The sequence below is a fragment of the Cimex lectularius genome, unplaced genomic scaffold (genome assembly GCF_000648675.2).
Source record: "Cimex lectularius strain Harlan isolate CLEC.00 unplaced genomic scaffold, Clec_2.1 scaffold158, whole genome shotgun sequence".
NCBI classification, from domain to species: Eukaryota; Metazoa; Arthropoda; class Insecta; order Hemiptera; family Cimicidae; genus Cimex; species Cimex lectularius.
The window spans coordinates 352,197-424,285 of NW_019392744.1; the positions used below are offsets into that span (position 1 = coordinate 352,197).

Here is a 72,089-nt window from a genome sequence, read left to right on the forward strand (position 1 = left end):
AATAAGTTTATGGTATAGACAACTATACTGGCTGATAGGATGTAGCTAGTAAGACCAGTTTTAATAAATAAAAGGAAAAAGTTATAAAACGCAGCTTGTTGCTTCTTTTGATGTAAACATTTGTAATAGGCCATTTGTTTGTTGTTTTCTAAATGCGCAATAATATTAAGAATGAAAAACTGTGAAATATCGATTACAGAAGTATCAAGAAATAGAACAGAGTAGGAAAGTTAAATTAATAACATTCCAAAATTTCCAGGAAAAATACTTTACTAGCAGATAATTACCAAGATACATTTAAAAATGTAACAAAAAAGTTATTTACAATTAAAAAAATTAATGAAAACAATAAAATTTAACATAGACCCAAAATATTAGGTTGGGCTATCTTTTTTTGTTGGACCTTATAAAAATTTTATTAGTGAGGATTGTGTTGTCACTCTTTTCCTAGAAAAAAAGGATATTTAGTAGCATTTACATATTTATTTGTTGTAACATAAATGTCAATAATCAGTTTTTTATATTACAGTTGTCTAAAATCAGTAACCGAATGAATCTTAAAAGACATCAGCTTTCAACAACAAAAGAAAGTACCCTGTATGCTAATGCTTAAATTTTAAAGGCAAACTTGATTTATTAAGTAAATTTAATGCTTACTTAAAAATCAAGTTTTAATTTTAAAATAAATAATTCGATATAATGAACATTCAATTTGAATTGTGATTTTACATTTAAATTATGAATATGTCTTAAAAACTTGGCCATTTGTTGTTTTTACTATTCTAATTTTTAACCTAATACCATTTAAACTTGCTAATTGGCACATAATGCTTAACCACATTTTATCTTTGTAAAAAGTTTTCTCATTATTTAAATTGTAACAGTCCTTAAAAATCTAGTTTCTTGATTTAATCATACCAATTCATTTGTTCAACATCACATTTCTATATTTGTTTGTAACTCACATATATTTTTATAATGAAAATATACTTTCAAAACAAAAAAAAGGCACCCCTCCCTAATCCAAAAGAGTGGTTTTTGTGTTAAACCGCGATAGTAAACCGTGACCGACGGTCTCTTTTGTTTCTCATCCCTTTTGGTTTTCCCTTTATCCTGTGAATGGATTCCATATCACATTCAGCTTCGCTGATTTCAATACCATCTGTAAAACCTGAAGGGGGTTCAAGTCTTCCTGGAAATCCAAAACTTGCTTCTTTTCTAAAAGAAAATTAAATAGATATTTTGTTTAAATATTATGATTAACTCATTTCAATCATAATTAAGACCCACATTGCTTACATGATTATCCCACATTGTATGATTTGAATGCATTATTCTTTAATGAAATTATCTTGAATCAAAGTTTCAATTACATTTATTTACACATTATAGGTATATTATATGTATATTAATTTTTATTTTCTATTTGAACATATAATGTGGTATTATTTACACTCTTGTAAAATATAGAAATTAGTTTTTTAAACTTGTTTTTTTAAACTAACGAACATAATTCAGCATACTATATTTTATCTTAATACGATGTCATTTTTTTACCCAAAGGGGTTCTGACTTTTCATGTCTAATTTATGTACATATATATTATTTATTTATTTATATCACAATGATAATGTTTTACCAATTTACACATACAATTTATTTATACCTGTTGCTACTGTGTTTGTGCCTAATTGGAATCCTCCTTTCATGTACGGGAGACTGTTCCGGAGAAGTACTAGACTCTCCAGCAGGTAGGCTACCTCCATACACTGAAAACAAAAATTTCATAAAACCTTGTTATACAATGACAATTATTGCTTTCAAAATATTTACTAAATTATATTTTTTCACTTTCAATATTTTCTACAAAGATATTGGGTTTGTGACAATAATGCTTTTTTAAATTTATTTGCACATGCATACACATACTCATATATATTCGCATGTGTACAGAGCTGTGCCTATCACTTTTTTTTAGCTCACTGGCAATTCTAGCTTTTGTGATTTACAATAAATTATTGGCAGACCTCAAGAAATCACCAATGCTGCATGTTGGGAGTCCAGGATCAGATGCCAATAATATTTGTCCAACTGCTGAAGTTGGCTTCCAGGGGCTATCGGCAGCTAGGTCATTTTAGCCCCCAACCCAATCAGTTACTAAATCTAAACCCATTAACACTCTCATTCACTCTTAAATACATTTTTTCCTATTTACATGCCATTCACTAAGGTGGTGGTGTACTCAATATTTTGCCATTGGCCCTCTTGTACTACACATTCATGTTAATAAATACATTCAAACAGGCTAGGTAACCAAAACTGTCAGTACATATGATAAAACAACCCGGTTTCCTCCAAGAATTGGTACAGGGCAACCAGTGTTTGCTTTGTATCAGTTCTCAAATGAAATGGCAATGGAAAAATTGTTTTTCAGACCCAAATTTTTTATTAGAATTAATTAAAAAATATAGAACCCTACTGTGGCTATAAGGTGAAATCCAAGGGTTACTGTTATACATTAAGGCAAAAGGCATGGGATTAGATTTTATTAGATCTAAGAGCCGGCCTCTTTATGGCTTGGGCACCACGATCAGTATTGGTCTATTGTTCATAAATGGCATGGGGAGAATTAGTTTTGTTTTCAAAAAAACAACATACTAAGTTCCAAGAACTTTGGTAAAAGTATGGAGGAGTAGGACGACTTGGCTAACATGGCAAGATCATCCCAGTTGAGTTCTCAGTGTCATCCCTGCCCTCCCTAAGGCCCTAATTTTAGGAATAAATTTTTACCATAATTACTTATTACAAAAACTCATATTTTAATACCCACCAATATTTTAAGTATCTATAATGGATGTTTATGTAACTCACAAATCCTTAAATGTAAAGTAGACAATTAAATACAGTGATTACTTTGGAGTGGAATCCTTTCAGGTCTGACAACTGATGCCCCTTGTTCAGACCACTGATCAGTCGTCGAACCCGAGTAATCTGAACAGGCACTCATACACTTATTTAACTTTGAATTGCTCCTAATTTTTTGGTATTCTTCTTTGAGATTCCCCTGAAATTGGATTTATGAGTAGTTAGTTGAAATCGTTTTAATGCTCGTTTCTAAACATTTGCTCACGCTTTTTAATGGCATTGTTTCCATTGAAGCAAGTGCTTGATCATGATATATGAAGCTTCTCATATGTTGAGGCGTGCTGACTTGCTGAGTAGCAACATGAAACGTAGCATAGGGGGATATGTCATCTGGGTATTCTGAAATTATATTATTTAAATGTAATAACAGAAGATAAATAGTATTATTACAGAATAAATATTAACTAAATAAAATAATTAGAAAATATATTTATTTCAAGTTTGCAGAAGCATTTTGATGTGATGGGATAAAGATAGTTTGATGCCAAAAACCCAAATAAACACAACAAGAGTACAAAATATTCCCAAATTTTAGGTTTTTAATAAATTCTAACTAAATTTGTAGAAAGCAAGTGGACCTTTAAGGGAGGAAGAACAAAAGCCGTAGAACTGCTACCCAGCAACCTTTTATTTCTTCACCTACTTTCTACAGCTTCTTATCCCTACCTTCTTCCACCTCCTCTTCCATACCAACTTCTCCTTAGTCTACCTACTTTCCTCCTTCCTTCTGTTCTATTTCTATACCATTTGCTCACGGTCCTGTAAATATCCATTCTTCCAATATTCCATACATTTTTGATGCCCTGCTCAAGCACAATTCTCGTATGAGGTGGCTTTCCTACATGCACTCTATGTGGACTGAAGGAATGACACCTTTAGGTTGGGCACATCGAGCCTTTCTCTACATCCCGGACGGTATTGGTGCAAAAATAAGTGTCTGTGGGTCAACCTCGCATGGCCTATTCTTAATTGGGAACTCTATAAATGAGATCCTCAGAAGATTATATAACTAACTTAATTGAGGGACGATGAGGTACTCAATGTTCTACCATCGCCCCACTAACCCTACACATTCATGCTAATACATACATTCACTTGTACACAAAGAAACACAAGACAATATCTTTTTTCAAATTCTGAGTAACTATGCTTGTGCACAAACCATGGACTTTTATAAATTTATAAATCCGAAGTTTACGACTAAGTGAAAAGGATTTGGACCAAATACTCAAATGTGTGTACATTTCGAATCTTTTTCCAATTTATTTCAAGTTTTCAGATCACATTCTGTTATCAAATGATGATGCATATACTTAGTTTTCTCAAAATTTACTCAACCCCACAGACTGCCATTTTTTCTAGTCACTCATAGCTCTCTTCTAATGCCTTAACAGTCCTTGCCACTAAAACTACATAATCAGCATAAGCCATGTGTTGTATGGAGATGGAAAATTGTATTATTTTGGATAATTTCAATGTAGATGTAGATATTTATTTAGAAATCGTGAGATGCGGTCTGGTGTGATGTAGGTTTCAGAAAAACATTTTCTTTATCGTGCCAATGTTTCGATCTTTATTGAGATCATCTTCAGGGCTCAAAATGTTTGTCTTCTGTGAATTGTGCCATGGACGAATGCTAGATGTAGATGTAGATATATTTTCAGGGTATAGTATACTGCGCCCTTTAAGAGCTGTTGTATCCCCCGTGCTCTGCCTAAAGCACATCGGTGAGTCCTATTTCATCAAGAAACTTGATTGATAGGCCCGGTTTCAATGGTTGAAGCTCTTCTATGGTCACATTATACATCCCAAAACATTTCCTCCTGCGGGCTAGTGTAGCTCCCTTGGTTACATGGACATCCCTTGGTTGTGCTAACTTCAATAGTGTTTGTTCCTATATTTGTTTCAGCTATTCTAGTTCTTAGCATTTCTCCAATCCATCTGGATGTGGTTTGGTCTACGTGTTTTTTCCCTAGGGAGATCTTCATTGATGCATGAGATGCATTGTCGAAGGCTCCCTCAATATCGAGGAACGCACAGATTGCTATTTCCTTTGTTTCCAGTGATTCCTTTAGGTCACTGGTTAGCTGGTACAGTGCAGTTTCTGTTGATCTTCCTGCTCTGTATGCATGCTGACAGTGATGGAGAGGTTTGTCTACCAGTGCTGCCATTCTTATATGGTTATCTATCAGCTTTTCAAGGGATTTTTGTTGAAAAGATGTTAAGCTGATTGTTCTGTAGGATTTGGGTAGTGTAGGGTCTCTTTTCCCTATTTTCGGGATGAACACCACCTTTGCCCTACGTCATGTCTGTGGTATATAACCTAGTGCTAAACTACTTCTATATAGTCGCATCAATGTTGGAGTGATTATATCCATTCCTTTTTGTAGCAGGATCGGAAAAATCCCATCCGTTCCCAGTGCTTTGTATGGGCTGAAAGTGTTAATCACCCAGAGGATCTTCTCTGTGACTATTTCAGCTGCTTTCTTCCAATTTTCTTTCTTGCGATTATGTACTCTCACATTTTCCTAGGTCCTAGATACTGCCTGGAAAATGTGTACTTAGAAGGAGCATTGCTTTTCGTTTTGTATCTTCTGTTTAGTTACCTTCTACTAAGGTACTTTCAAAGGGCAGTGTTTATGTCCATTCTGACCTTTGCTAGTGCCCTGTGCAATCTAGCTGCTGTAGATACTGTGGAGATTTCTCTGCAGAATTTGCGAAAATTTTCTCTTTTCGTCCTGTGGATGGCATGGTTGTATGAAGTAAGTAACCTTTTGTATTCTCCCCAGTTACTTGCTATTCTAGCTTTGTTAAAATGCTTTCCTGGTTTCTTTCCTTAGTTTGCCCAGTTCTGCATTCCACCAAGGTGGTTCTTGTCTACTTTTTGGGACCTTCACAGGGCAGCTTGAACTATATTCCCTGTGAATTCCGTAACTGCAAGTTCCAATTCATCGCAGGTTTTTGGTACTCTCTTCACTGTTGCATGGTTTAGACTATGTCTTATTATCTCAGTGAACCTTGCCCAATCTGAGTTTCGGGGGTTCCTAATTGGAGTAGGGTCTGTCCTATCTGATTCGATGTCAAACCAATTTCAATGTAGAAAGAAAATATAATGTTTAAACATTAAAATACAAAAATATCAATTTATTTGGGTTTATTTCAAAATATCATATGTTAAATTACAAGCATTCTTTTGGAAATTAAAAATGAATTTTTACCAGGTATGTTTTCACACTGCAATTCATGAACTGGAGTAGACATTCCTTTATGTACAGCAGCATAGTATTGTTCTCTTTGAGCAAGATTTGATTTGTTATCCAAAGCAACCATGGTTTGAGTGGTTTGCTGATGCCTTGGCCTTGTCACACAGTTCCTCTCTGAAGAATGGTCGTTTTTATAAAATATGAATTTATATTTAATACAAAAACTTACTTCTTCTGAAGCATATTGTTACTGCTACTCCGATGGATATCAGAGTTAAAACTGATGCCACTATAGGTAGAATCACACCAGGTTCTAAATACACAGAATTATCTTCTGACAATATTTTGACAGATGTCGGACTCAGTGTTACTGTCAAATTTCAAATAATATATTTACATGAAAATGTAGTTTTTAACGGATTAAGTACCTCCTAAATTGTGCAGTGTTGTGAAAGAATATTCAGCTGTTGTTACTCCAGCACTATTTTCTGCTTTTACTCTAATTTTATAACGCTTTCCTGGCCATAATCCGACAATATCAAATATATCCTTGCCTTGGATATCTTTGCCGACTAGGGGGGAAAAAAAATATAAAAAATAAATAAAAGTAAAATATGATTTAAATTTCATTGCATAATACCTGTGAGCCAATCTGAATGAGTGACTTCTTTATATTCAATATTAAAGGATAAAATTGGACAGCCGTTATTATTCCATGTGTTTAGATTTAGTGTTACACTGCTGACATTTCCCCTAATGAAATCTCTAAAGCTTGGTTTTGCAGGTTTTCCCCCTTCTGTTCGCGATGTCAAAACACGACTCGTTTCTCCCGTACCCGCCGAGTTATATGCACACATTCTGAGATTGTATTGTGTACCACAAGACAAAGAGTTCAGTCTGTAGCTAAATTTATCTCTAGGCAGTCTTTCCTCATTCCATTGTAGCATTTGTGAAGATACTGGAGCATGCTCCAATAAATATCCCCTTATTGCACTTCCACCTGTATCCACTATGTTCCAGTTGATTTCAATCCATTCAGGACCGTTACCAGTCACAGTTACTGCTGGTGGCTCTGGTGGTACTAAAAAATAATTTGTTGGAATAAGATAATGTCAAATTATTGATACATTTATTATTTTATGGTGAAATATATATTTACCTATTACTTTTAATGAATATGTTATCTCATCAGTACCAGATGGATTCGTAACACTACAAGTATAGTTTTTCTGATGGATTTTTTGCACAGCTGTTATAATCAGTGTACCATCAGGACGCAATTGTATATTGTAAGGTAGTGATTTTGGAAGCCATATTCTTGAAGGTGTTGGTTGTCCTCGCATTAGACAAGGGAGTTCAATGTTTTCTCCAAGCCGGACTGAGTAGATACCTCCAAAAGATATGATACCTGCTGCCCCTGAAAAACATCATGCATGTTAGCATTACGACACAGACACCATTCCTAGAAATGGTGACTGACTACATGATCCTGGAAACATTCTTGAGAACATCCTATAAAATCTCAACAGACTAAGGAGAAGAAGAAATCAGGAGGAAATCAGATATATGATATACAGATGGCTCAAATCAAAGGATCCAAAACATGAGCAATCAAACTCAATAGGGAAGTACACATCGGTATTTCAAGCAAAATGGCATGCCATCGATGCTTGTGCATTAGAAAATCTTAAAAGAGACATGGAAAGAAAATCTTTATGAGATAGTCAAGTAGTCATTAAAGTATTAGCATGTAAAAAAGTCGCATAAAAAATAGTGAATGCATCCACCAGGATAAAAAGGAATTTCGGGTAATGAAAAGGCAGACAAACTGTCCAGATTTCGGCAAGACCATATATATTACACAGGGTGGGCGACCAGGACCCGAGGGGTTAAAAGCCTAGGTAGGCCCGTACCCCATCCCTAAAAGGTCCGGGACCTGGTCGGCTCACGAGTCCTGCATAAACCTCTTGGACCTGTTCACAAACCCCAAGATTTTGGACCATTTTATCTTGGGGAGTATTTTGGTTATGTCCTCTCCTTCGAAAGTTTCAAATCTTTCCCTAGCATACCTATCACATTCTGTGAGGTAGTGTCGAGCCGTTTCTTCCTTTGTTTCACAGAAGCGGCAAAAGGAGTCTGGTAGAATACCCATTATGAAGAGGTGTCTTCTCAAGGGGCAATGGCCCGTTAGGATACCTATCAGCCTCCTAATTCCCCTCCTAGAGTTAGAGAATAACCATTTCGCTTCTTTTGGTTTGATTTCCTTCAGAAACTCCATTGATTGCCTGTCCGGGGGACATATTCCATTCTTTAAGGAATTGTTTCATGCCCCAGCAACTAATACTCTCTTTTGCTGTGCTTATAGAGTGGGGTAATACCGGTTGTGGCCGGACAAACGCAGTATTTGATCCTTCTTTGGCCAGGCTGTCCGCCTCTTCATTGCCATAGTGCCCCTTATGAGCTGGTATCCATATGAGGGTTACCCTATTCTCGTCCCTAGTAGTAATCCTATTGATAAGTTCAACGGTTTCCTCTACCAGCCTAGATGTAGATAACGCTTTTTGTAATGACTTAAGACTGGCCTGACTGTCGGAAAAAATTCTAATATCTTTTCCCTTAGTATTATTATCCATGAGTGTTCTGCAGCAAACATTGATGGCCCAGACCTCCGCCTGAAAGACTGAGGTGTTATTACCAAGAGGGGAGGAGATGCTGATTCCTAATTTGGGTATATGTATTCCAGCACCGCTTCCCTTGTCCTTAATGAGTGAGCCATCGGTGAAGCAATCTATGCTACTATGGTCATCATCCGCATTATAGTTATAATCACATGGGGTAACTACCTGAAAGTGTTTTTCCCCAAAGGTGTTTTAACCTTTTTGTCACTAACACTTAGTAGTTGGTTATTAACTTTACTCAGTAAATGTAGAATTTCCGAATGTCCTGTATTGTTTCCTTTATGATTCCAGCTGCCTCAGCAAGACCATAGGCCCTGAATCTATTCTTGGGATGGCAAAAACAAACACAAACTTCTCCATCACAGAATTGATCCAAAAAACACAAACGGAGAAATCGATAAATTCTAGATGTACTAGACACAGTAAGCTTATGTTAAAACAACTGGCAAACTCTGCACAGTTAGAAAAGTCTAAACTCTGACTTCTCCTTTCCTTTGGCAGTTGCATTGTTGTTGCTTGTTTGTAATGGTTGCCAGTAGTTCTTGCTTTTACCCCAAGAGCAACAGAATGGGGATGGGTTGCCTAATGGTCGTGGCGGTGAGATGATCAAAGTTCTAAGGGCTCAGCATTGGGAACGGAACAAGACCTTACGAGAGGAAGAGGTAGAATCTATGGGAGAAAAAGAGGACCTTCAACACAGAGCAAGGATGAGGTGGTGTAACTCGACCAGATGGAATATACAGGCCTCTAGCAAAGCATAAGGAAAGGAGCACTAGACAAAAGGGAAAACAGGGCTTCCATACAGAGCAAGGATGCTTGCTATACAAGAACTCTAGCAAGAGAAACAACTGCTCAATGTACGCATAACTTGGGATACAAAGAAAACGCAGGAAAAGAATTTGCAGCAACAACTGTTAAAGACTTAATACTTCTTAACAAAAGGATCAAGTTGATTGCACTGACCTAATGAACTAGGAAAAGTACAGTAAGTCAGAAGGCTACAGTGCTTGGGGAACACAAAACTTCCTATTCTCTACATTCATCATCATCAACATTATGGCAATAAAAGAAAACTCAATTTTACGCTACCTCTATTTGAAGGGGTAGCGTATACAACATGAGTATGATGTCCTTCTCCAATTCTTGTACTAGCCGCAACCCACAGTTCGTACGTTCCTGATTTACTGAGTTGTGCTATTTGATAAAATGTTTGAGTTGGTGGAACTCTCTTTTTTTCTGGATCACGCCCTTTTCCACCTTCTAACGTTCGCCAATAAACTGTGTAACTCGTAATTTTTCCATTCGGTTTGTTGGGCCGGGTCCAACTCACAGTTAAAGAGGTTAAAGATGTTGACAGTACTTTGATATTTGTCGGCGCTTCTGGAACTGTGTTAAAAATGTGCAATAAAACAATTGTACATAGATTTTTGTAAAAGTCAATAAAATCACCCATACCATCTTCATCTGTAATACAAAATATAGGCTTGCTCTTTACACCATCTCCTACTTTTGTGAAAGCCCAAACCTCCATACTGTAATTTGAATATTTTTGTAGGCCGTTGATTTTAGCTGTGGTTTCTGTAGAAAGCTTCGTTTCAGCTTCTATATACCCTGTAAAAGCAAATGGGCATTAAGTCAAACTGAACATTATCTGTTTTAAGCAGATATTACCAGGTGGATATTCAGCCATATTTTCATAGTATATTCTATAGCCTTGGATTCTTCCATTTTGACTTCCAAGAGGCGGCGGTTTCCAAGAAACCAAGATACTCTGGGAATTTTGAGAACTGCATTGGATGTTTGTAGGTGGTGCTGATGGTACTGTTCAAAAAATTATTTTGCTTATACAGAAACGTGTGTCCTTTAAGTTTAAAACTGACTTATTAGTTGTAAATAATTTATATATTACATTATAATTATTGAAAAAATGTGTTGAGATAGAAAGGTCGATGACTTAGAGTTCAAAATCATGGTGGCTCAGGGGGTTAGAGCATCGGGGTATAGTTCCGAAGACTGTCCCATCCATGACCTTTTTCTCAAATTTCTTGTTTAAAAATTAATATACACCTATTACCAACATTAATGTATACCTTTATAGAGAGTTACTAAATCCTTTTACACACTTTAGATTTAAAAAAAAAAAAAAAGTTCAATTTCGCCCTTTCCAGAGACAACATGTCGTGTGAGTTAATTGACTTTTTAAATTTTTTCTTTGATGAAACAATGAATTTGAGTAAAAAATCTATTTTTCTTGCAAGCAAGTCAACCTGAAGCTGGCCAGTGAGTTATAAAAAACAGGAGAGCACAGTAGATCTATTCAGGTCGAGTTGCAGAAGGCCATGGCTGCCTCTTTTATCCCTGTCCCTATCTTTATGATTTTAAGTTTAGAGACACTAGAAGTCTTGATCGAATAGAAGGTAGTGGTCAACCTTGATGTACAATGGCTAAAGATCGTTTCATTGTTCTTACTAAGGAACTGTCATTTAATGGCTTCCTTGATAGGTAGTCAACTTCAAACAGTCCGTAATATAAGAGTGAGCTCAAAAACAGTCAGCAGTAGGCTTTGTGAGAATAGCCAAGTCTCTAGATACCCCACATCAGGTTCTCTACTGCTGGAGAAGCATTGAGTAGAAAGGCAAATATTCCCAAATCAGGATCTCACTCAGACACATAAACAATGAGGGGGTTTCTCTTCACAGATGGCTCACCGGCATGGCTTGTGACAATACGACGGCAGGGTGTTTGTGTGGAGAAGACAGGGAGAACACTTTGCTTCATGTGCCATGCATGAGTCGAAGATACTTAGTTATGGAGTTATGGTATGGGGTGGTACATGCCCGTACTGAACTGGTAAGCATACAGAATGGATCTTTGATTACACTAAGGTATATTGAGGAAGTTCATCAGGAGTCTGTGGTCCCACTCGCTTCATTTATTGGGAACAACTTCGAAACAATAAAGTTGTGGTTGATATAGAATTATGGCAAACCTTTGTTCCACTGTGACCTAAATAGATCTATTGTGGAACTCCTATAAATTATACCCATACCTTAGAAAGTGTGTTTTTTCCTATAAGACTAAGCACTTTCCTTGGTGCCTCTTCGCTGACCTCTTTTGGTGTGAGAAATGTCCTACCAAAGTTGCTGTACCGCAACCAGGCTAATGCTTCACATTCATGAATGTCTCCAATTCCTCTTAACAGAGACGGCATATTTATATCTCTGCTCTGCCTATATTCTTAAAAGGGCAGTGGCCTATAATTTTTCTCAAATCCTACCTGCTGAGAGAAAGGCGTTTGTCTTTCATTTTGAGAGATCTATAAATCTCTTAGCATGCCTCATGCCTGGTGCATTTGTCCAGGGTTTGAGTTTTTCTTCCTCAACCCATTTTTACAGTCTCAACCTAAGCACACACTCCAGTGCACCTACTTGTGATTCTCGTCCCATGGGTGAGAGGGTTGTCCCTTTTTTGGCTAGTTAATCAGCCCATTAATTTATTTTTACATCTTCATGTCACTTTAAAGTAATCTTGTGTTTTCTCAGAGACATTAAGCAATTTAGTGCCTTTATGGCTGCCTGGCTGTCTGAGAGCATGTATATCTGTGCACTTTTCATATTTTTCTTTATTAACTCCTGCTGAACTGAAAATCATTGGGATTAGTCCAACGGGCTTTGCTAGGGTGTGGTTTTATACCCTTCTTTTATCCCTACACATCCTCCCTGTTCCAACTTCGATCCATCTGTGTATTAGGTCCCCTTTTTAGAAACCTGGGCCACAGTACTTGATACTCCTCGACCGCATGTAGCTCTAGTTGCCGCCCATTAATTAGAGGATGTAGGGATAACCAGATGAATTGGCCAGCATGTTCTGACATCCTATAGAACACTTACGGGACAAGCTAAAGAGATGAGGTAGACATTGTTCACCTCCTCTGTCAAGCATTGAACAGCTTCATACCGCTCTTGTTGAAGAAATGGGATTCTATCAATCGCTTATTTACTCGATGCCTAGGAGACTTAAGGCCCTCTGTGAGCCAGAGGACGTATTATGCATTATTAAGAGCAAAACTAGGTAATAAATTGTTAGTTAAATTTCAATATATCACTAATTGATTTCTGGTCTTTTGGTGAATTTTCTTTCAAAACACTATAATTAATTAATTTTTTCTAAAACTCCTGAAATTCTGATGTTTTAATTTGTGGTTTACATTAAAATAAGTATGTTTTAATTAAATATAAAGATGAAAATACATATAATTTGAAATAAACAATTTACAATGTGTNACTATAACTGATAAATAATAACCATCAATTAAAATTATTATTGACCAAGTTTAGTTTTTGCATTTTTTTTTTTTTTTTGACCAATGGTTTAAAGGTATTTTAATTTGTAACATAATTGAATATTTTTATGCTAAATTCTTAGTTGCATTTCAGGGTTTTACAATTGAATAATTCTTTTAAAACTCATAATTTTTCATATATCTACATGTCATGCTGTTGAAAATAAATATACCATCTTCTAATGTATGGGCAATAGTTTCGGCGGTCATTGGTCCAGGTCCTTTGTGATTAAATGCTTGGACCACAATACCGTATTTTCCATAAGGCCGTAGACCATTTAGCAAAACCGAAACTCCATTTGGCAAGGCATTAACAGTGGTGAAGTTGAATGCCATTGCCGGACCACCACTGAAAAAGCAACCTTTATTTATTTGAACTAGACAAGTGCTGATCTGTTTTGAATAATATGCACATACCCATATTCCCTGATTCCGACATAATATCCCAGCAGTTCTCCGTTATGCGTATGAGTTGGAGGTGGAAGCCAAGATGCAGTAAGCTCGGTGGATGAAGTAGTTGTAACAGTTAAACCCTGCGGCTCTCCAGATGGAGCTTCCATATGTGTAGTGACCTGAAAGTTAAGAAATATTTTTTGCATATTGCATTTAAATGACACAACACATAAATTGATTTTTTTTATATTCTTCCTCATTTACATATTAAACTTCTGGTTATATTTTGTTAATTAAAAATATACATACCTGGGTAATATCGCTGGGTTCACCTGCCCCTAATAGATTTTCAGCATGGATACGTATTGAATATACACTGGCTGGTTGCAAGTTCGTAATTGTAACTTGATTCTCATTGCCGGCATTAAAAGTTTCCCATTCATCCATGATTAAGCCTAAAACGATACCTTTCTGTTACTATACCTTGGGAATTGGTGAGCTTGGAAACTTAAGTAATACTATGCCTGATTCACGTTTATATTGAACTGAGTACTGAAGCGTCGAAGATTGCTCGTCAACGGGCGGAAGCCATGAAATCTTCATACTGCGGCTTGTTATATCTAAAACCCTGACGTCCAAAGGTTTCCCAGGGGCATCTAATACAAGCAGGCATTAAAAGAAAAAATAAACTTCAATTCTAAACGTTGATTTATTCTCTAACCTTGAACTTGTAAAAGAATTGTGCGTTGTGTTGTACCATATGGATTTGTGGCAATACATGCGTATTGCCCACTATCTGACTTAACACTATTCTCAATAATCAGCTCAGAGAATAGACCACCTCGTACTTGTTTTTCACGTACTTCATACCTAAGAAAATACGACACAAATGCTTCATTATTTGTTAAACAAAGCTTTAAGGCCAAAATGGCCCCTATATGATTCTCATAGTGATCTCTTGGGAGATGTTATTAAAGGAGAATTAAAAGAAAAATTAAGAAAGAAAGTTAATTTAGGAGCCAAGATAGATCAATTTGTTTACTCCCCCTGAAAGAAGTTAGCACCAACTTGCAGTCCATCTCTCAGTGGACCACATCTTACATACACATATTAGGACTTCTTCTCATTAATGGTAAGACCCATGGTTAAGGCTGCTTTGTGCAAATCAAGGATAGCACCCTTTAATTGTGGGAGAGTGTGTGCTATGATTCTATGTCATATGCATGGGCCAGCAGCGTTTTGGGTGGTTTAGTGAGTATGGTTCCTGAGGTGCCAGAATTTCTTTTTCTAGGGTTTTGTTAAACAGGAGGCAATCCTTTATCTTTCTTGAAATCAGGGTATGCATACACATGATTTTTCGATCATTGTCACTTTTACCAACCTAATGAGCTGATGTACATTCATTTCTTGAAAAATAGTTATGCATAACATCTAGTGCTTCTTAAGAGAAAAATCGAGTCGATTGCACTGAAGTAAGAAATTAGGAAAGTACAATAAGCTGCAATGCTTGGGAATCATAAAACGCGCACTTTCTAGTATCATTATTCATCATCATCATCATCTTCGTCATACAATATAAGATCCCAAGTATATTTAAAATCATCATCATCATTCATCATCATCGTCGTCGTCGTCGTCGTCATACAATATAAGATCCCAAGTATATTTAAAATCATCATCATCATCTTCGTCATACAATATAAGATCCCAAGTATATTTAAAATCATCATCATCATCATGTTCATCATCATCTTCATCATCATCATCTTCGTCATACAATATAAGATCCCCAGTATATTTAAAATCAATCATCATCATCATCATCATCATCATCATCATCATCATCATCATCATCATCATCATCATCATCATCATCATCATCATCATCATCATCATCATCACCACCACCACCACCATCACCATCACCATCACCATCACCATCACAATCACAATCACAATCACAATCACAATCACCATCACCACCACCATCACAATCACCATCACCACCACCACCACCATCATCATCATCATCGTCATACAATCAATATAAGATCCCAAGTATATTTAAAATCATCACCATCTTCGTCATACAATATAAGATCCCAAGTATATTTAAACAAAAATGATGAAAAATGGTTATGCTTAAGACCTAGTACTTCTTAAGATAAGGATCAATAAGGAACTAAGAAAAGTACAAACAGCCAGAAAGGCTGCAGGGCTTAGAGACTATAAATCCCCCACTTCCTAATCACCATATTCATCATCATCATCATCATCGTCATCAAAATTGTGAGGACTAGCAGACCAAAATGACAGTGCAGACATTTACATAAGTTAAATTTAAGAAACATAATTTTTAATAAAAACCTTGCATTCAGCTGGCTTGATGAGTGTTTTGTCCATGTTATACTCAGGGGAGAATCCCCATGAGCTTCGCAAGTTAGTATTTGGGTCTGACCACGTCGCACACTCTCTTGAGTAGATAGAACATCAAATTCTGGAGGATCTGAAATAAATATTTCAGTGCATAAAAACATATTGTATTTATCTAAATTCATCATGCACAAATAACAGTTGGTCAATATACTTACTATTAACATTTAATGTTACAGTAGAACTTATGCCTGAACCGATTCCGTTAGCTGCTTCACATAAATATTGGCCTTCATGTTCTGATAATGTAGGTTTTATCACCAGGGTGCCATTGTCGTATAATGAAAATCCATGCCTTCCTATGTTCAGATCTTGGTATTCATTGGGATGCTGTCCTATTGTTTAAAAAAATATATTGTAAAGTGAGTTTTGAGCATGAGGGAATTTAAAATTATTATCAATCTAACCAATGATCTTTTTCCAAGTTGTTTGTGGAGTCGGAAATCCTTCAGCTATGCAATCAAACCTTGCGACTCCATCCCTTGTAACATTCAAATCTTTTGGTTCTGATATCCAACGTGGAGGAACTAAAAAATTGGTGCAACTTCAAACTATTATCAAAACTGGATTTATATTTGTATATTTAATTTCAAATTTATAAAAGAATAATATATTAATTAATCACTTTATGAATTACGAAGTGTCTTTGAAAATGTATATATTACCTACTATAAATATTTTATTTTTATTAGTTGAAAATTTTGATTTTAGTTTAAAAAAAATTAAGTTAAAAAAATTAATAATCTTTTTAATCAATTCATTTTTGTATGTACATGATAAATCCTGCTTTACTTTAATTTACCACTAAAAGATTATGAACACAATAAAAACAATAATAAAAATTATAATTAAGCACTGCTCATGCTAAAGAAATGCCTGTTTTCCAGACAAAATTAATATTAAAGTAATAAATACGCAAAACTCACAAAAAGTTGGAAAACAATATTTAAACTACAAATCTAGGCGCCTCTGCTCAACTGATATCATGTAAAAATGTATTTAACTTCAAATGTTTATTTTTCGTTCTATTAGATTTTTTTTACTTTATGCTTTAACTTTAAAAAAATCTTGTCAAATGAAAAAAAATCAAATACAAACTTACACCGATTCAGTGATTGTAAATTCATGTTAAACAAAATGTAATGTTAAGTTAACTGTCACAGGTGTTGTTCAAGTTATTAATAAACAAAATGTCTACTATGAAATTTAAAAATTAGATTTACCTTCTTATATATGTCAGGTTTTTAAATTTTATTATATTAATTTATTATAACTATAATTGATAATTATGTTTAATTTTAAAACATTATTTCATAATTGAACAAGTAACAACCAAATTCTCATACAAAAACTTTTTTGGCATATATATCCCTTGCTTCCGTGCATTAATCAATGTGCATCAAGGTGATGTGCAACATTCATAATATTGTGCATAAAGACAAGTGCAAATGGAACTGGTAACACTAACTTCCAACCTAGCCCATGACTTAAACGCTGATTTATAAATATAAAACAGCAAAAATTGTGGATAGAAAGATCATTATAATATAAGTGATTCTGTTATTAACGTGTGATTGGTACATAATTTCATTTCTTTATTTTACAATTGATGAGCTTATATATTCATAATAGATATATTTTGAAATGTATAGTCAAATACCGTAAGATTTAAGTTCAAACTTGTTTTAAAAGTACAGTGTTATCTCAGTAATCCAAACTAATAACTGCTGGGGGGGGGATTTGGATTACAGAGGTTGTTAAAAAATACATACATATATAAAAAAATTGTCACCACGACACTTTATTATTATTGCAAACACAAAATGTTAAACCTATTAGAATACATATTATGTACTATCACTTTTTCTTTAAAAAATCAGTTTTTCAAAAGTTTATTTAACATTTTCTTCATTGCTTTTTCCTCTTTGTCACTAATTTTTAAGCAGTAGGTAGATTAAAGTTAAAACAAGAAATATTAGACTGATCGAACATTTCATTTTTTAGAAGTGGAGGGAGGTGAGGGATTAACTGAACAAAAGAAATTCTCAAAAAATTTGTTTAGTCTAAGCTGGCGTGGTCTCACACTCACTCACTCACAGCTCTTTCCCACTCTCACTCATTTATCTCTCTCTCACTTACTATCTCTTTCTTGCTCACTTTATCTCTCTCCCTCTCTCTCTCACTCACTCTCTCCCTCTTCCCCTAAATAGTGTGTCATTTATCTCCTTTAAAATTCTGACTTCTTGAATTTTGTTCAGTCCAATTTGGATTATTGGAATGTTTGCAGTACCGAGTACCGAAGTTCGAATTGGTGAGAGAACACTGTAAGTAGAGGAAATTATCGATGAATCAATCAATTAATGTATCCAAAATTATTAGAAAATGAAGTAAATATTTGAACAATGAATTTTGATATAAAGTAAGTCTACTGAAATGTAAGGAAATGAAAATGTTATTTTTAATTGTCAAAACTTTTACCAGTATCACATTCTTGCACTTAGAATATTCATATATGTTTTAGAAAATTTTAACTTAAAAATATACTGTATATTTGTATTTCTTAAAAATATAAGTATTCATGGGTTTGATAATATAATAAATGCCCAACCTCTTGCATAGAAATATTCTAAAAAGAAGTCATATTTTCAATGATAACTATTTTATGATTAATTATTATAATAATACAATAATTTATGATGGTTTTAGACAAAAATGACAGTAAAACAATTATTATTATTATTAATTTTACACAAGGTAACCAGCAAAGTTCGTGTGGGTTTACAGGGTTTATAATTGTCACAATTAAAAATAGTTTCAAAATATTTTATTTGGGGAAATAGGCTCCATCCACTTTCTCCCTATTTGTTACCAGCCCAGTTATGCCCCGTTTACAAAATTTTGAGCCCTGGGACTTAAAAATAAATTCAGCTCATTTTCCAGCTGTTGGCAATTATCAAACTCCTGATTGTCCATTGCTAAGAAAACGTGAAAGTCAGATGGAGCCAGAACTGGAGTTTGGAGGGTGTGGTAGGAGTACTTAACCTACCATTATCACCTCTTCTGTCATTCTGACTGTATGAGGTATCCTTGTTTTTTTTCTGTTCATGAGAGGAGGTTGTTTCTGGACTGCGACAAGAGATACCCATTCCAGGCTTGAGTAGAATTCTGTGGTAATAGTCTGGTCATGTGGTACGGGTTCGTAATGCACGATGCCTGTTGTACTCTACCAAACACAAAGCATCACCTTTTGCTGATGAATATTTGGTTTTCATATCATTGAAGCAGGGTCATTTGGTGACAGTCAATGGTACGACCAGTGTTACTGTACAGAATCCATTTTGCAACACCTGTGACAATCTGGTCAAAAAAGTTTCTACTTTGTGTCTTGAAAGCAATGCAGAGGCTTGTTACCATAGGTCGGTATCAATAGCTCAATTCAATTCAGTTCAATAGCTCTTCAGTACTTCAACCTTCACATAGAAACCATTTGCAAAAGGGCATACAATCCCAGTTATTATTTTTGTATTCAAATATTGGTATCTAAATGATACTTTATGTTATTACTTTTATTATTGTCAATGTTTTTATTTTTTAAATGTTCTTTGTCTTTCTTGTAATTATTGTAATAAAATGGGCTATTGCTTGTAAATAAATAAATAGTTTTCCTCAATCATCATTCAAGACAGAAGGTCTACCAGACAGTGTTTCACCTTCAGAAGCAAACTTTTTGAACCACTTTTTGCAGTGGGCTCACTTATTGTTTCATCACCGAATGCAGTGTAATTTTATGCACAGAGCTTAATTTCATAAAAATAAGCACAAATTACGAATTTTGAAGCCATGAGAAAAAAAAATTGTAATTTATAGTGACTTTTTCTTTATCAACTGACGCATCATCCTCTTGGTATTGCATGATGTAAACACCACAATAAATAGATATTATAATTAACGGTATTAAAACAACAAATGAAAAACCACGTGAAATTTTCTGGTTACCCTGTATTAATTAAATTGCGACCAAATTTATGCTGGCAAAGTTGCTAAGTTTATTTATCTAATATTTAAAAATAGATCAAAGCATTAATTATACATTAAAATAAAATGTCATACTGTTTCTTCTTCTTTGAATATGTTTGTGTTTTGTTTAATATGTTATTATTATTATTATTACAAAAAATATATTTATTAATGATTGTGTTATTGTATGTTTGACGAGTTGAGAAGTACTTAGTACACTAACATTAGCTAATATTAGTAGTAGTACTAGTAGTACAGATTCACAATTATCTTGAATTAGTGGTTCACTTTTATTAGAATTTGAATAACTGCAAAGGCCGCTTTTAGCATTTTTAGCATGAAAGCAATATTGCTTATATTGAACCATAATGAACAGTATTATGGTAGAAATGCAACTTATAATTTTTTTTTCAATGTTAATTTGTTTTATACTACTTCTAAAGTAGATTTATTCATTTGCTAAACAAACATTAGTATAATAATGACTAGACATGCATCAATATGAAATTTTTAAATTTGTGCACAGAAAGTGTATAAAAGCCTGAAAGCAATGTGCTGTGCTTGTGCTAATAAGTAAAGGAGGCTGTACAAATATGAGGGCTTAATCTGTTTGCAAAGCATGAATACCAACACTTAATTCTTCAATGACTTCCTATATTAAAATTAGTCTATATTTTAAAAGATAATTTATTACAAGGAAAAATATATAATATTAATACTTATATTTTATATGCTGTATTATTTGGTATGTTCTTAATTTCAATTATAAGTTACAGACTTTGTGACAAAATTTGTATTATTATTATTTTTAAATATTGTTGAATGTTGTAAGAATAATTCAATGAAATACATAAAAACAAACATCACAATTTTTACTGCAAGATTTTCTGGAATATGAATGAAAACAAATTGTAATTTTGATCTTTAACCCGGTAGTGGGTGCGTAATGTGTACCGCAATTCCTTTTTGTTGAATTTTTGTTCAAACTGTGCCAAAGTGGTTATTATTTGTTCTCTATGTTTTCAAGAACTAGGAGCATTTTTTTTTATTTGTTAAATTTTTATCTCTATAATACACAGCCATTATAGAGAAAACTTGTGTTTTTAGAACTGTGAACTGCTCATGGCTCCCAATATAGGTGTAATAATTTTTATTATTTTGGGTTAGGTGATCATATTTTGATTTTTTTTGGTTATAGCTGAGATTTTAGTTTCATTTTATTTTTCTAATTTTTTACTTTTTAGGTTTGAAAATTTGTATAACAAATCAGAAAAAAATCTTGGAGTTCTTCTAGCAACTCTCGGGTGAATCTGATGAATTCATAGATTTTACAGATGATAAGTGACAATGAAATGGAAAAAATCATATTAGATGATCATGACAGTAAATCAGAGCCAGTGAAGATCATGTAGAAGAAGATGAAGACATGCTTGTAGAAAATGCCAGCACAAATTTTTTTCATCATAAGTGATGATACATTATGGATAAGCCTTATCCCATAAAACTTAAAGAAAAATTATTATAAAATCTTTACCAGGTCTCACCAGAGTTACTTGGGATTTGAGTGTTTTTTGCATTTTTGTCTTATATCCGGTGATGATTGATTTTAGTGTTCTAAAAAAAAAGTTCTGATGACAAGAATGATGTGAACTGATCGAGAATTGAAAAATTTATGTAATTTGTTAAAATAACTATTTAACTAGTTCTAATTACAAGTCTTTTATACTATAAATGTTTGTGTGTGATTATATTTTTCATCCTAATTGTTCCTGTGGTGGCATATTATTATTAAGGACTGAATTTAAATGTATTCTCATATTTTTTCTGAGCCTCGTACACCAGTTTTGAAACTTTTATTTCATGTTTCATGCTATTTAGAAGCAAATAAACAATATTTTAATTTACCTAGTTGGAAGATTTTACGTATAAATACATATTTTACCTTAATTTACATATTGTGGCCTTTATTTAATAAAACAAATAAAATTATTGAAAATATGTGGTGTTTAGTGATCATTAATTAATGATTATTTGGAGATCGTGAGATGTGGTCTGGTGTGATGTAGGTTTTAGATAAACATTTTCTTTATTGTGCCAACATTTCGATCATTATTGAGATCATCTTCAGGGGATTTATAAATATTTTTTTCAGATCCTACATGTATTTGTATAATTTAAACAATGTTTATAAATCCCAGGCCCTGAAAATGATCTCCATAAAGATTGAAACGTTGGCACGATAAAGAAAATGTTTTTCTAAAACCTCCGTCACACCAGACCGCATCTCACAATCTCCAAATAATCATTATTGAAAATTAAAAAAATGAGCAAAGAATGTAACAAGGATTTCTGAGAACTAAAGATTATTGTTATCATACTTAAAAAAGGATTTCCTAAATGCACTGAATAGAGTAAGGGTTTTTGAAGGATAACTATCCAAATTTTTAGCCATGCGGAACTGAGTATTTTGATATTCGCACCCACTGCAGGATTTAAGTTAAAAACTGTCTAATTACTCGAGTATTCTCACTCAGAAAAATTCCAATTTATTTCATGGAGAAATGAACAAAGTAAACATTTAAATATGTAACTGAACTTTACAGTATTTCTTGAGAAAGTTTTACATATTTTTTTTAAATGTCAGTGAATTAAATTTCTAATACATATATTTACTTTATGTATAATTTAGTCTAATAAGAAAATATATTAAATCCTTATGATATGCTAGGGTAGTAGAAGCGAGTTTTTAGTGTCAGACTCTCGGCTTGTAGACTGTGCTGTCTTGGGTTTGATTTGCCCTACAATGGGAATTTGTCTTTTTTAAGTATACAGACATGGTTAGTGTGGTAGACCCAATGGCGTAAGGGAAAAGTCACAAAGTTTGTAACTGTCATTTAAAAAAATATATATTTCTTTCTTTACAATATTTAAATTAAAAGTAAAAATTATTTCAAGAATTTTATTTATTTAAAGGGCTATTTATAATTTAGTCAATCACTTGTCAAAACTGTAGCAAATGTATAATTTTGGTAATTTCATAATATCTCAAAACCTTGTTTGTACACTTACAACAAATTTTGTTTTCTTTTTCTACCTCCTTAATAAAACATTAATTAATTATTTGTGCTTTTTTGATGTACAATGTAGTATTGATTGAAATTTTGATACGTTAAATTATAAATTATACGGATCAAATATAAATTCAGTACTGATTCATGATGGTTCAAATTATTTGATAATTTCATATATGTAAGTATGAATACCAAGTCAACATACTTCATATATGCAATTTATTTTGACTTAAGCTAATGAATTTTGCTGTTAGACATTTTTCATTTGGTGATAATTGTGTTAACATGTGCAATATTTAATGTTCATTACGATAGGCAGACAAAAAAGTAAAAGTAAAAAAAAACGATCAGAAAACCTGTCATTACACCAACTTTCATAATTCATTGATATTAAGACTGAGTAACAGCATGAACCCGTGAACCAAATTCATTGAAGGCTCTGAAAGAAATGAAAACCCAATTTTGATAATGCTATATTTTATATTGGTAGAGAAGTTCTCACATATCAAGAGCACTGTCAATAAGTGGTCCTTGGAGGATCGTATCATAGAAGAAGGGTCATTTTCACCTGATTAATTATTTTTATTAAGAATAGGCCATGCTGACCCAAGGACACTCAGATTTAGGCCAAAGCCTACTTATGCTTCTGGCATGCTGAGAAAGGGTACAATTCCTTGCTCTATAGAGAGCACGCAAGAATGCCACCAATATGAGAATTGTGCTTGAGCATGGCAGCGAGTACCTGGGTTCCAATTCTTGGAGGAAACGATGGTTTTATTGTATATAGTAATAATATTTTCATGTCTCCTAATGTGTGTTGAGAGTGAATGTATTTATTAGCGAGAATGTGTAGTGTTAGAGGGTTGATGTCAGAATAGTGAATTGAATACCCCATTGGCCTTCATTAGCTTAGTTATACATTCCTTGGAGGATCTGACTCGCAGAAGAAGGGTCCCTTAAAAATATTTATATTAAGGATAGGCCATGCGAGGTTGACACATGGACACTGACTTTTGGGCTAAAGCCTGCCTATATATCTGGCGTGTAAAGAGTGCTTGATATGTACCACTTCATTAAAGGGTGCCATGCATTGGGTCCATGTAGAGAGCATGTAGGAATGCCACTTGATATGAAAATTGTGCTTGAGCACAGTAGCAAGTATTTTGGTCCCTTGTCCTGTTTCTTGATGGAAACAGGGTTGTTTTATCGCATATAGTAATGATGGTTTTATGTCCCTAGTTTGTGTTGAGAGGGAATGTATTTATTGGAATGAATATGTAGTATGTTCTGTGAGAGGATGGATACTCAATATTCCGCCATGACATAGCTGTTGTTAGTCCTTGGAGTTCAATCCCTGAGGCTGGATAAGACCGAGGTCTGATCCTAGACTGCCAACACCCAGAGTGGCCGTGATTCACAAGGCCGCCAGGCCTATTGTATTGTAAATTACACAAAAGCTGGAATTGCTGGCAAACTGGGAGAGTGTTTGGTTCAACTCTGTACTGTGTAGATTTGAGCTTATATAAATAAGTAATCAGTAAATCAGCTATATTTATATTCATTGAGGTTTGTGGTGGCAACCTGATAAAAAGAAAACTGATGCCAGAAAACCAAAAACTTATCTACATTTTTAATATTTATCAATTACAAAGTGGACAAGGAATATGGTCATCAATCACTAAAAGGGGAAAAAAAGAAAAAAAGAAAAAAAAAACTGGATGGATTTTGTACAAGGATAGAAGTTGTCAGAAATTTAAGAATATATTATTTCTACGGTATAATTTTTTGTGAACATTACTAAAAATGTTATAAAAATAATTATGTATATGTATGTGTAACGTAGCATGACTATACGTATTTTGAAAATGAGTATTTGTTAATGATATGGTATTTAAAAGCAAACGGTTATTGAAAAATCTAATCTTGATAATTTATCTTTACTACTGGACCAAAAGAGCATTGATACATAAGGGGCAACACAATCTTTTGAAGTAAACTGTTAAATGATGAAAATATATAGAAAAGAAGAAATAAATATGACTGTTTGCTATAGTCTGAAGTCAGAAAAAAAGAAGATTCTGATGTAGTATAACAAAAACATTAACTGTTGACGAAAAGCCAGTATATTATAAACAGAAAGGGGTGAGCTAGAACCATCAAGAATTGTATCATAGCCAGTTTTTGTATTGTGGAACAAATATAGACCCTAGTAATAAAATGTTTATTTGTAAAGATACTTCACTGCTGTCAGTATCTTTAGTAATGGAGCAGTGATGAAGGGGAACCATGGCAGTGGCCTGACTGTTTATAGACCTTAAGCTTAATCATCAGACTTTAGAAGAGAGAAAGTGCTCTGAGTGAACTCAGAGCACTATTCTCAATTTGTTGGTTAGGCTTAGTGCCTAGAGATCAGGCTCAGGCCGGGTTATCCATTCTCTCTTCTTCACTACCACTGTCACTATTTTTAGTAGTGGCAGCAGTGAGGTGAAGGAGAGAAAATGGATTACCCTGCCTATGGCCTGACCATCCCTAGACCCTCAGCTAACCATACCTAGATATACTGCCAGCTGTGAAGTATTTTACATGTATATACATTTTTTGTGATTTGTTTCACATCTTATAACAGGTGAAGAATGAAGCATAAATTAACTCAATTTTCTCAAAATCAGAATAAAGTAAAATAATATAATATTACAAAGGCAAGTGGAAAAATAAATAAATACAATAGTAAGTATATAGTAAACAGACAAGGAAAAGTGAAAAGAGTGCAAGAAAGAGACAAGAAAAGGGAACAATTTTATATATTTTATGTATACATAAAAAAGTAATGGTCAATTTGTCAATTTGTTTAAAAAAGGTCACTATACTGGCAACAGGATGTAATCCAATTTTACAAAACAAAAGCAAATCTTTTAAAACAGATGTTGTTAGCAAGTATTTGTTGCTTATTTGGATAGATAACAAACTCAATTTATAAATTAAAAAAAAAAAAAAAATGAAAACCATGCTTGTATGCAATAATGGTAGAAACAAAGTTTTGCTTAATAGAACATCAAGCGACTGGGTATTGTGAAAAATTCAAAGGGAGGATTATTAAAACGATAATTCTACTCGACTTCCAAAATTAAATTGCTGTTTCCGCAAACATTCCATTATCTCATAAAATTGATGAAAAACGACAAATGTTAATATTGTTTGTTGATACGGTATAAGCAACCCGCATCGTTATTAGCGAACTTTGCAGTACACTTGAGCAAAGAGCTAAATGAATACATTTATTAATGTATATATGAAATTTGCTTAATACATTAATATTTGTAATAATTGTATTAACTCGACGAAATTTTAAAAAAAATTTGTGTGACTTATCTTGCCCTACAAGCACAATTGAAAAATTTCAAATGTTGATGCTGGGTGTTGGTCTGCAAGTAGGTGAACTCTTGCTGAACCAGCATTGGACCACTTATCGGGTCTGTCTTTTCTCACGTAATTTTTCAATTACTCAAATGGCATTGCGCCATCTTCAGTGAAGAACTGAAAATGCCTTTGAGTAGTTTAACAAATATGTGAGAGAAGATTATTAACAAAGTATTATTATTAAATGACAATTAATTAAGGTTTTTAGTTGAGATGAAAAAAGATAATGGCACGAGAGGGATTCGAACCCTCAACCTTCGGCTAGATACGCCGCTGCTCTACCACCTGAGCTATCGTGACCTCGATCCACTCGGACATCAACTCCCCATCTCAACCCCACCTTATGAGTTTTTTCCTTCCTTTTGCCATTTTTCAAATGTCGTGTAATCGGTTTGGATTCTCGACGACAATTGAAATGGCGACGGAGAGCTTTAGTGAAGTGTACTTCATTTTTAAATAATTAATTCACTAATTTCGTGGTTGAGTTGGGGAGTTGATGTCCAAGTGGATCGAGGTCACGATAGCTCAGGTGGTAGAGCAGCGGCGTATCTAGCCGAAGGTCATGGGTTCGAATCCCTCTCGTGCCATTAGCTTTTTTTTCATCTCAACTAAAAACCTTAATTAATTGTCATATATTAATTGGTCGAGCAGACCACGAAATTAGTGAATTAATTATTATTAAAGAACGATTATTAAAGAATTATAGTAGAAGTATTTATACAAATCTGTAATGATTTTTGCACTTGCAAGTCTCCTTTTGTACTTTTTGTTGTTAAACAATTGTTTGGAATGACCAGAATCATTTGTGATTCAACTAAATTCAATCATTCAAAATCAGATTGTGCAATTAAATTATAACATCGTATGAAAAAAATTAAGATTTTTATATTTCATACTGTTCTAACCCTCTGTTTAAATCGCAAAGATGCTTGCTAAAATGAATCTCTTTGAGTGTAATTTTCTTCGATTTAAAATGCAATTAAATTTAAATTAAAAGAATTATTATTATTTTTAGTTAGAAAGGAGGTATTAACATATTTTCTTTTCTTTCTTAGAATACAATTTGCCAAAATATTCAAATTTAAGACTTTTATTATTATTATTATTATTTTTAAACGAGGGTTTGCAACACCAATGGATCGACCCTCGGGGTGTTGGTGTTTTTGGAAAAAAAAGAAAAAAAGAAAAGCTATTTGTAAGTATGTCAGGTTCGAATGCATGGCCTCATTTGACCCGGGACCTTTACCTCACAGTGATGACCGCCTTGTCAACGCCTTAACTATTACCCTCCCTCCTCCCCAAGGCTTTTATTAGAATATAGATGCATTAAATTCAATCCACAATAATTAAACCAATTATTTAAGAATTTATATTAATTTGTTTATTGACATGGCCTGGTGAAATTTTATATCTGTGGGTTTTATAAATTAATTTTATGTATAGTGTGATATTTCTGACATTACATAATTTAAAAAGTTGTATTTGGCTGTTGGATAGTATTAAAATTGTATTATATATCAGAAAGTCTCATTATGAAAGTCTTTCTCCTTTTTATTTTCAGAAAGCATACACAAAAATTCTAGTTAATGAAATAATTAGTTTTCTCAGGCAGACGTCTACTGATGTTTACTTAATTTGATCATTACTTGGTATAAGATACCCAAATGTGGTTTATAACTTGTTAACGGCCATGGGTTCATTTCAATTTATATTAATCATTTTTGAAGATATTGAGTGTTGGAAATTGCTGCAATTGTGCATTGGTGCATTAGCTAGCAGTGCATAATCCGTTCATTGCACAACTGCTAAATTGCCAAGTACAGTACCGCTGACAATAAGTTTTGAAGATAATTTCGTCGATTTGGCCGGGTTGGTGGCAACGCACGTATAGTCTCCGGCGTGTTCCAGTCCTACTCTTCCTATAGCCAAAGTACTGGAGTAATCATCTTTTGATATGTGTATGCCCAGGCCAGAGGTTATCCTCATCTCATCTTTAAACCATTGTAAAGTTAGTGGAGGGTCTCCTGCTTGAACGACACATTGAACCTGTGTCCTGACCCCTTCTATTAGCTCTCCAAATGTAAATGGACCTAATTTAGGTGGCACTGAAACAACACATACTATCTACGGAAAAATTGAAATATTCACCGAAAGGACAAATGAACCAATTACATATTCATCAGGATGTGAATTTATGACAAATCCTTTACACTGCACCCATGGATCTGCACATTATTACTAATAAATTACAATAAAATGGATGTTCAGGTTATTTGCCCTTTGGTGTTTAGATTCATTACCATTTACTAAAAGCTGTGCAGTGTACTTCGCAGTAGCTACTTCATTTTTAGCAATGCATGTGTAATTTCCGGCGTGCTCTTTTGTCAAAGAGATGATCGCCAAGGAACTTGTGAATTGGCCAAATTGCCTGACGATAACATCGGATGAAAGTGGTCCGGAATCTTTTTCCCAACCAAGTTGTAAGGGAAGATCACCTTTTGTTACAAAACACTGAAAGCCGACTCTGTCACCAACATGCAGGTCACTTTGAAGGACGAAAGGCGATATCTTCGGTGGAACTGCAAAGCTATTTATTAGCCTAATACCAAAGGATTGCAGGAAAACAAGATTTTAAACAACATTATTGATGTGAAAGGCATTACAATTAACTAAATTAACCTTTTTCATCCATTTCATTGTCTTAAAAAAAATGTGGATTGAAAAACAATGGCAAAACAAAATATATTCAAATATTTTTTCATCTATTAAAAGTAGATAGGCTTTTTAAAAATATTGATTTAATTTGCTTGAAACAGAACACTGAGAAAGCTTCAATGGGATTATTCATTTGTAAAAAAAAAAATATTGTACAATATTTGTTTAATCCACTTGGTGGGGGTGCCATTGTAAATTTTTAGTGATAAAAGAGATGCAAGTTATTTTATATATATTATGTATGCAATCAAAGCTTTCTCATTTCTTCGACTGAAAAGCTGAAACTTCTTATTTGTATACAATAAATGCTGGTGAAGTTGGATAAAAATATTTTAATTATATTATAACCCACATTAATTTAAGGACACAAGAAAAATTAAACATTCATTAGTCAATTGTAAAATGTTAGGGTTTTCCTAATTCTTGTCTTACAGGGAGGAGGAGGCTATCCATTAGGTGTCATGGATGAGGGGTCAAACCACTTTACAGTGCATTAAAAAATCATGGACTCTGTCGGGATTTGAACCCAGAACTGCTAGTATGGCAAATACGATCCAATAACCTGGCTACCACCATCCCCTTTAGTTGGCAACTATTACTCTTCCAAACTTTTGTCGTTATACCCTTTATGTATGGTGCTCTTTTACTGCGGATGATTAATATGGAGACTAAGTGGGGGGTTTTGTGATCCCCAAGCACTGCAGCCTTCTGGTTTATTGTACATTTCTTTGTTCCTTAGGTCAGTGCAATGGACTTGATCCTTTTTTTAAGAGGTACTAGATCATTGCTGCAGTTCCTTTTCACGAGTTTTCTTTGTCTCCCAGATTTTGTCTCTATTGAGCAGTTAGTTTGTATATGAAGATGATATGGCTGGATGTTTCTTCCATCGCATTGCATCATCTGCAAATGGGGTCATCACTGAATACATGTAGTTGTTTTCTCAGATGCCAGTGACCAGTATAGAGTCTTATCCTCTGAGTTTAGCTATCTGTAACTGTAGCAGTGAGTTTGCCAGTTTAGGTTAGGGTTCTTTTATCATTAGTTTACTAATTTTAGTGTCTGGCACCTTTAGACTGTATCCACTTCTCCTTTTGTCTTTTTTAGATCCATTCTGAGATGGAGGCTTCTATACAGTCTATTCTGGTCGAGTAATTCCTCATCCTTACCCTGTATGGAAGGCCCATTTTCCCTTTTCGTCTGAAGCTCTTCTCCTCCTTGATTTCTAGAGGCCCTGTATATTCCCTCTGGTCGAATAACACCTCTGTATCTTTGCTTTGGGCAGAAGGGCCTCTATTTCTTCCAGTGGACTTGTTCTGTTCTCAATGCTGGGCCCTTACAATTCAGGCCACGACAGCCGTTAGGCAACACGTTCCTTCTGTTGATCTCAGGGTAATCTGACAAATGTGCAAAGGGAGCCTGAAGTCAGAGTTTAACCCTCTCTAGCCTGTAGCAGTGAGTTTGCCAGTTTTGGTGAGGGTTGTTTTAGCATAAGTTTACTGTGCCTAGCACTTCTAAAGTTTATCCATTCCTCCTTTTGTCTTTTGTGGATCCATTCTACGATGGAGGATCCTGTTGTTTTTGTCACCCCAGAATAGCTACAGTGCAGATGTCTGGGCAGTTTGTTCGCATTTTCATTACCCAAAACTCCTTTGTGTCCTGGTACCAAGTATATCATCAGGTTATTGTATTTCCCAAGGTTTTGGATGCATTAACTGACTAATTTTGATGTGATTATTTTACATGCACTTTAATGGCTGCTTGGTCATCTGATCTTATGAGGATATTTTTGTCAGTGTCTCTTTTAAGATTTTCTAAGGAAAAAGCATTGATGGCATGAGTTCGATTGCTCATATTTTGCGCTTGTACAGAAAATGTGTAATTTGGTTTCTTCATTTGTTTTGGAGCAATCTGTATACCATATCAATGTATTTGATTTCCTCCTGATTTCTTTTTCTTCTTAGCATGTTGAGATTTTATAGGATGTTGTAAAGAATGATTCCAGGATCACATAGAGTCAATAGTCAGGAATGGGTGTCTGATTTTGTTGTTGTGGGCCCAAAGTGTTTAAAGCCAAAAAATTAAATTTTACCAAAAAATAACTCAATGGATAGAATTATCTTGTGCTAGAAAGATGTATTCTTTGGAGAATAGATATATAAATTTTTTTGTACTTTTCATTCATTAAAATCATTTGACTTTTGGCTTTTCTTGAGTGACTGTGATTACTTCATCCAACATCAACAGCTTTTGTAAATAAATATATCATTTCAAATTACCATTTAAATTAAAATGTTTCATAAATATGACATTAAACAGAAACAATTTATGTAAGAAATTGTACTGTAAACAAAGCATACCTATGATCGATAAATGAACAACTTGAGATGCAGCTTTGCCTTGTTTGTTTTGAGCTGTACACCTGTAACTTCCTTCATCTTGTCCTCTTTCAACTGTTATTATATGAAGTGTTCCATTATTAAACACTCTATGCCTTCGGTTCAAAGGGAGTTTTCTTCCTTCTGGTGATAGTTACATTGTAGTTTTATGCATTCAGTTATTCGTTTAAAAAAGTTTTACCTTTTTCCCAAGTGATTAAGTCAATAGGATATCCTGCGACGGGACACGAAATATACAACGGTTCCCCGGCTACTGCAGAGATGTTCGGCATCGATCTGATATATGGCAAGCCTTAAAAAAATATATTCATGGTAATTAGACAGTAAAAATAAAATAATTAATGGTTATACCATAAACCCTCATTTCAGCACTATGAGTAACTTCTCCTACACGATTAGAAGCAGTACATTGATAGATTCCTCCATCTTGAACATGAACATTACTGATGTTAACATGGCTTATAACATCACCATGTAGTGTAACATATTGTCCAATAACAAATCTAAAAACAAAGTCTGTTAGTTACAATAAAATTTTATTTTTGAAGGCTCAGAAGAAGTATATTTTTTTTTAAAATGCATAAAATAGCCTGTCTGTAACAATTCTTTGTGTCTATAAAATAATCAAATTATTATTATTAATATTAATTATTAGATTTTGTTTAATCCTAAGTCTTAACCATTACATTTAGACTGATCATATCACCAAAATTTCTATTTATATTGACCTCACAAAATGAACTACACTGGAGGATTTCCTCTTCGATAATTGTTATAGAATAAAAATAACATCAATTTATTTATTAAAAGAAAGAAGAAAAAACTCCATTTCTAACAAATCAGAAACTTTAAAGGTACATTAGTTTAAAAGTTGTACCAGACTTGGCAAGGTTTCCGGACTATTCTTCTAATTTTGATTATGTCTAGGTCATTGAAAGATATCTGAAGAATGTGTGGTGATTAGTGACCGTTAATCGATAATTATTTAGAAATCGTGAGATGCGGTCTGGTGTGATGTAGGTTTCAGAAAAACATTTTCTTTATCGTGCCAACGTTTCGATCTTTATTGAGATCATCTTCAGGGCTCAAAGTGTTTGTCTTCTATTCAAGAATGGCACAATTACACAGAAGACAAACCCTTTGAGCCCTGAAGATGGTCTCAATAAAGATCGAAATGGCACGATAAAGAAAATGTTTTTCTGAAACCTACATCACATCAGACCGCAACTCACGATTTCTGAATAATTATCTGAAGAATGCCCATCTTTTCATAAAATATTAACAGTATTCTATTTTTTCAGATTTTTGATTTTTTAATGCTTCTCTATATGTTGCACATAAATGACCATCAAATTGTTTTAAATTTTAGAATGTTGTTGGTCCATGGAAGTTCACCTATACCACTAACCATCAGTATTGAGACTAGTGCTTCGAGTAAACTCAGTAAATTTAAACTAAGTTCACTCAGAGCACTCTTCTCAATTCTGATGGTTAAGCTTAGGGTCTCGGGGCAGTGAGGCCATAGGCCTGTTGTTATCTCTCACCGACACTGTTGCCTCTATCAAAGATACTGACATTAGTTAAATATGTATTTTTACATATGCAAAACTGATTCAGTAGTTTTTGCGATTATAGAGTCGGAATCAGAATTTTCACAACGTGTGAGACGTGTAGTTATACCCGAAGCCGAAGAGGTTGCTGCCTGTCAGGAAAGAAAGATGGAAAATGGATGTCACGAATCCCTGGCAGATATTTTTTTAAAATCTTGACTATCCTTATTTTTATTTAATATGTTTTTATATAACCTCTAAACATTCCTGGCAATAATAAGAACAGAGTGCAAAATTTTCAGCAAACCCAGTGTAGGAGTTTTTGCTTCTATAGTGAACATTGGCTTTTATATGTATATATAACACTTTTGCTAAAATGTGTCGTATTTAGTGACTGTTAATTAATTATTTGGAGATCGTGAGATGCGGTCTGGTGTGACGTAGGTTTAGAAAAACATTTTCTTTATCGTCAGATGATCTCAATAAAGATCAAAACATTGGCAAGATAAAAAAAATGTTTTTCTAAACCTACGTCACAACAGACCGCATCTCACAATCTCCAAATAATCTTTTGCTAAAAATTACTAATAACATTAATATTAATTAAATATTAAGCTTTTTTTTCTGTACCAACATATAATAATCTGAACTGAATTGAGGTGAACTAACCTTAATAATCCGCAGAATGTACAAACATTAATATTAATTAAATAATTAACCTTTCATTTTGTGGCAAGGGAAATCCATCAATTGTCCACGTGATGTGTGGAGTAGGGTTTCCGGTTGCTATACATTTTAAAGACATGGCTGGCCCTGGTTGAACTGTCTGCTGGATAAATTTGTAAAGAAATTGTGGTTTCGAAGCTAAAAGTACAAATTAAATTTGTTTAAATCCAATTAAATAATATAGTAATTGTTCAACCTCCTAATATAAGTTGTACAGAGCTTTGAAGTGAGCCTTCTTCATCACGGACGAGACATTGATACATTCCAGCATCTTCTCTTCCAACTTTAGCTATTTCAAGCTTCCCTCCATCACCTGGATTGTTTCCTTTTGGTCAAAAGTTATTCTCATCTTGATTTAAAGATACGCTCAATATTTACCTGGTCTCGGGGAGTTTGATGTTATGATAGGGTTTGCATCTTTCAACCAGGTGATGCTTGGATTTTGTCCACCATTCACAACACATTTCATTTCAAAGTGTTCGCCTACATCCACAACAACTTGCCCACTTGGTTGAAGTATAACAGATAATGGCACAGCAACCTACATAATTTCAAATAAATCACATTAAAAAGAATTATTAGTAGTATAAAATGCTGATTCACAAAACTTTTTTTACAACAGTATTTATTTTTATTTTTATATTACAAGTAAAATTGTTGATATGTAAAAATTTCAAATTAAAAAAAAGTAAATAAAATAAAACAAATTCATTTGTCAAGAAGTCATGAGAGTGTTCTGTACTGTCTAGTCAGTTCTGCTTTTTTAGTCTTGTATGTGGAGTCCAAGTCAGTCTTTTTTCGATATACAGCCTGAGATAGCAGACATGGTCAACTTTAGGTAGGAATATGTGATTTACTTATGTATATATGATGATGTAGTGGTGGCACTATTCCACGTTGGAAGGGAAAAGTTATGTGTTGTCTTTTGTCAACATTTATTTTTATCTGCCCCTTTTTCAACCAAAGTTCTATGTTGAATAGGTGAGCCCATCGGGAGTGATGTGAGAAGAAGGGATTTTTATTGGAAAATATCAGCATCCACAAAAGTGTGAATGAAATGGGTAGGTCGGTTAGTAGCAGTGTACATTGAATAAAGGTTAGGACCAAAGACACTACCTTGTGGGGCTCCACCCTTAACAAGATATTAGTCAAAGGAAGATGTTCCTTGACTGATCTGAAAGAAGTGGTCAGTCAGGTATGATTGGAATATGAGGACTTCCACAGCAAACTTGATGCCAGACCTTATCAAATGCTTGAGCAACATCAGGGAAAGCTCCTGAGTCTAGAACATGGTAGCTGGATTATGGAGTGGTGACGGAAGCTAAACTGGTGAGATGTGATAATGTTTTGTTCTTCCAAGATGGGAAGGATTATTTTCAGAAGGAACTTCTCTAGGATTTTTCCTAGTATAGGTAAGAGGTTTATCGTGTGATAGGATGTGGTAAATGGTTAGGCTTATGAAGCTTTGGGATTATTTTACAGTGCAAAACTTCCATTGTAAAGGAAAATGAGTAGTTCTTAGGACAGCATTATATAGATATTAGGAAGAGCTTTTCGAGATAGGGATTTCAGAGGTTATAAAGTTATATCCTGGAGCTTTCTTTTAGGGAAGCTTTTTGTTGATGTACTGGATTTCTGAAGAATGAAAAGCTTTTGACGGAAGGGAAAGAGGTAGTGGTTGTACTAGTTACTTTTCTATGGTTTCTATATGATCAGGATCTATTATATCAGGATGTAGGCAAACATTTGGAAAGCTGTTGGTTGAGGAGTGAAAATTTTTCTTTGTCTGACTTGACCCATGATCCGTCATTATTGCGAAGTGGAAGGGAAGTATGGATGATAGGATGCATTGGGTTTGCAGTTCATAACTTTGTACTACTGCATTTTTTTTAATTTAGTTTGACATCAAACATTTATTTTAAACTAATTTATATGATGTTTTAGCTTAATTGTAGTGTATTCAAATAGTATTTTTATATATTTTTTTTAATAAAAATTAATTTCAGTTATTTCTATGATTAAAATTTGATGTAAATACATGAAGTGTGGTGCTCTTCTTTTGGTGGCCAACAGAATTGTTAACTATACATGTCCAGACTCCAGCATCATTTAATTCAACCCTTTCTATTAATAGAACTTCTTGAGCACTTCCGATCCTGCCTCCAAGTCTGATTTCCATATCACCATTACTACCTTCTTTTCGCCAACTATAACATTGTCATTAATTTTTTTTAATTTAAAGAAATTTTTTATTTATGAATAATAAGGCTTACACATATGAAGGAGGAGGATTTCCCTGAGCGAAGCATGGCAGAACAACTGTTTGGTCCTTTTTAACATGTACAGAAACAGAACTTTCAAGAATACGAGGTGCCACTTGAACTAATGAATCTATAAAACCAAACAACATCAAAGATTAAAAATAGTTCTCCTAAAAATTTCTTTCTTTAAACTACCTGTGACAGTAAATCTTATCCTATGAACACTTAAGAGAGAATGACCAGTCAGTCTGTTTATAGCTCTGCATTGGTAACTACGGTACACATCTGCTTCTTCCAAAAGGCGTATCATGAGTTCTCCAGTTGGAAGCATATGATATTTCCCATCTAAAGTTAAAGACAATGTTCAATCTACTTATGATTTAAACTTAAAATTCCTCACCTCCTTTGTTTGTTGGATATATATTAAAAGAAGAGTCTTGCAGCCATGATGTAATGGAAATAAATTCTTTCATAAAATTAGGGACTACACATTTCAAAACGGCAGTGTTTCCCCTGTAGTAACTTTTGGCAGACTCTGCCTGAACCTCAATATATTGCAGAACAACTGAAATGTACGGAGAAAAACATGAAATATATGCAGACAAACATATAATAAAGAAAAAACACTTGGGAAGAACAAAAGGTTGAAATTAATTCCCCTATTTCTCCTTTCACATACACATACACACATGATTTGTTAGTGGTTAATGAAGACTATGGAGGCTAATGAAAACCTTGACGACCCATACGAGGAGGAGCAAAATAGTCCTTTTTTTAGACGCAGTGCATATCCACTTCAAACAAATCTAAGACTAAGCTGAAATTCATTCCCCGAAAAAAACTATTTTAATATGTAATTTATTCCAATGTTTTGTTAATAAATTGACGCCTCGTTGAATAGATCGTACCCCGAGATGCATACTTGCCTGCTTTGACACGGACGTCCCTTGAGACTATAGTGCCTGCGGTGTTTTGAGCGAAACAGCGGTAAGTCGCAGCATGAATGTCGTGTCTGTAGGCTGAAGGGTGAAAAGGTAGGAATTTCAAAGTTCCGTTCTCGAGGATATTCAATATCCCCGGTATCAAAGAGAGGGGCTTTCCGTCAGCGAATTTCCACGTTATTACAGGCTTTGGGTCACCGGCTGCTTTGCATTCTACTTGGCCACCTGTTGAATTGGAGATGTGGATCACCGACCAGGGCTCGCTCACCCACCAAGGCCCAACTTCGCTTCCAACACCTGTAACAATTTAAAACAACGTTAATTAACAATATAGGTGTGAAGATTTCCAAAAGGGAATCTTAAACAGGGTTTTGTAGAAATTAAGTGTAATGTAATATTAAGATTAGACGTAAGAATATTTCGGCTAATTGTTGGGAAATCATATTGTGCAGGATTGGGCAATCGGAAGTGGCTTGGAATCTCGGGAGCCGACCTCGTCTTTCTCGAAAACTCCAGACGCAGCTAAACAAAGCTGGCGAAATGGTAACAGCTGGATGTTTTCGATTGAGCAATGTGGGTCGATCCCTACAAAAATTGGCTGTTGTGCTGACGAGTGGCTTTATTGCTCAACCCCCAGGATTAGCTAATGCCTGGACTCATCCATAATAGCTCATTGACCTGGAGAGGACAAGGGCAGTCGAGCCACCATAGCAGTATTTCCTAAGCGTAACTGTTCCCCACCTCCTCCCTGAACTGATGGATACAAAACACAATCGGAGTAAGAAGTCAGTAGTAAAGTCCGTGGTCCGGGAGTCCGCAGTTGAGTCAGTCGTTGAGTCTCGTGGAGACGACGATGAGTTGAAAAGAGAGGCGGTCAGCGGAGAGCTGTCGCGGTCGGGCCGTAGGAATAGGCGAGGAGGAGCCAAAGTCGAAGAGGAGCAGGCCCGGAGAGGACCAGGAATTGGCCCGAGATTGGCCGAGAGTCGTCGAGGAGACGACCAGAATTCGGCGAGAAGTTCACCAGGAAGAGACGAGTCGAAGAGGAGTAGGCCAGGATCCGTCGAGGAGTTCGCCCGGAGGAGCCAAAGAGTCGTCAAGAAGACGACGGCGAGGAATTCGCGCGAAGGAGCCGGAATCGGCTTAGATAGTAGAATAGTAGAAAGTGATGGGAGGGTGTTCAACCGTCAAGCCCGGGCAACCTGACACATCTTACCTCTAAAATGCTTGACGGGCCTAGAGTGGAGTAGCTACCCGCTCGGAGCACCCTTGCGAGCGACAGCGTTCGCGCTCGTCCGTTCGATCGAGCCGTGAGCCGCGCACGAAAAAAACCGCTCACCACAATTGGAAAATACGACAAGAATAAAGAAAAGAATATATATCCCAATGGTCAATGCTAATAATAAAAACTAGATGCAAATTATTCCAAGTTCACTCCCAAAGGAACTGAAGATGCATCAACTGTGAATCCTTTCCTCACCCCCCGTTGTCCAAAGAATAAGTAGCTACTGATATCAGCTCAGAAATCATCGATAATAAAGAGAAGAGTCCGATATTTGGAACATCGCAGCAAATAAAAATAACCAATTTCACCATTTGGTAATGTATCCCGACTCATCGGTACAAGTATGGCTTGAGCTAAACAAACAAACCGGACGGGCAGAGTGGACAGACAGTGTAAGCTTGAAGAGAGAGACATTGTGGTTTAGTGTATGTAATTGTAAAGTAGTTAATGTGCTAAATAAATATTGCACAAGATTTAGAGGTTTATATCCTAACGTCTTTTACGATGTTACAGTTGAGAAGCCGGATCGACGAAAATAAAGACAAATTTTTCAAAGTCTATGCGCTTAGAAAAAACTTCCGAGTTTCAAAGAGGTCCAAAGTTCCACAATTTTGGGCAAGATCACAGGATGGTCTATTGAGGAGACACGGAGCGATCGGGATCAGAAAGAACAACGCCAAAGGTCTAGGGGAAGGACAGACGCAAAAAGTGGCAAGTTAACAAGGAAAAGGACACACGCCAAAGATTTGCGAAGCAGTCTAAGGGAAGGACAGACACAAACGCATCACTTGGAATTGGTAAAAATCCGAAACCGAGTGCATTGAATCTCTGTGGCCCATCACAGGCATATGGCAGACCATATAGTAAGAGCCCCATCATGCGAGAATGCTATAACTACTTACTACATCCAACTAATGGTGCATCCCGGACGGTGGGTAAGGAACGATGAAGTGAAGTGCCCTCACACTTACATAACCTCAACCATTCTTATGTGACCTCTTGCCTACACGCGGTATACGCTGTTAAAGCCTCCTATGGAGGGTGGGACCGAGCAGAAGAAGGCAACGCACCTGTTTACCCTATAAAGAATAGCAAATACAAACCGCAAGTGTTCCTTTGAATGGGGAGGACATTGAAGCCAGAAATGGCCGATGACCTCCTCCTGAATATATAATGTCGATGATGATGAAACTGAGGGTAAACAAGAGTGTGAATCTGAAAAGTTGAGCTTCATATTCACGGGATCACTTTTAATCACCCTGGTGGCCAAAGGGTGGAAATCTTTGTCTCAATCTTTTGTATCCTTTTTTACTCCTGAAACCTATCCTAACCCTTGATTACAAGGCGAAAAATAATGGTGCAGTACAGATAGCGTGGCGAACCCTCTAAAGCACAAACTGTATTTGTATGCAGATGAAGAAATAACTTTATGGGCAAACGGGGGGTGCGGGGTTCAGTCTCGCAGGTGGGTCGGCAAACTAGATGCTATGTGAAAAGAAGGGGACGGAGCATGACCGACTGAACTGCGAGGTCAGTAACTTCCAAGCCCATAACTTATTATGGTTGGATTCGTAATGGATTGGTGGTGATACTTCTGGAGGGTATTTAGGGCTTGATGCTGTCGTTCAGGTGGTTCTGCTTATCAGAACTTTTACCTCTTACTGGGCTCCCCTACAGGGGTGTTAGCATTCCACTTAAATCGGAAGTCAGAGTTTTTGTCCTTAGGCTAGGGCTCCCTTACACTAAGGGGTGATAGTACGACCAATTTTATCGACGGGAGAACATCCAGAGGTTCAGACAGAACTTGTTTCAGCCCTTCGAGCTTCTCGGGGTTCAGGCGCTTAATGCTGGCCCTCCCTTCGGAAAAGGCAAGTGGGGAAGAATTTCATCTTCATCCTTAGGGATTGGTTCTTTTTCTGCACGTGAACTTACGTAAAAAGCACCATTCTTTTCTAAGTAGAAGTGCGTCGCCTTTTGTTAAACAAAACAAAAACTGATAAGGCCATGCGCATTAGAATGCATCGCTTCAAAATTCCAAGCGCCAGGGTTCGTTTTCCTCTCAAGATCTTTATAAAACAGATAATTTATTCGAAAGTCAAAATTTCTTAGTGATGAAGTAGATTCGCATGTCTGTCTCTAGTACTTAACCGTTGAAAAAGCACCTTTCCAACAATGGATGAATTGGAAATAAATCAATCGGAAAGCACGAATTGCGCCCGCACTGGATCATGTCAAATCTGTCTGGCTGAATATATGGCTTAATTGTCATTGGGCGGAGTTTTCCTTGTCGGTTTGTGAAAAAATATATGTTGCTGTGTCCAGACCGATATTATTTACGATGTTGTTCACATCTTGGGGAATTCAACTAAATTAGATCGATTGAATCCACACACTTCTGATTGTTCCTTTGTGAAGTCAAGAATTTAATTTTTTGCAGGCTGCGACGCCTGCCATCAAGTAGGGGCAGCCCCAGCAGGGAATGGACGGAACCCCACGGATTTCTCGCGACTAATACTTTTAATGTTAAAATTAAGGCCAGGCTTTATCTAGTCACCATCGACACCTTTTCCAAGCTCACTGAAGATTCTTTGATCTCAGAATCCGGGGCGCACCCCTCAATCAGCTCGAGACCGACCAGCGCCGAAGCCCCAGACGGTCAACAAGGGCGCCAGCAGAGGAAGCAAGAATCGAGGGGATATTAAATTACATTTTTTTTTTGCTTCATCCAGAGGATATTTTGCCAGTTTTGAACCCCCCAAGAGGCAGTCAGGGAACATGAGGGAAGGTCCGACTGCGGCACCCGAGAAATCACGAGGTGCCCACACCAGGTGAAGCGGAGTTTATCTCCAATTATTTTAATTTTTTTTCCTTTGTCTCATTTGAGGGATGAGCATGCACTGCGTTCATTCTAATCCCTGAAGACCGGGGTTCATTTCAACCAAGAAAGCCGCCTTATGCGGACCCCGGAGCCCCGGGCCCAACCCCCGGCCACATCCCGGTATTCAATGATTCTCCATAGAATAAATTCTATTCTATTCTTCATTTAAATGATTTTTATATGCTCATATTAATAGATTTTAAGAATTTGTATAGTAAGTCAAATACTGATACATTATTACAGGCTAATAATGTAGTAAGATTCCAAGTGGGAAATCTTCATCTTTCTCTTTTATAAAGTCCAAAACTTTGAACTTATTATTTAGAACTATTGAGGCATAAGATGAAACAGTGGATTTCTTTCTATTTTCTTCCTGAATCTTTTGATACACTTCGCATTCTCGGTTATTTGCAAGGTGTTGTTTTTTGCAATGAACGCAAGTCGGATCTTGTGATTTACAGTCTTTTAGAATGTGCTCTTCTCCACACTTGAGGCACCGTTGTTTCCCTCTGCATTGGGCTGAAGAGTGGAAAAATCTCAGGCAATTTCCACATTGTCTTACTCGAGGGACATAAGGATACACCGTACAGTAGCTCACATAGATCGTAATATGATCTGGCATATATTGGCTGGCGAACGTGACTACACATGTTTGCAGTGGCATAATTTTTACTTGATCTTCGTTATTAACGTATCTTTTCATACTATCTACACAGATTGCGGGAGTGGGAGAAAATAAATTTGTCAAAATTTCTTCTTCGGTCAAGTCTAAATCGATATTTCTTATTACGCCTACTTTTTTAACAAGGAAATCTGGAATGTAGACAAACAGCTTTTCTTTTCTGAGATTATCAGATTCTACTAAATAGTTAGCTGTTTCCCTATTACATGTAATTATTTTAATTCTATTTTTACCCATTACTCTTATTTGCAGTATGTTGTTATTATTTAGATTTTTGTTCCTAAAAAGTCACTTACCGAAGAGCTTAGCGTGAGCATTACCTAAGTTTTGGTCTTCACTTTCGACAAACACAAAAAAAGGGCCTTTGTCGACTTGGGAAAACCTAGTTTTTTTTGTAAACGAAGTCTGAAATTTTCGTTCGTCATGGACTTTTCTTTCAGGATATCCTCTTTGGATCGAATCATGGTCTTGGAGTGAGATAGGTTGTCTTTTGGAAAGACCGGAAGACCGTTAGAGACATTACTCGTAGATGCAAGGTAAATTAGGGAATCATTCGAGTCATTTTTCCGTGTTTTGTATGTTGTTTCAGACGACGCGGGCTCCTTGCCCCCCGCTATGGGCGGACATATTTAAACAAGGAAAAATTAACTCACGCCAGTGAGACTATAAAACGGGAATAGGAAAAGAAAGGAAAATCTTCTTCGAAAAGTAAAATTAAAAATTGAATCTTGAATTCAAAACGAACGAAAAGGTTGAATCTTCTTATCAATCGTCGTAAACACGGCTGTAATACGGAGACCGTAAAAACATGTCCACTCGGATCAACGTCTGGATCATCATGGAACATTTGATCTATTAGTCGGATGTCTATTAAGATGTTAAAAAATTGTTATTGATGTTGAATTAGTGATTAGTATGGGTTGGAGGTCATTTGGGATTTGGTGGAAGGTTCTGGCATAGTTGTATAAAGACAATTATAGTGTGGGATATTACATTGATAGGAGATATACGGATTGGACACTTTAGGTTTAAGGGTTCTTTCGAGGAGGAAACTACATAGGTCTGGAAGAGGATTCCTATTTTTTCCATATTTTTTAATTGAGGGAGATTGTTTCCTGTGCAGGCACCCCATTAACTCTATAGGCTTCTCAGACAAGCTGCTTAACATAAAAGAGGTCAATGAAGAGAACCACATTCCGAGAAGTACCAGTTAAGGCTTCTTCCCTGTCTGTCCGCTTTTTAATTTTCAATTATATCAGCGTGGCCTGGAATTCATTTGAATAATTTATACCTTTGTCTTGATATTTGATTAGTTTTGTAAGGATATCCTGGATGTCTGGGTTTATGGAGGTGTTCTTTAGTGTGATGAGTATTGAAAGAGAATAGGTTATTAGGATTGCGTGCGACATCAACATTGTTAAGGCTTTGAGAGTAGTTCAGCAGTAAAACTATACTGGTAATCCAACACCAAAAGGTTCTGTACCATCCTCAGACCTGGAACCTTAAGTGAAAACAAAATCTCCCCTGGTGTTCAGATCTGAACTGCAGGAATTCATTTTTAAATATATGGAACGGGGTTTTATCCTTTCTGCAAGAGAGGGCAAATGGAATGAGTGGGAAAGGTCTAGGGTGGGATAGGCGAGGGGCTTTAATATTGCATTCTGTTAGGAGTATGTGGTTGCATGATTAATACTACCCTTCGAAACTCACTTAGAATGCTACAAAATGGAATACATCTTCGCTATCCTTCTAGTAGCATAGTGCGCATAGTTTAATGTTTATCTGAGAAAAAGGTCTGGCATTCAGACTAAGGAGTTTTTCCTACCATCTACTTTATTCCAAAGTATGGATCTCCAGTTATTCTTCCGCATAGAACGGAGTATTTAACCGAGGGGCTTAAAGTAGGTTCGTTTAGAGAAAGGATAGATGAGTTATGTTGGGACATGGCGCTCTTCAGCGCCCAAACATGAGGATTAAATGGTAGGACGTAAATAACGCATCGAAATAAAAAATTCTCAAATTCTCAAGTGTGCTAATTAAAATTTATAATAGTAGAAAGTTATGTTTTTATAGTTATGGTTTGGTTTTATTAACAGATTATGTTTTTATTGTGTGAAATTGCAAGTCGTGTTAGTCGAAATAGATAGCGACGATATCCATTATGACGATGCTTTTATTTTAAGGGAAGAAAGGAGCGCTTGAAAATTAAAGTCAAACGATGAATTTCCGGTTTGAGGCTTTGTTGCATGGGCGTGGGAGGTGAAAGACTGCCGGCTTTAATCTTGCCTAAGTGGTAGTTTTTTACAAGAGCCTAGAGTTTTCTTTGGGGGCCGGAGTGGAAGGCGAGGGTGATAATTTATCAGAGGGCGAGGGTGGCTGTTGGTCGGAGGTAAGTGGTCTATGTTTGTTGTATGAGTGTTGAGGGCCAGAACGTACTGCCGCACTGGAATACCAAAACAGATGAACCTTTTACTTCAATTTACTGCAACTACGATACGGCCGGTGTCTAATAAAGCTTACGGGCCGTAGCGACTCGCATCTGTGCCGTTTCCTACTTATTTTGATTTAGTGCTCTGCCCGGAGCGAGTCATCTGAAGCGAGACGCTCTTAGAAAAGCGTTTTTTTTTACCCTTTCTCACTCACCCTTAAAAATACATTCTCATACTAATCATATTAAAAAACATCGCAAGATCACTTCCAACGCTGGTTCAAATCTTAACACCAACCGCAGCTATTCACATAAAAATGATCTATTATTATTATCTATAATATATAANACAATACAGTTTAAAAAAGTTGCAAACCCCCCGATCGGCCATTTTTTTAGCGATAGTCAAGAAAAGGTTTTTTTTTAATTTTATTGGTTTACATTATTTTGGAGTTTGGTCGTTTCCGGTCATTTAGGTCCTTCCTTGCTGTTATCGTTTTGAAAGCAGTCAATTATCTAAGAGGAAATATAACAATTACATTATTTCACCTTACTTTTTCATATTCTAATTAAAACTATTAAATGGTTTCTCATTGTAGCAAAACACAGTTGAATAGTAAACTGTAAGATTACTGCTTACCTACTGGTTTTTATAACCTCAAATCTGCACATCCTTGTACATACATACACACTTGCACATAGTTGAGCCTATGATTACTCACAGCTCGCTGACAAATCCAGCTTTTGTGTAATTTACAATAAATCACTAACAGGCCTCGAGAATCATTAACTCTCTCACTCTCTCACTCATTCATTCTCTCTCTCACTCACTCTCTCTTTCTCTAACTGGCTCGCTCACTTACTCATTCATTCACTTTCTCTCTCACTCTCTCACTCACTCACTCACTTACTCAGTCACTCATTAAAACTCGCTCCTCACTAACTAACTCTCTTACTCTCGCCCTCACCCTCACTCTCTCTCTCTCTCTCTCTCACTCACTCACTCACTCTCTCTCCCTTTCTCTAACTAGCTCGCTCACTTACTCATTCATTCACTTTCTCTCTCACTCACTCACTTACTCAGTCACGCACTCAAACTCGCTCCTCACTAACTCTCTTACTCTCGCTCTCACCCTCACCCTCTCTCACATACTCACCCCAACCTTCCCCCAAATAATGTTTCCTTTAAAATTCTGACTTCAGAATGTTCGGAGTACCGAAGTTCGGGTTAGGGAAGAAACACTGTATTTACAATATTTTTATATTGTTATGTATATGTTGTGTAAAAACCCAAATTGATTTTAAAGTAAAAAAGAAAATGATTGATAATTACATATGTATTTTAAGTGTGCTATATATAGGTTAATTTGTAATTAGGTCATATCCGAACATCCTGGTCTGGCAATCCTCGCTTTTTTTTCATCTTCATTGTTTGTCTGTTATTTTTATTATTCGAGTTTCTTTTATAAGTATGTGGATTTTTATGTTGTTTGTTCTGGTCGGTTAGCTTTTCTTTTCATTTGTGTACTGTTTTAAATGGAGTAATTGAAGTGGGTTTAGAGATTTCTTCTTATTGAATGTGTTTTGTTTGGGTAGATCTATGTTTTCATCTATGTCATGACAATTGTTTGTATTTTTGAGATTCGTAGATTGTGTGAGGTGAGTTGCTTTTGGGATGTACCTGGAAGATCGAAGGGGTCAACTAAATCTCCCATAGTATTAAATAAAAAAAGTTTCATTTTAAACGAAACAAACCCATTTAGACAGACAATGGATTTTCTGTGTTGGAAATGAATTTATAAAACAATTTCCCAATCAAAGGATGGGGAATGGTGGCGTTATTGTTGAAAGAAATTATCAACATTCTGTCCGGGTTCAATTACTTCGTTAATTTTCGTCTTTCATGCGCTTTCTCGGGCTTCTGCCTAAATTGATCATGGTATTATGAGAAGAGGAGAATTGCATAATTTCATCCGGATTGGCGAGATGTGCTGAGACTTGAGAGTGTGGGTGCCAATTTCCAGTGGTCCAAGGCGAAATTAACAACATTTTCTTTAATTCGTGAAAGCGATAATTAAATTTTCAGTTGCCGACGCTGCAGCTATTGAATAAATGTTCCTAGAATTTTTTATTTTTGAATGTTTTATTTTTATTTTTAGCCTATACATGGTAGCATATATTACAAATGTGATCACAATATGTTTTTTCAAACGGTCATAGCACAAACACTAAGGCAATGCTGTACCCGGAGGACACATGCCATGTGAAACCAGCCAATGCCGGCACTCAGTGTGAGGAATTAAGAGATGTCTCGTGGCTATCGATTAAGACGACGTGGCGAGTTCTCTGGTTGGGAAAGTGTAGAGAGGAGTCGTGTAGTAGGGTTAGGATGGATCGAGAGGATGGTGTGAAACTTTTGGAATTGGGAACGGAGAGCTCGATGACAAAAGGAATGTTGAAGTCGTTGTGACTAGTGAGATTAGTGACGTAGTAAGGATCTTTTATTTGGAAGGGTTGGATGCGCTGAATGTCCGATGGCTGGCAGTACCCCACAATTCTACTCCGTATGTCCAAAGTTATTGCAGTAAAGTCTTGTATAAGGTTGGTTTAGTTTTGTCGGTCAAGCCGGATTTCCGCCCCTTAAGTTAGTAGCTGTCCAAGTCTTCTGTTAAGTTGTCTCTTAAGTCTTGTGTGGGGATTCCCCGTCTGTCAAAGTAGTTCAAACTATTTGACTTGATTGGAAGTCAGTATCTCTTTGCTGTTGATATACAGCGTAGGTTTGTTTATTCAGAGAACGTAACCTGAGGACATGCTTCATCAGTCTGTACTCCCTTGTTTGCATCGGTCTTCGATTAGCTCAAGGTGTTCTTAGATGTTGGAGGTGATTGAATAGGTTTCGAGTTAGTGTTTAGTCCGCGTAGGTGGACATATTGTATTGGAATGTGTAGATTACATAAATGATGGAACCAATTGGCTCTCTTGTGGGACGCAGGTATCTGTCTGAATACCGAGAACTCGTTGCTGAACCTCACTCTGAAGCAACGGTTAGGAAGGTTTTCAGGATAATAAAGAATGGGTAGGAAGCGTTTCAATTTATAAAGCAATAAAACATGTTCGGGTGCTAGACACAAAAGGTTATCCTACATCTAGGAACTCTGTACGCTGTACTCTTTGTTTTCATGAGGGAGATGATGTCGACAACTCTAAAATCTCGTTGGATCGTGGAATGATGAGGAGCGAATTCGAATTGGTGAGAAGGAATGATTTTATACGATAACTAAGCTAGGTATTAAGTGTTATAAAAGGTGTTTGTCGACAATTTTGGACATCACAGGGAGAAGTCTGTAGGAGGCTAGGCGGTTGGGAGGTTTGTGAGCTAGGGATGAGAATAACGACGGAATATTTCCACAAGAGTGGATAGTGAGTGGTTCGTAGAAATTTTGTTTGAGGTGTCGAAATATGGTGGAATTACATCTTGCCCAGAGGATTTCATGAACTAACTGTTCAAATATTGCATTGTAACTGGTGGATGAAAAATTAAACAGAATTGGAACTTTAACGGTAGACCGTAAAACCCAATTATTTTCAAAAGGTACTTCTATTTTACTATATTCAAAAGGTACAAAAGGTATTTACTACGCAAATATTTTCTAGAGTCAAGCGGTTTCTGGCACAACGAAAATTAAGTAAATTTGTCAAAAGGTATGCCTTATGTAAGATATTAACACGAAGATTTATTATCAGAAGGTCGTTATGAGTTAAAATGTGAAAAAGTATTATAGGAAAGGGAACTTTTATGAACCTTCTTGCCTAAAGGATTCATAAATAATAGCTTGCCTTCTCCGACGAATTGAATAATTAATGAGTTTCGGAGTGCCTTTAATGTGTTATCGAAATATTACTGCATGCCTACCACTTTCTAACAGCTACGACCCGGGCCGTTAAATATGCAATTTATATAATTAACTTGATATAAAATGAACGACGATTTATTACCATTTCATATAGTCCATAAATAAACACCCTACGAAATTGCACTTGCAGCCAGTTGATGCATCGAAATATGCGATAGCATTAAAACCTTTGTAGTCGTCTTTTTAACTTTCTTACGGGGTTTCGGTGTTTTTGAAAAATAGCCTATTTTTAAGTGGATAGGTTAAATATCGTTATTCCTAAAGATTACAAATCTTCCATCAGCCTTCTTCCTGCAATGTCCAAAATCCTCGAAAGACTCCTTATAATCGCTTAATGCTTATCCTAGATACTCAATAAATCATTACTTATCACTAAGGCTGTGATTTATATGCAATAAAAACAGACAAATATGCACATATATATATATGTAAATATATTTGGTAAAAACTGCAATTTAATACTGAAAATATGCGAAAACTGCCATGAGAAAAAAATAAGGAAACATTAAATTAAAGCACATAATTGGAAAGAGAAACAGTGGCAAGAGGAACATCACATTGCTAATATTAAAAAAGAAAAACGCATTAAAAAAAGTTAAATTTAAAAAATCCTTCGTCTCAGCCATCGAGACCCAGATCGGTCCATTTTCGATGAAGTCTCTGATTTTATGGGGTGTTTCATTGTATATAAGATCCAGGTGAGATTTACTGAGGGTACTTTCGTGTGTGTATTTCTCAAAAAAACATTGCATTCAGGGTGGCTTAGTTTATGGACGGGTATGTCAGCTCTAACTAAAGAACGACATAAATCGGTGTCGAAACCGGACTTTCGGATAGGAGTCTTCGGTTCACAACCCACAAATGTGGGCCATACTCAGAGGAGTGTAGGACTACTAACCGGTCATTGGCATCTGAGAAAACATCTACACAACATGGTCATATACAACGATGATCCCATCTGCAGATTATGTAATGAGGAGGAGGAAACGCCACCCATATCATCTTCGAATGTGAAGCAACAGCTCAATGGAGATTTAACCTAACATATGGAAAAAACTTAGGGAGTCAAATTACAGCAGCGACAGTCAATGACCTGATACTTCAAGGAGAAGGATTGAGTCTATCGCACTGAACTAAGGAACTAGGAAGGTACAATAAGCCAAAAGGCTGCAGTCCCTGTGTAGCACAAACCCCGCTTCCTAGTATCCAATTTACCATACCATACCATACAACACAAAAATAATGTTTCACGATGGAAAACGCATGAGAGACTTGGTAAAACTGAGAATTATGATGGTAGGGAAAGAAGAGAGCTGAGGTCGTAATATTTCTATGAATCCAATTATACTATTCCAAGAGAACTTTTACAGTGGTACAAACACTATTCCTTTCTTTATTTATAGCAGAGAAGCTAAGGCGGCCGAAAGCGGTGGAGCAGCAACTGAACAAACACAAATTCGTTCATTATGTGGAAACGGAAAAATGGGAGACCGTATCTCTTTTCTGAGAATTTTTCTTTTTGCCTGCTCTGAAACATTAAAATTTGACGCGCCAAATATCGATATGCCGGATATTTAAAAAAAATATGCAGTTATAACCCATTTATGCAAAAATATGCATTTATGGCAATATATGCGCAAATATTCAAAATAAATATAGCTTAAATTGATTTCAAAACATAAAGAGTTTGTTAAAACTAGATATGTTAGTTAACCAGGAAAAATATGCAAATGCATATATTTCACAGCCCTACTTATCACCAATTCGGCGGTCCTCATCATTCCACGTTCCAACGAGGTTTCAGAGTTGTTGAAACCATCTCCGCTGTTCAAGAAGACAAAGAGTGAGTGTTGCTTGGGTTCCTAAATGCTTTCGTACCTTGCAGCTGGGCATTCTTTATAAACTTAAACGCTTCCTACCCACTTCTCATTGCCTTGTCCTGAAATCCTTTCTAACCGACGCTGTTTCAGAGTGAGTGCGGCAACGAGTTCTTGGAATCGGACCGATACCGGCATTCTACAAGGGTTCTTGGTCCTTGGATATCATTTATACTGCTTCTACCTATAAATCCCAATACCTTACCAACGCGGAATAGCTACTAACTCGAATCAAATCCAAGCTACCTGCAACATTCAAGAACAAACACCTTGAGCTTATCTAAGATTGGTACAAAAAATAAAGGACAAGACTGACTGAACGAAGAAAAACGTACACAGTTTACTTTCACATTCAATAGCCTTGCTCTCTACTGTACATCAACTACAAAGAGATGCCGATTTTCATTCAAGTCAAATATTTAGGACTATATCTAGACACAGACTGACGTGGAATCCCCACACGAGACTTAAACGATAGCTTAACAGAAGAGTTGAAAAACTACGTTTTTGTCATGCCTCGGCCGAATTAAAATATATGACAGTGGGGCAGCTACTTGACTGTACCTAGACAGCAGATGATGTGAATCCTCATCAAATCATTAAAAGACAACAACATAACAGAACACTTGGACTCATATTAATTATGAATGAATGAAAAAGAACTTTATTTTCAAAAAGAAAATACATTTATACACTTCAGGAAGTATAACCGAAATTAAAATAAAAACAGTTCTTATACAGCATTGATTATTAAATCGCCTGCAGGAGGTGGTGGTCAGTTGAGAATGACTTGAGTAGAAGATAATATGCACATACAAAGGTAATAATAAAAATTAAGTAAACAAAATTAAATTAAGTTAAAACTGTTAGTTCTTCTCAATATAAAACCAAAACATTTAAACTGCTTCATGAGCTCTCTGCGGAGCATTCTTTGCAAACCCAACCAGGTCTGAAAAATTTGTAGAAATAAGTTTTGCGATCAAACGCGGTCCCAAGACTCTAGTAGTTCCCAACAAGAGAACTCGAAACTCTGAGGTAATGGGACACTCAGCCAAAAAAATGGAAGAGGTCATCCCTCGCGCAGGAGTTACACAGTGAGCAGCGATTAACAGAACCATCTCTCAGAGGGGAGTTATTAAGGTGGATAAGTTCTAAAGCTTAGAGAGAGTTTGGCGGTGAAGAGCACCCCGAAATAACTCATACTCACTCACAACGTCAATTCGTGTGCCGCCAAAGAACCAGCACTTCCTATTCGTCATCCAGCCCATTTTACGAAAAACTAGAATTTTGGATTTATTTAAATTTACTGTCACGTTCCATAGAGTGCAGTAAGTTTATAAAGCGTCAATGTTTCTTTGCAAGTCAGCTGGAGAGGTGGCCAGAATGACTACATCATCAGAGTAGAGAAGACTCTACTGTCTTGTACTTACTTAATTAAGTAAGTAATCTTAATTATTACACTAGAACAGCTAATTCCAAACTGTATAATAATTAAATCAAGATAAAATATCCATTGGTCAGTAGAATACTTTCGAGTGAAAACAAAAATATGTTATCCATTCTACATCGCAATGAAACCTTTTATGGTTTAAATTTAATGAACTCATTTCGAAAATTGAAACTTTCTGTAGGTGAGGAAGGTTCAGGAAGAATCTTTTTTCCAACCAAGCTCGAATATATTTTTATTTTATTTTTTGTTGTTGTGTAAGATGAAATAAAAGAATACTTTTAAAACGCGAGATTTAAAAAAATGGTTTGTTTCAGCCACAAAAGCAAAACGAGAGATGAGAGCGTTTACAAGGCTTTATTTATCGATAGCCTGGTGTGGGTTTCTAGATGGTTTATTACTTATCAATAAATAACCCCTCCGGGGTTCCGAGAGTATGAATTTAATCTATTGTCAAAAACACATTTAATGAATTTCAATACCAAAGTTTGATTTCAAAAAAATCAACAAATAATACGCACTTTTAAATTACTTTTTTAATGCAACAGTCATAAAATTACCAGTGATAATAATTTTACATATATAATAATAATAATAGCAGCGAGTTAGATAATTTAGTCAGTGAATGTTTCGATAAGAGCATAGGATTCTGAGTCCTTTTCATGAGGTAGTCTTAAGACAAAATAGAAGCCGGATGAACTCTGGAGAGCAGTAAAATCTGTTATGAAACGATTTCAGGCTTTCAGTCCTGGAGAAGGTGGACATTTTGGGCATTTAATTTAATTTTTAGAAGTTTTCGTTTTTGTCTTATGTTCAGTTTTTCTTTCTTGTCTTACTTTTTATATTACTCAAATCATATTTCAATAGAAGTTTCAAAATAATAATAACTATATTTTTTAAACTGTGTGTTATCAAAAAATGAACTGTTTTAGCTCTTAAACATTAATTTTACTCTGCTGATAATTGGCTTTTGAGAACTATTTAAATTTATAAAGCTGATTAGTAGGGGCAACTTTTCTGTAAACCCCATATCTGTCAACTGAGCCAAGAAAATCTTACTTACTGTTTACAAAATCGTAAAGCATATGTTCTAATTGATTTTGTAGTTTGTGTGCTTAAGCTTACAATAAAATAAACAGGTGAATATCATAGGATTTTTAATGTCCTGTTCATTGATCAATCAAATTTACAGTAGGAATAATTATAATTAATTAAGGTTTTTAGTTGAGATAAAAAGTCAATGGCACGAGCGGGATTCGAACCCACGATCTTCGGCTAGATACGCCGCTGCTCTTCCACTTGNAGTTAGTGTCTGAGTGGATAGAGGTCACGATAGCTCAAGTGGTAGAGCAGCGGCGTATCTAGCCGAAGATCGTGGGTTCGAATCCCGCTCGTGCCATTGACACGAAGGAATAATATTTCATGGAAACGGGGGCTTTATGGGAAAAGTCGTGAAAAGGTTGAAATAACATAAAAAGTGAAATATCTCGAATAAAATTAAGAATCAAACTTTGGACAATAGGGACTTTTTAGTCCCACTTGACATGTAGAACAGCCTCCAGAAAAACCGACGTCTGTTCACACACTGCATACAGCTGGCTGATAAGACCTAGTTGTAAATGGCCGAACAGGCAGGTCGGACTGCAAGCAGCACAGTAGGCTGGCATCTAATTCCAATTTCAGTATGTAAATTTAGTAGAAATGCATGGAAGCCAAAACCTCCAGGCACTTTAAATAAATCATGTAAATATTATTGCCTAAAACAAAACAAGAATCTTGCTTGTTCTTGAAGCAAATTGGAATTATGATTTTAAATATGACCATGGTACAGAAGAATGAGCTCATCGATCAAATGACGTCAGCTGTAGATTTCTCTTTGGAGGGGGAGAAACAAACCACTTTGATTCAAAAGAACCATTTGAATAATTGTTTAATTTGGTTTACATAATTAATTACGAATACTCTGCATGCAGGTTTGCCAATAACAAAGTTTTTCTTAGAGAAATTTTGTTGTGAGCTTTTGGGGGTTGTGAGAAGGTGAAGAAACTAACTTGAGGGTGTAATCAAACGTGTCAAAAGTATTGGAACTGCCATGCCTGACGGGAAAATTTCGCAATATTTTTACGATTCTGTATATTGTGCAATAAGGCTATACAACTGTTTTGGGAGCGATCGTACGCCTATGTATTGAAGGCGAAACGCCGCGCGAATAGGACACTCGGACAAAAAGTGAAACACGATCTTCTTTCGTACCCGAGTTGCATATAAAGAAAATTTCTTTGAGGTCGACCTCCCTCAAAAGATCGTCAGTTCAAATACATTTGTTCGCATTTCAATTTGAAAACCAAATGTAGTTCGGACGATCAGTGAGATCTCTTAGTAGTAGGAGTAGTGATTAGTAGTAGTGATTCGAGCATTTAAACAGCCTTCACTGTGAGCTGCTCCAGCTTTGTCTAATAGTTTCTTGGAAAAGTCTATCCAGACATTTATGTTCTCTCGTGAGAAAGAGCACCCGCATCCGAGATCTCTAGCCTTAGAAAAGCACCGCCCTGATCTTTATTAGACCTAAATCGTGCAGTGTTACCACCTTGCAAACCTATTTCATGTGCAGCTATTCAAAGGGGATCGGTGTTTGTTTCTAAGGAAGGCGTGTAATTAGGCGTTGACTCGGGGATAGAGAAGATTTTTAAAATAAAATATCTGGAGACCTTTTCAACTTTTTAGTACTGTCGATAACCCCAGATCAGGATAGCTCGGCTTACTCCGCTGAAAACCCTCATCTTGCGGACTCGGGAACCAAATCTTGCGTCTCAACAGAACCCCTTTATTGAATTAATAGCAATTTAGTTGAGGTTGCTTTTTCTTTCACGTACTTCCCCAAAGCAATTCTGAAGTGATTGTAATTCCTTTTTATAGCTGTTCCATACCTCTGCCTACTGCCTTTGTTAAACCATTTTTCAGATGAATCCTCCCTTTTTGAATATAACCAATTTTGATTTTGAAAGGTTCATGTTCAAATTCCATAAGTAGCAGTCATCTTCGAAGGTCTTAATGTTGTGCAATATTGCGGTCTGATAATCACAAATTAATACCATCCTACCCTCACTCCAAACTCGAGTCTCTTATGCAAGTCATCCCCGCATAAGGAGAATAGCAACGAACTTGAGGTGCAACCTTGCCTCACACCGGACTTTTTTTTTGCTTTTTCAGGGATATTCAGCCAGATTCAGGTACCAGTGACTATCAATCAAAGTAACTATCTATGTAAAGGAATAACTAGATGAATAAATAAATAAATAGGCTTGTAAACATATAAATAATAGGATAAACAACAACAACTTAAACATTAATATCACAAGATTGTTGAAGTATTTGAACAAGGCGTCATAGACCTCCGTGTCGTGCCAGCAGCGAGCTTAAGTTCAGTGGCCTTTTCACTTGCCCCAGAGCGTCCAATTCTTTCTGAAATTGTTCTCGCTGTGCCTCATATTCGGTGCATTGTAGTAACATATGGTCAAGGCTCTCTTCTACATCGCACGTTGCGCAGTTTGGAGATGTTCTACAGTCAATCCTGTATAAATATGAACCGCAGATGCCATGGCTTGTTCGGAGTCGTGGAATTGTTGAGAAGAAAGCTTTTCCTCTCTCTATTTCTTGAAACCACGGCTTCTTTTGTAATGTTGGGAATAATGACCGGTAGAAATTCCCTGCTGTGCCCGTATCGTACCAAATTTGCCACTTTCTGCACACGTCTCTTTTGATATTGTTTGTCACGTCTCCTACGGTTAGCTGCACAGGCGTGGGAGAACCTTTTGGTTGCCTCCTTGGCTAACTGGTCGACTCTCTCATTATGTTCTATATCTGCATGCCCTTTTATCCAGCATATAACAATGTTTTTGCCTTGATTCTTTAATGTGAAGGTTAACCTGACCATTTCGATTAAAATGTATTCATACTTATTATGAAAATTGAAACTGCGTAGCTGGCATATCGTGCTGAGACACCGGACTTCACGTCGAACTAAACCGTCAACCTCCTCACAGCAGAGACTGAGGAGTCGAAGATTTGTAAGAGATACCTGAATCTCTCAGACGATCATACGATACTGCCAAAACCGCTTCAGCATTATTTGAACAAGTTTTCCAATAGTAGTTTTATTTTCTCAAAATGGCCGAATATTTAATTTTAAAATATTGTGAATTAGATGGACCAAAGTACAACGGGGGCACGTTCAAGCCCAATTTTCACCAACAAAACGTGAGGGATTTTATTAAATCGGTCAGCCCATCTCAGGGGGTTTGTATACAAAGGATTACCCACCGATCTCACAAAATGCACAGAGTGATATTCATACTTTTATATAATTAATGAGCCATCATTAGGCTTTGCTGTATTTTTTTATTCCAAACCTACTTCCGTCCCTACCACTAACGTTTCAAGAAATGGATGGTCTCTTTTGAATTTCTCTCTTAACGACTAAGGTACTTAAGTATTGTCGCAACATTTCATTTGGAGTATTCTCATTAAAGCTTTAGTCTTTGTGTTCCAAAAAGAACGGATTTCTTCAAATCTGGCAAACCCATTTACGAGCATCCTTCAACAAATAATGAACAGCATTTAGGAAAATGCAAAATAATACGTTGGAAGATTCTTTGAATTTAATATTTCAGAAATTCACATAAAAACCATGAATAACTGAATCATATAGTGATGATTTTTTAAAATTTAAATAATAAAAAAGGCGACCTATACCGGTTATGTTCCACTCAATCATTTAACGGTGTGCATTGGGGATGGTAAAAACAGCTCACCTAGAAAAATGAACAGCACTTTTTCAAGGCTTCAGCGTCAATTGTAGGAGACGAATCCTCGATTATAGACAATTTGTTTGCCTTGTTACGAGCTACTAAGTAATTACTCCAAAGCTAGATCACTCCAACCAGCTGGATGCTTCGAGGTCACTGCAGGGAAATTTTTTTTTATTGGCCTTATGATCTTGCATATTAGCCATAGTACGAATTCTTGTGTGTTCAAATTGGGGGTTATCGGGGAAAAAGGGCCAGAGGCGGCGGTGGGAATCGAACCCACGACCGCTGCGTGAGAGTCTCTCATGCTAACCACTCGGCTACCGCGGTCCCCGGGACCCTGATTCGGAGGGGTGTGGACAGTAGTATGCACACTAAAGGTGGGATTCTGCTTGCGAGTATCAAAAGGTTAACTGACTTTACTGAATGAGCATTGACGATGAGCCCCTTTGGCCGCTTTCACCGCTCTTCTTACATTTTATTTACAGGTTATACCCAGTTACAAGAAACCACAAAGTTTAAAGATGAGCTCTGCGAGTTAAAAAAAAACAAACTTACTTTAATTTCTATTTATTTACATTATATATGCATTTTTATTTGTTTATATGCTTTGATTTTTCAAAACGTTTATTTCGTGTGGTGATTAGTGACCGTTAATCGATAATTATTCAGAAAAGCCGACGCCTTAAAGAACCCCCACAAAAATGTCTTTTCTTCCAGGGACTTCCTTCCCCACCCCTTCAAAATCCAACGTATATAAACACAAAATAGCAAAATCTCACTGGCACTCTCTCCACGACACGCAAGAATGGCACAATTACACAGAAGACAAACACGTTAAGTGAGTAGAAATACTTTCATTGAATATAAAAAATATAGTTTGCATTGTATAAATTCACTCTTCCACATCCTAAATGTATTTGTTAAATGTAAACAATGTTTGTAAATCCCAGGCCCTGAAGATGATCTCAATAAAGATCGAAACGTGACACGATAAAGAAAATGTTTTTCTGAAACCTACATCACACCAGACCGCATCTCACGATTTCTGAATAATTAAAATTTATTATTGGCAAACATAAAAAAAGCCTGAACAGGTCGAAGTTTCTGTTATATAACAACTCTGTTATTCAGACAACCATCCATTACGATTGGCTTTTGCGCTGGTACACCGAAATTCGAAAATCCCGCCAAATTTTATGTATGGAATTATGGCTAAGATAAATTTGGCGAGCCACGAAAAAGAGCTGATTCATCATCTCACTGAATTAGCAATTTTGATCCGATCCTTAAAAAGATAATTTTTTTACATCTTTAGTTTTTTTACTTTTATATGGAGTGAATTTTTTTCCTTTATTTCTTGATGGCATAATAAAGTTCAGAAATTTGTAAATAAACACTGATATTATTACTTTTTGATGAGATTTTAAATATATCCTAGTATGGTTTGAAAAAATAAGTCTTTCTGTATTATATACGATATTGATTTTATATACTTGTCAAAAGTTATCACATAAACATTATTAATGTTTTTCTTTATTTGTATATTTTCTCTCGATACGCTTCGCTTCAGCGTTTTTCCCACATACACGAGAACAACCGAACATGCTGAGCACAGGTCTGAAAATACTTTACAATTGAAGTCACGTAGTGGTGCAGTGTTTGGAAAAGTGAAGACCAGCAGGTCTATCTCGTCTATCCAGGCAGTATTTACACTGAACACGATTTCCCCATGTATTTGAAAAAAAAAAGAAAAAAAAAGATCGATTTTGCAATCTGGACAGAGAACACTTTGCCGAATTAGAAAATCGCCCAATGTAGATTTAATTTATCAATTTATCGGGAAATGTTTACAAATCAAACAAGTTATATCAATTAGTAAAATATATTCTCTTATTTTTGTACAATAAAATTGTAAATTGAGCCGTAAAATTAATACTCTCTACTCCTTTTACGCCACAGAGTAAATTAAATGACATTGAGCCGAGTCGAACCAATAGATTTTTAATTCCACATAAAAATTACTGAAGAAAGGGTTCTCAACAGGAGCCGACTAAGAATGGGTCATATGCGGTTGACGGACACCTGCTTTTGGGAGAAAATCCACACAGGTGCCTATTATGCAGAGAAAGGTTGCTCGATGTGTCCCACATAATGGAAGCTTGTGCCTTGGCTCCTTATAGAGAGAGTGTACGCATGTTGCAGAATATGAGAGTAGTTCTCGGGAATAGTAGTGGTTTTCTAAGTCCTCTATTTTTTTGTAAGCGTTTTTTTTTGTTGTAAATAGTGTTACACTGTGTTAATTTTAATTAGGAATTATTACGTTGGCTCTGGCCGTTAAGATGGCTTTGCACCATCTGGGCATTCCGCAGATTTGTTTGGTGCATCGAAGTTTTGTCAGTATGTATGTGGGGTTGTTTTCAGTAAATATAATACTGTTTGTTTGTATATACTTGTTTGTGTTTTATTTCTTTTATTACGGATATATTATAAACCACTTCTCAATCTTATTTTCAACAAGACCAAAACTATCCGTAATAATAGTTCGTTCCTGTTTTGTGCGTTTTGTCTGTGCTTGGTTTGAATGCGTGTAATTGTTGGTGGGAGTGTTAAAAGGGGTGATGGTGAAATTAGATATCGCCTCTCCAGTAATGTGTGAGTGTGTGTGCCTAGGATCGATGGGTAATATTTATGAAAGTACTCCATTGACCCTAACTTAGGTTAGTTTATTTCTTAGAATTTTTTTTACAATAATTAATTGAAAGAAGTAATTCGGTCAATTAGACCACAAAACATAACGCATTTAATAAATAAAAGAAGTAGAACTTCACTAACAGCTCCCCGGGGCCAATTCATAAGTAATTAATTATTCTGAATGAATTGTTTGAAAAATAATAAAAATGAGGGAAAATTCGAAAGGTTGTAGGTTGAGATGGGGAACTGGTGTCCGAGTGGATCGAAGTCAGTACAGCTCAAGTGGTTAAAGCAGGGGCGTATTGAGCCGAAGGTCGTGGGTTCGAATCCCGCTCGTGGCACTAACTTTTTCATTTCAACCAAGACCTTACTTAAAAAGAATAATTAATTGAAAGAAGGAATTTGGTCAATTAGACCACTAAACATAATGGATTTATGTATTACAATAAAACAATTTGCCAATATCAATGAAATGCATATCGACTAAAATTGAGATACATTCCCGACTCCATTGGTTTCAATTTTTGTGTGTTTTACAAGTTTTCCTTCTCCGGGAAAATGACGCACCGTCTTACCATATTTTGCCTCGTAGCCCTTCCCTAATTTTTCCCATCTGGGGCTTGCAGCATGTTGCCGTTTTACTACATTTTTCATGCTAGCTCTTATTAAGCGTTCTACTCATTTCCACTTCAACGATTTAACTTTTCTCTCTTATGTAATTTTTCCGTGTTACTCATTTTTATTGTGTCGTTCCTTTGGTTTGTTTTAAAATCTTAATTAAAAAAAACAGGAGCGTTGAAGATGTAGATTCATAAATTTGTTTTTATTTGTAGCATGTGAACAAAATAGGTTTTTTCATACGGTTACCACACTATTACTACTAATGCTACCCGGAGAACACTGCCATGAGAAATCAGCCCGCGCTGGCTCTCAGTCTGAGGGATTAAGAGATGTCTCTGGTCATCGATTAAGGCGACATGACGGGTTCTCTAGTTAGGAAAGTGTAGAGAGGGGTCGTGTAGTAGGGTTAGGATGGATCGAGAGGATGGTGTGAAACTTTTGGAATTGGGAGAGCTCGTTGACAAAAGGAATGTTGAGATCATTGTCTGAACATTTCATCTATCTTCCGATTGTGCTAACAGTTTCAGTGATGACGTTTGTTCGAAAGCCTAGTACTTACACCAGACACAAATATATGCGTAAGTCCATAAGTTATTCCTGTTGGTATTTTATCTCCCGGAGGAAAAGGCGGGGAGGGAAAAGGACAGACACCGCAGAAAGAAAGTACATCACATTCTCCATGTGATTTTTTATTCACTATTTGTTTGAAGTGCACGACTAAAATACGAACGAGTTTTTGCTTCGTCTGCGCAAATTCTCTGTAGAGTCTGGGGCCGGGTAAATTGAAAACATTCCTCCGACGAGTGCCTTTTTATCTGAGACAGCGAGTCCCGGCCGCTGTCCTTTTGCTATGTATCTGTGGCAACATTTAGAATGTAATAAATATGAAGTTACAAAAGAATTTCTTTTTTATATGGTAACGGCCTCGTTTACTTTGCGCCTGTTTTGCGCCAAGTAAACTTTTAGTCGGAAAATTTAAGGCATTTTACAGTTTTTAATTAATTTCTCGGGGGTGTGCGAATTTTGTACCCATTGAAATTGAATAGATAACCACAAGGTTATCACTTTTTATACACAAGGTTAATACTTTTTATTCTTCATTGTCCGTTTTATAGTTTAAAGTTGAAAATAATGATAAGAAAAGTATTTTTCAATACGAGAACAACCAAAATTGGTTAAGGAAATAAGCATAACACGCATTACACCAAAAAGTAATTATTACCTTTGTACGACAACGCTCAACCGCACGTGTCGGCGACTTAGAAAAATTGCGCTAGTACAAAACTTTCTTGTCTCCCCGACCAACAGATTTTCACCTTTTCAAATATCTGAACAACTTCCCGTATGAGAAAATGTCATCAACATATAGAAAAACCGCCTTTAGTCGATTTTTTCTCTTTTTAAACTTTATTGAGCAAAGCACATTACAGTTGTGATCACTAAATAAAAATATGACTTGAAACATGCAGTAAAGACAAACGCCCAGCGGCTTTCCCCACTTAATAAAATTATTAATAAATGTGGTAACAATAACGTGCAATAATTGACTATTTAATAGTAATAGATACGAGCTTGGGGGTGGTACAAGGTCGGAGTTTCTCTTCATTTGTCGTCATTGTGATCTTGGAGTTGGTTGACTCTGGGCAATTTCTTGCACCAGTTAGTTGGGGTGCTCTTTGCCGTGATGAACCGGTGGTTTTGACTGTAGGTGTCCTAGATCACCGTTTTAACGTTAGGAATGTCCAAGTCTTTGTGTATAAGCTTGGTTTCGCACCACGGATCATTTGTTTACTTTGTTTATTGAGCATGTTATTAACCGGTGGGTATGGTTCTGTAGGGTTTGCACCGTTTTCATTTGTGAATCAGATGCCGATGACTATTTGGCGAAGACATATTACAATGCTTACATTCGGTGATGAGGTTTTTAATATTTGTTTCACATATTAACTTTTGGTCCTGGTGTCGCTCCCTAGATATCAAATATTGTAGATTACGGTTTCTTCCTGTAATAAAATTGCTTCATTTGACATGAGGCGACTGTAAACGGATTGTACTATTTGTGACTCCGCTGGAATCACTTTTAGTCCCCATCTTTTATCCACTTGCTGACGCCGTTCGCGAATTTCTGACGTACGGAATGGACTTCTTCGATGGTATTTTGTTTTGACAATATAGCAGCATCATCAGCAAAGTGGGCTGTTTTTCAGAGCATATTTTTTGGGAAATCGCTTGAAAAGAGAAGATAGAGAAAAGGCCCCATAACACTGCCTTGAGGTACTCCCGATTTAATTCTGAAAGACTGAATAGACTTATCCATAGCTCACTAAATATCGTAGTAGGTAAGCAAGGTAAGATTGTACTAATTGCGCATTGCGTGATCGTGCAGTAGTCATCAAGGTGAGGCTTCAATTTTATTAATGGCCTGGATGCCTCACTTTGTCAAATGTCTTTGCAGTGTCTATGAACAGCCTTAGACTTTATTTTCCTCATACGTGTCTAATATTTCATCAACAACTCTGTGGTGTTGATGTGGACAGGAGTGTAGGGATCTGAAACCGAATTTGCTGTGTGGGATTGCTGATTCCCTGAGGCTACATGAGCTTCAGTAGAAGGAGTCTTTCGAAAACCATAGAGAGAAGACAAAGGAGACTTGTTGGTCTGTAACTGTTTATTTCATCTTTCCTTTCTGTTGGTTTGGCAATCATGATGTTGATTGCGTACTTCCACTTCTGTGGGAAATAGGTTGGTCAGTTTTGGGGATAAAACTACTCTTGTACCTGGTTATAAAAAATCTTTATCAAAACATCTCATAAAGCCGCCTTTTTAAATAAATTGTCTTTAGATCAGGGCATATATTGCGATCACACGTTGACCACTTTTCCGTTCAGCATCAACTAGCATAAATGAGGATCAATGATAATATTCCGCCATCGGCCCTCTCATACTACACTCATACTATATAAGTATATTCACTCTCAACACACCTTAGGGGGCTCAAAAATGTTACTGTATAATATAAAACAATCCTCTTTCCTCCAAGAATCGGAACAGGAAACCTAAATACTCGCAGGGATCCAGTACAATTCCTATATCGAGTGGCATTCCTACGAGCTCTCTATATGGAGCCAAGGAATTACACCTTTCAATTAGGTGGGACACTTCGAGCAACTGCTCTGCATGACGGACATATACATTCGCATGGCCAACCCATAATCGGGTCCTCCGAGGGCCACCTATAAACCGTGCTCTTGGTTTCGTCCGGGTTCGCTCGCTCTGTCTCGGTGTAAGCCGCAGAACTTGAACGGCCGCAAAGTTCCTTGTTTATTTAATTAAAATTCACTAAATTGAAATAAATATTGTTTCATTAATCAAATTTTTTGCAACAGTTTAAATGGGAGATAAACATTGGTTGGCGACTCCCCTCAAGACATGATGTACAGTGTATAATGTAAATATATAAATAACCTCAAATTACGAGATGTACATTTTATTAATACAGGTAGTAATAATAAAAAAAATAAAAACATAATAATAAAAAAGGTTAATAATCTACATTTTTAATGGATTCTTTTAATATATTAATAAATATTGTTACTAGTCCCTTGTAAAAAGAAACTGTTCATTCACTATAAAAGACTAAATAATTGGTTTTTACATTGGATAAGCGAAACCTTATTACAAAAACCAAAGAATAAACATGATTCACATTTCACGCCGATGAAAGTTTAATATATATGTATATATGTAACACATATATACAGGGTGAATTGCTACTCGTGCTACAAACTTCTCCAGTAGATTCTTCACCCTAAAATGAACAAAAAAGTTCANATATATATATTAGATTTTTGCATTTTAGATAATTGCATCGAAATTATGATAAAACACCTTAGAGGAACCTGTCACAACTAGAGAATTTATTTAACTAGTCATCTACGACAAAACCCGTTTGAAAAATAAAAGGCATAGTTAATCATTAAGGGGAGTTAAAACCTAAAAAGTTGGATTATTTATCTTCGAAATAATGTCCCATAAATTTTGCTTAAGTACCATTAAATGGCGAGGGTAAGAAATTTTTAAGAGCGTCCTTTCCCACTCTTGCCAAATAGTATATCATCAAGATCCCTTCAATTACAGGTTTAACTAGCAGTCTCCACGACGCACATACATTAAAAATATTAAATTGTATACGTCAATTTTTCCGCACATGTGGTCCACAAAATATAAAAGCAAAGCCTACAGGCAAGGGAAAGGGTAGTTTATAAAACCTCCACTGGCAAGACATCCATTTTCAAACCGTCTCAGTATTTGCACTATTCCGTCGGAAAGGTAATAGATATCGTTACCGAACAAACATTTTTACCATCATTCACGCTTCTAGCCTAGGGTATTCAACATTCCACCATTAGCCCTCTCACACTACACATTCACGCTAATAAATACATTCTTTCTAAATATACACAAAGAAACACAAGAAGAGATAGGTATAAATTACTATATTCCATAAAACTGTTCCTTCTAAAAATCTGCTGAGTAGGTATAGTCCTAGTATTTGATTTGAATGGAAATTGGTATCTTTTTCTTGATTACAGTGGAGGTAAGACTGTTTTTTGAATGTGAACGTACACAGAGTACATTTTTCTTCATTCAATCTTGTCCTCCATCTTTTGTACCAGTCTTCGATAAGCTCAAGGTGTTCTTGGATGCTGGAGGTAGCTTGTATAAGATTCAATTTAGAGGACAGAAAACATGCATTGGAATTCAATTATCCAGCTGAGAGGATATAAATCGCAATAATTTTTCACACTTTTATTGCAGTTCAATTTCACACAAATCGTGCCCTATTGTAGCGACATCGTAAAAGAAGTCAGGATTTTTTTTTTCCAATGCCGCGCCTATTGATTTAACATCATGGCGCGCCGCTCAATATAGTCTGTTCAAGCGGTAAAATTCAGCTTCCTCCCTTCGTGGCAATCGTTCATCGGCTCGAGCTTCACAGTGGTTTAGCAGGTGTGTTCCAGCCATATTATCTCGTCACACAGGGTACAAGAGGGGTTATCCGCAATATCTGTACGATGGAGATGAGCCCCCAGGTAATCATGACCTGTGAGCAGTCTAAAACAGATACCAGTGACAGATACCATACGAGGAAGGTCTTGACGGAGAGGTTTATCAAGAAGAATTGACCACTGTTTCCCTTCTGAACTGGATACATGCTTTTCTCGAACTTTCTCCTTTAGTAAGAGAAGTCAGGATGTAAGCTACCAAATAAACGTTAGTATACAGGATTATACTACAGTTAAAAGTCGAAATTGTGGTATCGTCCGCTTAGGCGGTCATTATAGTTTTGAGATGTATAGGTCAGCCGTATGATACGAATGATAGGACCCGAGGTGCTCTCTTAAACATAAGACAAGGACTTCGAAAATTCTTAAAAGTTTAGTTATTGTCTGATTGTGTACTTTGTATGTTTAAAGTTACAATGTTAAAAGGAATTTTTATAGGTGTTTTAATTCATCATACATAAACGTTCACTCTAATAAATACATTCATACAATAAGAACAGATAAAATTAGGGGAGTCTCTGGGGTAGTTGATGTACGCCAGTGCCTCCCCCTTTTCAATCTAAACAAAATTACCCTAAAAACATTTGCTTAATTTGGGCTGTGGTTTACTGCGTAATATGCCATAAATGTACACACACACACACACACACACACACACACACACACACACACACACACACACACACACACTCACACTCACTCACTCACTCACTCATTTAACCTATCACGCTAGGAAATACATTCATTCAGGCCGATAAAATAACTAACCTAAGTTTGGCGTTCATCATTTCTAATAACTTACAATTAATTAAGGTTTTTAGTTGAGATGAAAAAAAGTTAAAGGCACGAGCGGGATTCGAACCCACGATCTTCGGCTAGATACGCCGCTGCTCTACCACTTGCGCTATCGTGACCTCGATCCACTCGGACATCAACTTCCTATCTCAACCCCACCTTACGAGTTTTCCCTCCTTTTTGCCATTTTTCATCTCAACTAAAAACCTTAATTAATTGTAATGTATTAATTGGTCAAGCGGACCACGAAATTAGTGAATTTAATAATTTCTAATCACCTAAGTTTGGCGGGTCTAAGGTACTAGATATTCCGCTGAGGATCCGCATCCATTCGCGCTAATAAATACATTCACAACAACAAGAAACTTTCATAATATGATCAATTAAAAACTACGGAGGCACCATTTTACGCTGTCTCGCCCACAATGCCTCTAAAAAATATATATTACATTAACCTAGGTTAGTGGGTCCGTGGGGTATTTTGTACGATTTTTAATGCTCTTTCCATTGATGTAATGCAATTTATATTAAGTTTAACATTTTATGAGATATAAGGGGATTATGGATAAAATTGGTAAAAGGTTAAAACTGAAATATCTCGAATACAACAGAGAATTAAACTATGGGCCGTAGAAACTTTCTAGTCCTATTTGACATGCAGAATAATCTTGTAAGTGAAGTACTGACATCTGTTCTCCGCTCAGAATATCATAGTAATTAAGAAACTTGTTAATAATCTAATCCACCCTGACAACAACAAAAGAGTTATATCAAACTAGTTTTATTTAAAAATAGGTCACGACGTCAAGGTAAATGTTTCTATTTCCGCAGGCCAGGTTTAGTTAGAGTGTTATTATTGGTTGGTGAACAGAGAAAACGTTAAGCGAATTTATGGAGAGATCCTCTATAGTTGACAGTGCCTTTGATTGCTAGCTTACCTTAATCACTGTTTGGGAAGATGAATTAACCCGTTTTGCCCCGTATCGGTCTAGTTATTGCGACTCCTTCCCGATATTGGGTAGTTGCCCTTAAGGCTATCTTATTCGTTCAATATCGCCTACTGGTTGGTCTAAATGGGGGAGGGTATCGTGCTTTGTACATCGCCGGTAATATTTGTCAATAAATTATGGTTTATCAATTTCATCTTTTGGTTACAATACAAAAAAAAATCGTTGAAAATTTAATGGAAACGAATATTACTAAGTGGCATGTATATTTGAACAATATTATTTTCGGACTCCCAAGTAATTATTATTTTATGAAAGATCAACAAGAACCATCATTTTGGCCACTGGCCGGCCTATCTTTCTCGCTATACAATTACTTTTCAGTTTTTGGCTGTTTTCGAGAGTATCAGAATTAAGGAATCTGGTCGGTTGCTTGAAGTTGAAGTTGAATACGATGTTGAATTTGTTAATGAATACATTAAACGTTTTCTGTTATTGAGCTTGAACCAAAACTTAATTCCAAGCATAATTCTCGTTTCGGGTGGCATTTCTACTTCCTCTGTATGGAGAAAATAATTACATGTAATGAGAGAAGTTTAGAGCCGAGCTATATCGCCTGCATGTTGTTACTTCTTTTTCTGGTCTTTCAAGCGTATTTTTCATACTGCAGCCATTTGAGCGGCTCGACCTTTTACTGACTCTCTGCTTTTATATGAAAACTAAGCGGATATTCTAACATGAAAGCTCTCATGTGCCTCAGGTTGTCTACTACATAATTGATACTAAACATACAATATACATATGCAGAAGTCTGGCCACGTTCACTCATCCCAGAGTACTCGATGTTCCTCAGGCCGGGATCGAATCCACTCTATTCTCCCTAATAAGGCACTTTTACTCTCCAGACGTCACACTCTCACCCCAGAGTACTCGATGTTCCTCAGGCCGGGGTCGAACCTACTTGATTCTCGCTAATAAGTTCCTTTTACTCCTCAGACATCAGGCACCCACCCCAGAGTACTCGATGTTCCTCAGGCCGGGGTCGAACCCACTCGATTTTCACTAATATGTTCCTTTTACTCCTCAGTCATCAGGCACTCACCCCAGAGTACTCGATGTTCCTCAGGCCGGTGTCGAACCTACTCGATTCTCGCTAATAAGTTCCTTTTACTCCACAGACATCAGGCACCAACCCCAGAGTACTCGATGTTCCTCAGGCCGGGGTCGAACCTACTCGATTCTCGCTAATAAGTTCCTTTTACTCCTCAGACATCAGGCACCCACCCCAGAGTCTCGATGTTCCTCAGGCCGGGGTCGAATCCACTCTATTCTCGCTAATAAGGTTCTTTTACTCTCCAGACGTCACACACTCACCCCAGAGTACTCGATGTTCCTCAGGGCGGGGTCGAACCAACTCGATTTTCGCTAATAAGATATTTTTACTCCTCAGTTCACGCAATCATATTAGGGTATTTGATATTTTTCAAGGCGGGGTCGAATCCACTCAATTCTCGCTAATAAGTTACCTTTACTCTCCAGATGTTGAATTGAATAATGCGTTAACATTGGTCGTTGTGGTAATTGCGAATACAAAAGCAAAGAAAGAGAATGCGGTTGGGTTAATCAACGAGTGGTCAGAAAATCAGGGTCGTTGGGTTGTTTAATCACAGCTCTTTTGAAACTGTTCAAACAGTTGATGAAGTCGGTAATCGTCGCCGACGGCATGCAAAGGAACCGTGGGAGTTCTTCTTTGTCGTTTTCAGGTGGGGAAAAAAAAGATGGCCGGGTCAAGTAAAGATACTGGGATAGATGACGGATCATCAGACACGAGAGTTTGACCGATGTGAGGAACTGGCTATTAATATGAAATGGTGTGAAATGTGTGTAAAATGGAGCACAGTAGAGAGAAGCGAAAACCTGATGAATTTCCTTACAGGTCAAACATCATTTAACGATTGATGCCTTGACATCACCTTCCATTGCAACACTTCAATCACCGCTGTCGCTCGACCGAAACCACCCTTACTCCACTTATTGTAAACACTAGTTAAGGATAAGGATCGATAGTTTTTCTGCAGATGAGTTTGTTTTAAACAATTATATTTTAAAAATATAATTCGCATTACGCAATTAAAGTGCGCTCTTCTCAATGGATAAAAATGAACAATGGAAAATGGAAACTATTAATAAATGGAAAAAATATTTAATATAATTTTCTGCCTTTGTTTTTATTTATTTATTTTTTTGTTAACTTGAGTATGAAAATACAGGATCGTATCAAATGACGTACAAGAGTTACAAAAAAAAGCGCTTCCAGTAAAATAGGAAAAAAATCTGTTTTAAGTATCCTTTAAAGCTCATTAAACCCGTTAAAAATGTTAAAAACCATGGCCTATGTTGGGATTCGAACCCAGGACCACAAGCGGGGGAAATACAAATCGGATGACCTAACCACTCAGCCACCGCGGTCCCTCCAAACGATCGATACATTGATTTTTTTTTTGACCTCACAACAATCTTTCAAGTAAGCAGTAGAGGTTACGGATTTTCATTTTTTATTATTTGTGATACTCTTAATCAAAATTTCTATTTTCATAGGAGGTGGTTCACAAAGTTTGCTTCTGAGAACGAAGGGATTGAAGATGAACCACGCTCTGGTAGACCTGTCTTGATGGACGACGAACTGAGGAAAGCTATCGAACTTGATTCGAGGCAAACAATCGTGAGCTTGCCAGAGTGTTCAACGCAAGCGATAAAACCATGGCTTGTAGCTGTAGCTTACATCGACTTCAGAAGACATAGAAGCTGAGCAACTGAGTTCCTCATAAATAGAACGACGGTAACAAGCCTCGGCGTTGCTTCAGGCACGAAGTGGAGACTTTTTACCGAATTGTCACATGTGATGAAAATTGGATGCTGTATAGTCACAGGAGGAGGTCATAGACTGTCACAAAATGACCCTGTCCCGTTGAAGCGAATACCGAATATTCATGAAAAGAGGTGATGCTTTGAGATTGGTGGAATTTGACGGGCATTGTGCACTACGAACTACAGCCACGTGGCCAGACCATCACCAGACCATAGAAGTATACTTTATACTCAAACCAACTGCAACGAATGACCTGGCCCAGAAACAACCTGCTCTCTTGAACAGAATAGGTGTAATTTTTCTCTGGGTAAGCCTTATACAGCCAGAACGACAAAGGCTTAGTTGGAAAGTCCTACAAGATGTCCATACTCTCCAGACCTACGACCATCTGACGTTCACCTTTTCTTAGCAATGAACAATATATGCAATCGGGAGTTCGATAATCGCCATCAGCTGGAAAATGAACTGAATTTACTTTTTAAGTCATGAGACTTAAAACTTCTAAAGGAACTTCTATAAGAAGGGTATAACTAGGTTAGTAACATTTTAGGAGAAGGCTATAGATGCCGAGACTATTTCCCAGAATAAAATATTTCTAAACCAATTTTAATTGTGACAATATTATTAAATCATTTAACCGTTCTTGCTCAACGTTGCCTCATGGCAACACCACATTTAGCAAATTTGCTAAAGGTTAGCAATCCGCATGAGTTTAGGGCGGGTGCAATGTTTTTCCTTCAATGTTTCATCCCGTGAATTGGCAACACTGGTTTATTTGGCGCCAATCAAAAGTCTCCACCCTTTATCTCCAACATGGCTCTACACCCCCACTACTACAGTGTATCGATTGTTATATTTGCCAAACATGAAACTTTTTGTATCCAATTTAATTCAATACAATTTAACCCTTTCTTGCCCAATGTTACTAGTAATGCCAACTTTATAATTTTGTTTAAGGTTAGCAGAAAATCTCTTGAGTTTAGGGCAGGAGCTGTTCTTCCTGCTCTGTTTCTGCCAATTCCCGGTTGTTATGGGTTCATGTCCCACTCGTGACACTAATTTTTCAACTCAACCAGACCTAACACAAATTGCACGTTTGTATAAGGCAAATTAGGCCATAAAAGATTAAACTCGTACAAAATTTTCTGGTTACCTGGTATTACAATTTAACAATAAGAATTTTAATAGTGACATTATATAAAAAAAATAGATTTATGAAACAAATAATTTATGTGGTTTCGCGCTAAAAACGAAAAGATCGAAGTTTCGCCAAAACTATCGATTCTCAACACTGTTGGAGTAATATTGTGATTTAGTTTATGCTTGTTGAATGTAATATTACAGAAAATATATGTTATTATCATTAAATAACTAATTAAATTTCAACACGACCGCGGTAGGAGAGTGGTTACCATAGATCCTCGGCTCGTAAATCCCCCGGGTCGTGGGTTCGATTCTCACCGTCTCCCCTGGCATTTTTCCCTTCGCCCCAAAAAATATGTGATAAACATAACTTTTTTCACTGACCCCCTATTCGTGTCATATATTCATATTTAAAACATCATTCGCTCTCTGAATCTACTTAATGCCTTTTGAAGACTGGAAGAAAAGGCATCATCAAGGTCCTATGTTGAAGGGCTGTGTTTCAAGGAAATTGAATGCCGAGAATAATTTCTAGAAGTGCGTGCCCTTTTAGAGTTAAAAGGGTTAAGTTTCAGGATTCGGGGAAAACGTTTTTTAGGCAAATGGAAAAGCAGGGGGAGTAGGTGACAGGATGAAACTTTTTGATAAAATCTCGACAAATTCGTATCTACACTTCTATCAACAGATTTTTATAATATTTAATGACACGAGGCTATTAAATATTTAAAAAATATTTGCTAAAACATTAATAATATATATTTACAATTAGTATTTTATAGTATAGAAGAAGACAATAAGGCTTTGGGCCCCTTTAAATAATAAAACAGTACAGGCACAATTCGTGTCAAAATGAGTGTATAAATACAGTTTTAAATGTAATAGCATAAAAATAAATTAAACATGCTAAATTAAGTAAGAAAAGGGAACAATTGTCAGTAAATTTAACCATCCTCGGTGTTGTAAGACAGAAGGTAATCCAAAAGAGGTATTTGCAAACCTTGATATGAGACACATGAGATCTCTTTGGGGTGCTAAATATAAACCGAAGAAAGGAGATTATGATTTTCTTGAGTTAACAAGCTCGCTGCTGACTTTTACTTATTAAACTGTTTAAATAAAACCTCTCTTTTGCCAAGATCTGAATACCCGTCAAGTTAACAAGCTGAATAAGTCAGTGGAAAATTCAATACCTTTTTAAGCCAGACGAGGACACACACACACACACGATTTCCTGACTGAGTTATCGGATTGTGTTCATGGGGCGCTCTTCCGTTCAGGGGATATAAAATGTCGGACATTACAAAGGAAGGGGCGAGGAGATTTTTCCTCCGGGCCGAAGAAAAGCTAAAGCATCTCACTAGTCGAAGGTGGGCGAGGTGAAGTTTCCGCTCGATTTCGGCTTCACTCTATTCAAGACCGGCTCATCTTTCTTCCCCTTTGCTCAATTAAACGCAATGTTACACCCACTGCACACATTATACAGATTTAATTATGTAAAGACCACCGCAGAAGAAAAATACAGCGTTAAATAATAATTAAATTAAAAAAAAATCCTCATTCGGAAAATAAAGCA

General features: G+C 36.2%; 1 protein-coding gene across 3 annotated transcripts; it reads right to left on the reverse strand.

The window, feature by feature from the left end:
* Positions 1 to 673: 673 nt before the first annotated feature.
* On the reverse strand, positions 674 to 36,667 carry LOC106665320 (Down syndrome cell adhesion molecule-like protein Dscam2). 3 transcript variants are annotated; one of them, XM_024227136.1, is made up of 31 exons: positions 36,528 to 36,667; positions 36,323 to 36,472; positions 36,140 to 36,257; positions 35,905 to 36,073; positions 34,245 to 34,407; positions 34,063 to 34,179; positions 33,860 to 34,004; positions 31,942 to 32,093; positions 31,772 to 31,882; positions 31,552 to 31,713; positions 28,306 to 28,584; positions 16,382 to 16,501; positions 16,133 to 16,309; positions 15,909 to 16,047; positions 14,263 to 14,411; positions 14,075 to 14,197; positions 13,851 to 13,996; positions 13,566 to 13,720; positions 13,322 to 13,497; positions 10,478 to 10,627; positions 10,262 to 10,417; positions 9,896 to 10,192; positions 7,288 to 7,545; positions 6,769 to 7,209; positions 6,557 to 6,700; positions 6,358 to 6,498; positions 6,144 to 6,302; positions 3,131 to 3,264; positions 2,914 to 3,064; positions 1,667 to 1,769; positions 674 to 1,218 (listed from the first exon to the last, which is right to left on the reverse strand). In XM_024227136.1, the coding sequence occupies exons 1-31, from the start codon at positions 36,598 to 36,600 to the stop codon at positions 1,044 to 1,046; spliced, it is 5,133 nt and encodes a 1,710-aa protein (XP_024082904.1). In that variant the 5' UTR covers positions 36,601 to 36,667; the 3' UTR covers positions 674 to 1,043. The 3 variants fall into 3 exon arrangements, with proteins under 3 accessions (XP_024082904.1, XP_024082903.1, XP_024082905.1); XM_024227135.1 differs by lacking the exon at positions 28,306 to 28,584 and adding an exon at positions 28,780 to 29,058 and having other exon boundaries at positions 34,063 to 34,191; XM_024227137.1 differs by lacking the exon at positions 36,528 to 36,667 and having other exon boundaries at positions 34,063 to 34,191; positions 36,323 to 36,487.
* Positions 36,668 to 72,089: the final 35,422 nt, after the last annotated feature.

Bases quoted from the DNA above. Each gene is read 5' to 3' on its own strand.
- LOC106665320 (XM_024227135.1), bottom strand. From the start codon at position 36,600: ATGAAAGAATTTATTTCCATTACATCATGGCTGCAAGACTCTTCTTTT. The intron at 34,005-34,062 runs GTTGAACAATTA...TTGTACTTTTAG, and splicing joins TGTACAACTTATATTAGGAG to CTTCGAAACCACAATTTCTT. The intron at 10,193-10,261 runs GTATGGGTGATT...TTTTTAACACAG, and splicing joins TTGTATTACAGATGAAGATG to TTCCAGAAGCGCCGACAAAT.